This window comes from Pseudochaenichthys georgianus, chromosome 7, assembly GCF_902827115.2.
Source record: "Pseudochaenichthys georgianus chromosome 7, fPseGeo1.2, whole genome shotgun sequence".
Lineage (NCBI taxonomy): Eukaryota > Metazoa > Chordata > Actinopteri > Perciformes > Channichthyidae > Pseudochaenichthys > Pseudochaenichthys georgianus.
The window spans coordinates 30,654,994-30,718,229 of NC_047509.1; the positions used below are offsets into that span (position 1 = coordinate 30,654,994).

A 63,236-nucleotide genomic window follows, 5' to 3' on the forward strand; every position below is an offset into this window, starting at 1 on the left:
AAGTAATAGTAAGTAATAGGGCCCTTCAACAGTATGTCTCTTTCTGAAAAACATTACCCGTTAACTCCTGATAATCCACCAAGGTTCCAACCTAGTTGTTTTACGTTGGAACAACTTTCTACCTAACTGTATCAACACGTAGAAGAAAATGTGTACCTACTGGAGCATGAGACAAGAAGCTAGTGACAGCCAAAGTCATGTAAATATGAATTGCCTCCTCCTCATATGAGCTGTAGTGTAAGCTAGCTGAGTGGTGCTAGGTTAGCTAACATTTCCTTCTGCGCCGTAAAATGGTTAGCTAGTGTAGCTTGGTAGAATGAAATTACTTTGTAGCCTACATGTAACTGCCATCAACAAGGTCAGTAGATTATTTTGAGTAGGTGGGTCAAGATTTCTGGAATGAGACATTGCTGTTAAGTTTTTCCTAATAATTTGTTTGTGTTTTTAACGCCACAAGCCGAGTGCCATCTAGTTCTGTTATATCAACCCAGTCTCACGGCATTTCGTGTTCACCAACACGATTTTTAATCTATTGATTCGTGTTCACCATCACGATTTGCCCCTTTTTTTCGTGTTGTACAGCACGATTTTAAAAGCAATGTATTTCTACTGGTAACGTGTTTCGTGCCTGCAGGCTGCAGCACGTCTTTTTCTCCGGTCGGGTCGTGGAAGACCGGAAGCTGTGTGGTTCATAAAAACATGTTCTTACTCAATATCAAGCCACAGTTATTGCTTTTATTTTAAATCGTATAATTTCGGACTTTTGTTGCCGTCTGTGAGGAAAATAAATGGGGCTCAGAGCCTCAGGATACTGAAATCTGTATTTTTAAATATTTCTTTCCTTCTAATTTGTTATTCTTTTCAAAATAACACACTGTTATTTACTCACCAATAACACACAATTATCCTTGCTTTTATTTATTGGTTTAATTCCATAATCTCGGGCTTTTTTGGTGTCCGTCAGGAACTGAATTTCAAAATAAAAATAACCGGAAACAGACGTAGGCCTATAAGGGACATTTCGAACATCATTGCAATTGTCAACATTTCTGAGTTTAGGATGGCCGAAGACACTACACTACCCATAATCCCCAGCTATCGTTTAGGACTACAGTCCTTACGCAGAGCGTCAAACAGCTGTGTGAAATGGAACGAAACCACGCCAGATTATCCAAAACTGGAATCGAACACCCCCCCAGAACTACACATGCTGGCTATTGTGTTTCGCAAAATGTTCTATGGGACGTCTCTACTGAACGTTTTCGTTTTTCCCACAATTAGAAGTTGCCATTATTAAACACATTGGTGTTATCAAATGTAAAACATATCATTAATAAATGGGTGAAAATCACTTGTGTCCATAATGCGCAGCATTAATATATACCCACATGACAGCTCATTGCTACTTTGTAATTCTACTCCACTACAATTCAGCGGTTAACCTGGTATTTTTACTCCACTGCATTTATTTGACTTACTTTGCAGATTCTGATTAATTATGTGAAATATAAACAACCCTTAAATCAGACTTTAGTTACACCTGAGTAACATTCAGGTAAGGTGATTGTCAAGTGCCAACAATCAGGAGAGATATTTGATAGTTGGTGCTTGAGAAGACTAAACATGTATCTGCAATTGACATGAATGGAAACAAGTAATAAAGTATATTCATTACTCGTTATTCTCTACTAATAGTTAATTAAAGACTGTATATTATGGCTATTTTGCACATCCCTTTCAAGATTTTCAAAGGTTTATTGACATATCATACACAACTACGGTGTAGTTATGCAATGAATGAAAAACTTGGGTCACAGGTTCCTCAACAGTGCATTACAAGACATCTATCAATATGTGTGTACCTCCACCATTAAACTGTCATATTCTGCACATTTCTTATTCTATCTACATACATAAGAGTATAATTAATGTGTATAATATCAGTTAAAATAAGTGCTTCAACATAGTTAACATTGCAGGAAAGCAATATATTAGACATTAATTACGTTGTCAGGCTTAATATTTAATATTTAATGTTTAAATAAAGGTTCATCCGTTTTTCTGTTTTGCACCTCCTCCTATTAATATCTTTGTACGTCCTGCACTAAACTGTTTTATTGTAGAGATCACTTATAGTATCTTCTTGATTTTTTATATTCTATATTTCTATATTTATACTTTCCCCCTATGAAAGTATGTACTCTTAATATTTTTTTAATCAAATATAACACATAAAAACAATAATTCAATAACGTGCTTTAACCACTAGGAGGTGCACACAAGGTACACACAGCCATAATAACTTTGTATTATTAGTGTGTATGTACTGAAGATGTATAGTTTTATGCATGCTTTCACATCATTTTACAGCATATTGCTATACTATTTCAGACTCAGTATTTACATTCTTACATTCAAAGAAAATCAGTAATATCTTTAAAAACTACAGTCCAAACAATATCAGCTGTGCACCGTTATGGTGTAAATATAACCTATCTATGAATTAGATCAAATGTAAAAGTCAGCCGAATTAGTGTTGATACTGCAAGGAGACGTATTGTGTGAAGAGAAATTGAAGATGTTGTTTAATTGTTGATATATTTATGATCCACGTCAAGTATTCAGTTTCGGCGGCATTTCTTCCAGTTTTTCCAAAGGTCTTCTCATCAGGGCTCTCTAAATAAAGAACTACGGCAGATCTGTAATATGTAATGCAGCCGAACCGTGTGTTACAATGCCGTTATGTGATGACTTTCAAAGAGAAAAGCAAGAGCACTCGGAATTAAGTATTATTTTATACTTTTAAAATGTTTTCCGGATTTCATATAATATAAACACCAACTCCCAGCATGCATTGCGGCTAACACATCCAATCAACGAGCTTAAAACCATAGCTGAGGATCTTGGGTAATCGCTCGAAATGCCTACGTCTGTTTCCGGTTATATTTATTTTGAAATTCAGTTCCTGACGGACGCCAAAAAAGCCCGAGATTATGGAATTAAACCAATAAATAAAAGCAAGGATAATTGTGTGTTATTGGTGAGTAAATAACAGTGTGTTATTTTGAAAAGAATAACAAATTAGAAGGAAAAAAATATTTTAAAAATACAGATTTCAGTATCCTGAGGCTCTGAGCCCCATTTATTTTCCTCACAGACGGCAACAAAAGTCCGAAATTATACGATTTAAAATAAAAGCAATAACTGTGGCTTGATATTGAGTAAGAACATGTTTTTATGAACCACACAGCTTCCGGTCTTCCACGACCCGACCGGAGAAAAAGACGTGCTGCAGCCTGCAGGCACGAAACACGTTACCAGTAGAAATACATTGCTTTTAAAATCGTGCTGTACAACACGAAAAAAAGGGGCAAATCGTGATGGTGAACACGAATCAATAGATTAAAAATCGTGTTGGTGAACACGAAATGCCGTGAGACTGGGAACACCTCTACAGTCAATAGCTCCAACACTTGGCAACTCACACCAAAACTATCTGCACTGATAAATATCTACAGCTAAGAGGAAGAACATGAACATCTTTTATTTCTCTAAAAATGTACTGAAATAATTGGCTGATGTATCACTGGAGTGCAGGGACATTAAAGAGAGAAGATAAGGGAAGCTATTTCAGGGACGGTGCGTCAATGACAACTGTTGCCCCCCCCTCCTCAATCCCACTCTCCACTAGCTCTTAACCTCATAGCCTTCAATGCCCAGAACTTTTCCAACAACAGACCCCTCTCTCCATTGCTTGTGCGTCTCATGATAAATATAGATCTCTATGACCCCTTCCCAATGAGCTGTGACACACGTGCACACCGCCCAAGGAACCATACAGTATATAAGGGTGGGTGAGTGCATCAGGGTGGGAATTTGAATCATTCTACCTAACACAAACAAGAAAACAAACAATATAAAGAAAAAGTAAGAAAGAAGACAGAAGAGCTGTGGGAATTATTTCTTACTTTTAAGCCTCTGGAAGAGTCCCAGAGCAGAAGAAGCAACTCTCTCCGCCTCCCTCTTCCCTCCCATTACTCTCCTCTTCTGCCTAACCCAGAACACTCAGCCATCCATGAGTGGGACCAACTCCTCTGCCTATCGATCGGAGCGTAGTTTTCACCAGACTTCATCTTCATCCTCATCTTCTAGTAACCCATACATGGAGAAGAGCCGGGGACTGTTTGCCGAGGACTTTGGCTCCTTCATGAGGCCTGGGAGTGACGCTCTGGGGTTTTCCAGTAAGTTTGGAGCAATTTGTAGGTCACTTATGTACTAAGTGGTGTGAAAGTAGTAGCAACAGTGGATGAAGAGACAACTTTGACTACAAGGTAGATTGCTATCTGTGCTTTGTTTGAAGTGTGGTGTTTTTCTCCATAAATGTGAGAAGAAGAAGTCCAAGTTCAGAGGAAGGAGACAAACAGACAGGACTCTCGTGTGATAGATGTGTGGACACATGTTTTCTCAGCAAGAGAGTAGTTTGATAGGGTCACCAACAGGTAAAAAAGATGAGGAAACAAACTCTAAATTGGAGTTGGATTTTTTCAAGAATATATTGGCAAATTCTTTCAGGATTTTCAGATGGTTCGTGTTTCAAATACCTATTAAAATCAACAGAGATTTCACTTTATGCTTCATCTCCTAGCTCAGTAATGTGTGCAGCTGGTGTGAACTGTTCTGTATTGGTTCCCTGTTGGCATACACAGACCTGTGAATGTGTGACATCTGAACTTTAAATGGACTTAGAGTGTGGCCCACAGTGTCTCAGGGGGAGAGCTTAACTGTTTTGGAACCATTGTTGGTATCCCGTAGGTGCAGTGCTAGATTCTGAGGGTGGGAGCAGCTAACGGGAAAGCAAGACACACACACGCACACAAGCCTGCTGGGGAATGCTGGACTGACTGCCAGCACCGTGACTTCACACACTGAGTATCTGGAATGGCGCCTGCATAAGGAATGACCAGATGGTTGCCCAGTGACCGGTGTACACACTAAATACATGCACATACACAAACAATCGGAATGATGTCACCCAGTCAACCTGACCTGCGTGAGATCAGAGCTAATATCTCACACATGCTAATTTCTAGTCAGTGTGTGAGGTCATGTGTTGCCACATAGTTCTTCACTGAGCTCAGAGTAATGGCACTCTCTTTGAATGTTATCATCGGATTGGATGGGCGTTATCAGTGGTTATCAGTGTCATAGATATTGCTCAGAAGGGGCCTGCTCCACATACTGGAAGATTCAGAAGGTTGTTCTCAGTTATTCGAATGGTAACCGTAAAGAATACAAAACCATGTTGACGTCTATTGGCCTTAGTAGATTGACAGAAGCAAAAAGAAGTGAGTCAGTATAAAGAGCGACAAAATCTGCGTAGTGAAGTGGTCAGGGTGTATGGATCAGTAAATACCCTATATAATATAACCCATAGGTTTAACCTCCCAATGTGCGGGGTTTGTGCAGTTGCCCATTTGAAGCATTCAACTGGTAGTGATAACAACTGATAACAGCCATTTAATGGGCTATTTAAAGTTTTAAATGGATGTTAACAATTGGATCATGTGATAGTGTAATGTGAAAGGTCTCACTTATTGCGACAACACCAGAAAAATGTCACCCCGCTCTACAGTTCCTCTCAGTTTTAAAGCCATTTTAGTCACTGTAGCTCATTGTTTTTGTTTTCCATTAGCTCAAACTCTGCGCTCACTTACTCCATCTTTCAGGAAGCTAGTTTGGGTGAAATGTCTCTAAGGTAACAGCACAGCACCAAACAGCAAGGTTTGCAACTTGCTGAGGAAAAAAACTGAACTAAAAACTGAAACCATGCTGTTTATATATCTGAACAGTGACTCTATGTACTTTATACCATAATAAATATAATACACAGCCAAGTAGGCTCGCTCCTATGTTATATAAAGACCTAGTGAAACAGAACATAATTAGCCTACATACTGTTTGATTTTATAATGTCAATACTTTCATGATAGTCGTGCTTCCCTGTGGTCTTACATTATGTCTTGTCTTGTCTTGGGTTTAGGTAGCTCTGGAAATATCAAGACTCTTGGGGATTCGTATCAGTTCACAGTTGACGTGCGAGACTTCTCCCCTGAAGATGTCATCGTCACCACATCCAACAACCAGATTGAAGTTCATGCGGAAAAGGTGGGCAGCCTTTTGTTGGAAATTAATATGGAATTTACCTTATGTCTTTAAGCTGTAAGACAATATTAGCCTTTCCAAGATGTTAAAACTAAAATCTGTTTCCCTTGTCTCTAAGTCAATTCGTTTTTTCAATAGGTTTTTTTTTTTTTAAAGTCAAAATTAAGAGATTTTGACATTTTGTTCTACAACATAAAATACAAATTGGTAATAACCCCAGTCATGATTTAGAGGTTTTTTTTGTGTCTTAAAAAAAAGTAGTAGTAGTAAAAGTAGATTACAGAGAGTGTCAGGGACAAAGATCACGCTTAACACCAGGAACCTTATTTACCAAATCATGACCTTGAGACATTGCGACTGTGGCAGTTGGTTCATAGCCTGAAATCGAATTGATGCTTTAGAATATTAAAATGAATTTTCATTTTTAAAGATGAACTTGCTGAATCAAACATAAAGTTTGTCAAAGAGCTTTATTCATGCCATCATTCAAAATCCAAAGGAAAAATATCATTTACTTTTTGTCGAATGTCGAACTTCCTGTTAGACCTACAAAGTACGTCATTCCTGCAATGAAGTCATTCTAAATATTTGTTTCTTCTGGCAGTTGGCACAGGATGGTTCGGTGATGAACACGTTCACACACAAGTGCCAACTACCTGAGGATGTGGACCCCACCTCAGTGACATCATCACTGGGCGCAGAAGGGACCCTAACAGTCAAAGCACGGCGACTACCGGCCAAACACGAGCTCGTACAGACCTTCCGCACCGAGATCAAGATCTAAAGAACTGACCCGCTTTCTCATCACAAACTTCTCACTTTTTTTGTTCTTATGCTTCTTCCTTATTTGCTGTCTTTACTTAAACCATTCTACTTTAAAAACTCAGCAGAGAGTTGGCACTATGCTCTATAAAACATGTCAGGTCTTCCATCTCCATGTCTGCAACAATGCTGCTCTTCAGTTAGTTCAACATACACAGCAGCAGTAGGTCAAACTTGCAGGTTCTCACACACACACACACACACACACACACACACACACACACACACACACACACACACACACACACACACACACACACACACACACACACACACACACACACACACACACACACACACACACACACACACACACACACACACACACACACAGTACTTGTGTGTTGTCCTCTAACGCAGTTCTTAAAAAATGAAGACTCACCTAACAAATTGATGGTTACCACGTTAATAATAATTTGTAATATATCACATTTGTGTGAATAAAGTAATCCTGCTTTGACATAAACATGTGAACTATTTCATTGATTTAGATCGGGACTAAAGTATAGTTTAAGCTACCAATCGCGAGTTGACAATCTATTTAAATGTCAGGGCGAATATAGCTGGTAATGGCTTGAGTATTTCTTCCCTTGTGTATAATGAATGCATTTATAGAGAAGGCTTTTAAACAACATTTAGGGTTTCTTCTTGGAGAAATCTTCTTTTTTTTTCTATAATTGGAAAATTCAATATAGTTATACAAATAAAAAAATAAAAAAAATGGGCTTGAAGGTGAGTAGGCAGTAAACAGCACAAGGCAATCTATTCTGTTCTGAAAATCAGTATGAAAGCTCAGAGGTGATTCTATTCAGTATTGTGTGTGTTTTGTCTGTCCTATTTCCATAAGAAAATCATTTCGAAGGTTCTTTTCAATCTAAAATAATTTCGACAGCTTTGTGATGTGGCTGTAATTCACTTTATGTTCGAGCCAGGCTGTGACCTTTCCATTTTGGAAAGCTTTTCCCTGTGAAAGACCACATAACAGAATGATTTATGTTAGACTGTGAAGCAGCGTAGAAATTAATGATATATGTTCTTTTCAGAGTGATGGGGAAATGATTATGCATTATTATTCTCAAAGAACGTTCACAATTCTCATTGCATTTTATACTCATTACATCGGCACTAGCATATAATAGAGAATGCTTTTTTTAATTGAAAGGGTACTTAATACAAAAGCCTATAGGTTTTTGAGGGGTTTGCCATTCATTACATTGATGGCTTCAACTTCACATTTATGAATCAGATTAATAGCGTGTTGCTGCTTCAGATAATACCAATACCAGCCAGGGGATTAAAGCACTGATATACATAATAAATCAGCTCACAAAAATGGTAAATTATTCATTGTGGATTCAATGTTTTATTACCTTTCCTATTTTTTTTTAGAATATAGGATTGATGCCGTTTGGTGGTTTTATGTCGTTTTCAAAACTTAGAAAATGATGGTTCATAATTCGAACATATAGATTTAGAAGTGTGAGTTTAAAAGTTAGAAGAAAAGTTTTAAAGGTAAAACCAAAACAATAGGCCTATATTTTTGTATGAAAGGGAAAATTGAGAAAAAATGATTGGAATTAAATGTAAAGACAGCTTGCCAAAAAATACAAGACTTTGGACAAGAATAACAAATATGACATTAATCTTCTGGAACCAGACACTGACATTGTTTATATTGGACAGGTCTCCCTTGAAAAAGAGATCGATGATCTCAATGGGACCACCTGACCTGGTTAAATACAGGTTTGAATCAGAGCCGTATAATATAATCTATTACTCTAGCCTGCTATAATTCTATCTATACGGCGCTGGTTTGAATGAATTGAGCGTATTGCGCCACCACACGGTCATCATGTGCACAGCCCGTGTTCACACTGCGCATGCTCCAGTTATACATCCGGCCGGTCCCTATCAATCGATCAGAGAGACGAAGATGGCGCTGGATGGACTGAGTGGAGCATGATCGATCACCGAAAAGCTCGATTGGATTTGTTTTGCCTAACCGAGTCAAACATTCCGAATCATCGTCCGAGCTGCATTTTGGACCCGGAGTGAAAAGCGCCAACAAAGAGGTAATTCAGGACTTAGTTTATATGAACATGGCGCTTGCAGGGAGCGAAATGAGCGAGCTAGCAGAGAAAACAACAAGAGGTGAAGACAGGCCGGACTCGCCGCTCCGCCATCTTGTCCCTTCACTACATGCATGTCAAGGCAAGCTAAATTAATCCCTGATAACAAAGCTACAAGGATGGAGGAATTGTAATCGATTAATTGCACTGTCAAACCAAAGCTGTCAAAAACTTTTAGAGACACGTTATTTCCAGTCATTAAACATCTTTACTGCTCTTTAATATTCTCGTGTTTTGTGTAATGCTGCATGTCCATCATGAACCAAAAGTCTGGCGTCATTATTTTCTAATTTCTGACGTTACATTGTACTTAGTTTATTAGCTAACGTAGCTATATTTCGAATGATCTTGGTGTTTAAATTGTATATCTGTTTGGAGTATTTCCTGCAGTATCTTGTAAGAAATGGAACAGGCACTAAAGGCACTAACCTACAGGAACAAAACATTTAAGACATGTTTATTGACCATACAACCTAAATACCTTACAGACAATTCATGCAGCTTTCGACAGACTTGACTAATACACTGGTACCTTGTTTTCCTTTTTTTTTAACGAGTCGAATACATTCCAAATGAGGATAGCTTTTACGCATACACGTGTAACTGTACTGATCTTTGAGCTCATAGTGTTATTATGTCATTGAATTGCAATTATGGAAGACAGGGTAAAGGTAAACATCTATGTCCTGACAACTGTTTTAACTCTATGTTACTTTATTAATGTTGGAGTTACATGGTTGTTGAATGCCAAAAGTCTTTATTTAGTTTCACACTGAACATTATTGGTATGACTGCTCTGGTCAGTCATAATAGTATTCAGATACTGATTATTTTGTTTTGTTATATTAGGTATCAAGTAACTAAATAGTTAATCTTATTTATGTATATCAAATGTATTTCATATTTTGAACCGTATACATTTTATTGTTTTTTATAAAATATTTTGAATCAATTTTTAGATGTTTTTCAATTAAATTATAGTATAAAGTTCAAGGTAAATAAATACAAAAAAATATTGTAATTGTTCCAATTATTTCAATCATCCTCCTTAAAATAAAGACACAGGAATGTCATGTCACTGTAAAACACAACTGGTCAAGCTGACTGTCCACGTTTTTGATCATTTCCTAAGGTGCTCCATTTGACTCTGCTTTTCACTCTCCACAGAGACTCCTCCATCATCCTCAAGCGTCCTTCGGTACGATGGAGTTCCCGTGGCACAGTGGGAAGGTGCTGGAGCAGCTGAACCGCCAGCGCCGGCAGGGCCTGCTGTGTGACTGCACCTTTGTGGTGGACGGGGTGGACTTCAAGGCCCACAAAGCTGTGCTGGCAGCCTGCAGTGTTTACTTCCGCACGCTCTTCCTGGACCAGAAAGATGTGGTGCATCTGGACATCAGCAATGCAGCAGGTGGGTTCCCATCAGTGTGCGCACTACGTATTTATGCATTACATTTTTTTTCAATATTTGTTCTGCCTTGCTATCACGGTGTTTTCACTGCTGTACAACTACACTTGTTGCTCTATGCGGAGAAAATAACTTACAATCTTAAAAGACACAATTAGGAAAATTAGGATATGTAGCAATAACATGGCGACGATGAAGGCTGCTTCAGTGTTGTGGCGAGCTCTGTTTTGTGCGTTAATTCAGTGTTTCTTTTTATCATCTTTATATTTTTGACCTACTATTGCAACTTATTTTCTTAAATTGTCTATGTTCGCACTACCAGAAACCAAAGCAAATACCTTGTATGTGTATAAACGTGCCTGGCAGTAAACTTGATTCTGATTCTGATTGAACAGCAAGGGAAAGTACCCTTTTTAAAGTTTTATATATATATATATACTATTTAAAAAAAAAAAAAAAAAATCATTGGTATTATTACTATTACTTTTATTGTTGTGATCATTCCCATAATGTTTGTAATATGTGTTTGTATTACCTGTATTTACTTTAATTTAATTTAATGTCTTCTATATTTAATGGTTTATAATTGCATTGTCATCATGTTGTTATTTTTTGTGTTCTTGTTATCCTTTTTGTGTGTCTTTCAATGTGGAAAATTGGTAATAATAATAACCAGACCTATTTGATTGTTGTTTCTGGTTGCAGGATTGGGTCAGGTCCTGGAGTTCATGTACACAGCCAAGCTGAGTTTGAGTCCACAGAACGTAGAAGACGTCTTGGCTGTTGCTAACTTTCTAAAGATGCAAGAAATTGTGAATGCGTGCTCTGCGTACCAGTCCATGGCAACTACAGCTCCGTCCCTCATAACTCTGGATTTTGCCGTCGGTGAGTCACCGGTGCCCTCAATTTCCCGATTGCTGAAGCAGGTCAGGCTGCAGCCACACGAGGACGATAACGGTCGTATCTGCTACAGTTCTCTATCAGATATCGCTGCTGGTGTAGGAAGGGGCAGTCGAGGTTAACAAGAAAAGTTTTTTGTTTGGAATAAATTCAACAATCGAATGTATTTAACCTTAACCATCACTTTTAATGGCATGAGGTGTCCTTTGTTTATATTAGTCATAAGGTATTTCCACTATTTCCATAGTTGGAATCTTTACCTGCATTTTAAAGAAATAGGAAGTCCAAGCTTTACATTTTAAACTGCTGTTTGGGTATTCGTATGAGTTAAATGTTGTAATTTTTCACATCTAGTAAAGTATTTTGTTTAGTGCATATAATAAAATGTCATCCCACTTTTGGGCCAAAATGGCTTACTTATATTTACCTATGCCAAGTAGATTTTCACATACAAAAACTATAAAATAGTTAAAATAATTGTTTACAAGAAAGACAAGTATACAAAAAAGTAAGAACAAGACTTTGAACATTCATCTGAAAAATGTGCAGTTTAGTAGGGGGGTGGCAGTGGCTCGGTCTCTAGGGCTGGGGAACCGAAGGGCCGGTGGAAGTCACGATCGACCAAAAATATGGAGTTTGGTCCGGTGCTTGAGAGCCCCGGATCACTTGCAGCGCCTTCGCTCTCATCAGTTCACGACTATACGTCCTGTTTGTTCATGTGTGTGTATTTCGGATCTATGTGTCTAATTATAAAATAACACCAGAGTGAAGAACTGAAACTGAATAAAGGTGACCTTAATCTTTATAAGAATTTAAAGTGACAAAGCTGTGCAGTTTAAAAAGTGGTAGCATTGCAAAAAATACAAAGGAATGTGCAAGGTTCACAGTATTTGTATGAGGAATGGCTCACATGATTTGCGTTAATGTAACAGAAGTGCATTCAACATTTTAATTAAACAATATAATATAGTCAACGTATTAAACTGAGCTTTATAAACTGTTATTGTCCAGTGTATTAAATTCTCTTCTCCGCTAACTTCTCATTCTTTTTTACAAACCAGAAGAAAAGCAAGGTGAAGAGCAGCGAGAGGAACCAGAGAGGGACCTGGCAGAAGCAGCATCTCAAGCAGAGGAGAGCAGTAGCCAGACAGAAGATATAAAGCTCACACAAAATGAGGAAACCTTAAAGGAAGACACTTCCCCTGAAACACCACAGACAACTATTACTGAGCCAGAGCCCGCCAAAACCACCCCCGGCCCAGGAAGACCCCCAAAACCCCCCGCCCTGCCCTCTCCAAAGAAGGTTCCTGTGAAGAAGGAGGAGGAAGGAGCGGCACAACCGGCGTCAGACGCTGACTACACACCCAGTCAGTGCTTTACTACAAAATGACGTCTAATAGATGCATTACAGTGTTAACTCTTTTTATTTGACCAAGGAATTTGTTTTTGCTCTTTTTCTATAAAGAATCTCAGTTGAAATCCACTGGCAGCTCCTACATGAGCTCTCGGGGGAGAAGAATCAGAAAACCTCCTCGACGGAACTTCCCACCAGGTGAGCACGCTGCACTGCTTTACTCTGCGGTATTAACCCAAACAACAACAACACAGCTTTTTCTGAGCTTCCACTGGTTATTGAATTTGTAGACAAACAAAATCCAGACAGAAAAGATTCAAAGGGATTATTGTTACATGCAAATAAGTACACTGTCGTTTTTGAAAATACTTAGGCTAATTTACCTTTACAGTCCACAGTGTGTACAAAAGATACATTTTCAGGTTTTTTCTTCTCAACCATCAGAATACCTTTATTTGTCCCACAGAGGGGACATTTGCATTTGTTACAGCAAGAAAGGAGACAAAGACAGCTTAATTTTAACCAAGAAGTTTGCATAAGAAGTATTAAAGATAAAAAGAACTACACAATTATTCAAATTAAATTAATTAAAATACACCCCCTGTAACAGTTCTGAGAGAATCTTCTAAAATAAAAGGTTTCAACATGCCAAAAGTGGGTTTTACTATTTATTGACGAGTTGAACAAGCAAAATCTGATTATCTCAGATACGTTGGTGTATGTTATGGTAATAATAACGATGTCCTTTTTCAATGAATATATATTGATAAAATGTAAGCGTCTTTGAGCATTAGGAAAAGCGCAATACAAATAAATAAATAAAATGTATTATTATTGTTTTAAGTTAAACAACTGTTTTCGATATTTATAGTGTATTTTTCTTTTATGAAATCCCCCAACAATACTATCCTTAAGACATAAAAGGAAGTAAGGAAATACAATTGTGCAAGAGACATACAGGTGCAAGCAAGATGCAGGGATATATAGGAAAACAAGAAAGATAAGTAAAATATAAACATATAAAATAGAATAAGATGAAAGAGAATGTAACATTTAAATCCTTTCCAGTGGAATACATAATGTAATGTATAATAATATCTAAAATAGGAAGGTTTTAATATAACTAGTGTAATTATTCTAGGGTGCACCTTACATTCAAGGCTTTCTGAAACATAGCTTAATAAATATTACTATTATACAAACTGCATTATCCGTCATATTTCAGACATTATGTCACTGAGTTCTCTGCTGTCTCCTTTGTAGACAATGACTCCGAGGAAGAAGGCCCGTCAAAGACAAAAACTGAGAAGAAAGATTCCGAGCCAGCAGAAGAAGCTGGAGAACAGCAGGAAGAGGAGGATAAGGAAGATGAGGAGGATGAGAGTGGGGAGATGGACGACGGAGAAGATAATGATGATGGGGAGTGTGGGGAGGAAGATGATGATGATGATGATATTGATGATGATGATATTGAAGACGAAATGGAAGAAGACGATTCAGGCAGCGACAGAGAAGGCAGACAAACTCATTCATCGACGATGAGCAGCCGGTCCGAGTCGAAGCCTTACAGCTCCGTGACACACGAATGTGAGGTGAGACAAAAAACATTAGTTGCCATAAACTAACTTTTCAACTTTTAAGCCGATTTTTTTACGATACAGTTTTAAGATATTGGTAATTTCTTACTATTTATTTAAAACGGATGAAAGATTTTAGTCAATTGACTTTTGGATCTGAAATGATTAAAACTACAAGATGAGGTAACATAAGCAGCAGCCAAAAGGTTGCTGAGCAACACAGATTTCTAACTTGAAACAGTTTTATTACGTGTTTTTATTGTTTGAATCATTCCATCAGTGAGTTTTTGAGAGGAGTAGATATTTTTGGATAATTTAGCTCATGGTAATAACATCCTGAAGAATATCCAACAACAAGTAATCCTAACTGGAAAAGCTTAGATCAATGACAAACAAAAAACCACTGAAGGAGAAAGCCCTTTAGTGGGCAGAAAAGTACATATTGCACATTTAATATCACCAACTTTGTGGCCATATCTGGAATAGAGCTGCTCATCACGGTCAGAGTGTGAACATCCCCAGCCATACTGAGCTGTTTGACCTGATAACAGCTCAAATAGCTGCTTTAAACATAAACATTTAATAATGTCGATGGCATGGTGAACATCTTGGTGACATTCAAGCAGATCTGGTTTATTTCGCATAAATATATTTTCATTCAAACGTTTGTCTCAGCTAAGTCTTAATGACATACTTCGTCTTTCTTTTCCAGGACTGTGGGAAGAAGTTCACGCACACGGGTAACTTCAAGAGACACATGCGCATTCACACGGGAGAGAAGCCGTTCAGCTGTCAGGACTGCAACAAGGCTTTCTCTGACCCCGCGGCCTGTAAAGCTCATGAGAAAACACACAGGTGAGTGACTTATTATATTCAGCATTATTATTCGTACAAAACAGCATCACCATGTAACACTTCTATTGGCTAGCGCTCCAACACATTGTACGTGATACACTAAGGGGCTGGACTTTTCTAAGCTGTTGACCAATCACAAAAGAGCCAGCTAACCAATCAGAGCAGACTGGGCTCTGGTTTCAGACAGAGGGGGAAAAGGGAAATAGAGAGCTTTTTGAACATTAAAGCATTTCAATGTGTCACAGTAGAGGCACAAAACCCAAATATGTACCTGAAAATTAGCATAAAAATGCCCCTTTTAAGTTTTACATTTGTTTGTGTTTAATGGCCACGGTTCAGGCAAAACAGGTTAGTTTTCAGTCCTTGATGGAAGATGTGTAGACTTATCTTATTCCTGAAATCCATTACGTGTGCTTGTTTTAAAAAGCACATGGATCTCTTATCTAGGCTATGTTGCTACTTTTGAGTATGAGAAAAATAAAGACCTTTTTGAACATTAAAGCATGTAAACATGTCGGGGCACACAATACAAATATCAACTTGAAAACAAGCATAAAAGGCCCCCTTCAAGCTCTGTCAGTTTGATATCATTAGTTGTGCTCCTGTCTCCCCCTAGCCCTCTGAAGCCGTACTGCTGCACGACGTGTGGGAAGAGCTACCGGCAGATCAGCCTGCTCAACCTGCACCGGAAGCGCCACACGGGCGAGGCGCGCTACAGCTGCGACGTCTGCGGAAAACTCTTCACCACGTCAGGGAACCTGAAGCGGCACCAGCTGGTCCACAGCGGGGAGAAGCCGTACCACTGCGACTTCTGCGACAAGGCTTTCTCCGACCCCACCGCCAAGATGAGGCACCTGGAGACGCACGACACGGAGAAGGGCAACCGCTGCCCCTACTGCGACAAGCGCTTCAACCAGGTAACCGCATGTTGGTGAACAGGTTGAGGTTAATTGTAGACTTTTCAGGGAAATGTCATAAAGTTTTAAACCTTTAAAAAAGCTTAGTTAGATTGCCATCATTACCATATAATTACCAGTGAAGTGTTACTGAGTGAATTATATTGAGTTTGTTTCCTTCTTTAGCCTGGAAATCTGAAGGCTCACTTAAAGATCCATATCGCAGACGGGCCTCTCAAGTGCAAGGAATGCGGCAAACAGTTTACTACATCAGGTAAGAAGACAATATGGATTAGTTTATGTCTGTTATACAGTCATATTTACCTGTAAGAAATGTGTTGAAGTCAGTCACTTTTGCAGCCAGGAGAGGGCTCAAAAGTTGAACCATTTAAACATGATTTGAATTAAAATGATCTACGAGTGGTGGTTACACAGTAGCTACAAGAATAAAAATGATTCTACTATAGAATAAAAAAGACATAGTTATCACCAACTCAAAGAATGCCCAACGTGTACAGTGAACTTTTTTTTATCTGGAGCAACCACAATTCTAGCTGCTTCAGTTTAAATCCATGTTTTATCTTCTCGTAGTTGTCTTTGCTTCCAGGCATTTGACCTAATCTTTCTGTGATGGAATCTTCTTCTTCTTTTTTTAGGCAATCTGAAGAGACACCTGCGAGTCCACAGTGGGGAGAAACCGTACATCTGTATGCACTGCCAGAGAGCGTTCAGTGACCCCGGAGCTCTGCAGCGGCACGAACGCATCCACACAGGTACTGCCATGACACTTATCATCATTTAATCCTTTTTCAGTTTGAACACTATACGATTTGCATTCACCTGACACCATGTTGATGCTGTAATCCTTATTTACAGGAGAGAAGCCCTGCGTCTGTCCCATCTGTGGAAAGGCCTTCACACAGGCCAGCTCGCTCATCGCTCACGTCCGCCAGCACACCGGAGAGAAACCCTACGTGTGCGATCGCTGCGGCAAAAGGTATGATTAAAAAAATGAAGATGCATTTGTGCTGTTACAGAAGGTTAATACAATAACAAAAATACTTGTATCTGTGGAATATAAACTGACATTATACCATATTTTTATTTAATTTCTTTTATAAACTGTTACAAAACCCAATTTCCCATGGGTTAAAAGAAGTGTTATGATTCTTTTAAATCTGAAGATTTAAAAATATGTAAAGGGTGATCCGAGCACATAAACTGTGATTTAAAATTGTATCTTAAAGTTACTTTATTGTTGTAAAATGATCTTGATATTTGCTGCATTAAGACTTGACATTAGCAGAAAACACATTATATAGGAACATATGAGCAAACAGACAATTATTCAAGACATGTAATGTATTAAGAGCCTCAAAGCAGATCTTGCATAAGGAATAGTAGGGAGGCCCACACCATGTTTATGGCCTAGGCATGTGGCATTTGCAATGTACCATATTAAAAAAATACTGCCAAGAACTTCTTCACAAAATCTGCAGCTGGAAGAAATCTAGTTTCAATGCCAGTGAATGAGTAGGAAACAAGATGACCGGTGAATACATTCTCTCTCTCTCTCTCTCTCTCTCTCTCTCTCTCTCTCTCTCTCTCTCTCTCTCTCTCTCTCTCTCTCTCTCCGGACAGGTTCGTGCAGTCCAGTCAGCTGGCCAATCACATTCGGCATCACGACAATGTCCGGCCCCACAAATGTCAGATGTGCTCAAAGGCATTTGTTAACGTGGGAGACCTGTCTAAGCACATTATCATCCACACAGGTAAGGACAAAGTTATCTTTTTAATACATATTTTACTTAATTGAAACTACACAAGTCTTGCCTGTCCTCTTTCACATTCAAACCACGAAGCAGAAATTATTTTTTGTCCCTCTTTGCGGTGATGTACAATCTTACAGCGAAAGAACAGTGTAGATAAAAAGTGAAATACAATTAGTAGACTAACATACTAAATGAAGAGACAAGCACACGTTAATAAAATCAAGAAAAGAACAGATTTATGTTAAAAAACAAAATCAAGCAGTAGAATTATAAAGTAAATAGTTTGTCTTTGCTGTATTTAATTACTCTGTTAAGCATATTGAATTGCGTAATAATGTGTAATATACAAATAAAGTTGCTTTGCCTTTCCCCCTTACATTTTCACTTAATTTGTTTCCTCCCTCAGGAGAGAAACCGTTCCTGTGTGATAAATGCGGCCGAGGCTTCAACCGGGTGGACAACCTGCGCTCACACGTCAAGACCGTGCACCAAGGGAAGGCCGGCATGAAGCGGCTGGTGTTAGCCGGGGGCAGCGCAGACGAGGGGCTCGACGGGTGCGCGTCTACCTCTGACGGCGAGATCAACATAGTTACCGTCACTACGGAGGACATCGTTACCCTGGCAGCCAGCGCTGTGGCTCAGCTGAGAGGTCAGACAGCATCTTTTTTTTTATTCAACTTATTCACTATTAATACAGACAAGGTACAGGAAAACTGAACTAGTTGGAGTGGGAGGGCATGATCAGAGCCTATAATGGTCAAAAACCTCAAACATTATGGCAAAATAACTACAAACCTTATGAAAGCCTTCGAAGGTTTAAAAAAAATCAAGTACAATTCTTAACGCTGGGTTCCGGGATTTTAGGGGAAATATCATGTCCTTGTCTTGTACAAAAGCTGTATTTATCATCATGAACTTCTGCACATAATAAAAGAAGAATTATGATTAAAGGGCTCACACATTAAGGAGTGTTTGTTTCTGTTGTTTCTGTTTACAGTTGTTCCTGTGGCTGCTTCAGTGTCTGCAGATGAGACTGAGGCTTTAAAGGCTGAAATCACAAAGGCAGTGGAGAAAGTGCAAGAAGCAGGTAAGAATGTGTTTGGAAAATACATTACAGTATGCACACAAACATCTGTATTTTAATAATGGAATAATCGCACTGGTTTAGGACATCCTACTAACAATGTGATCAGGAATTGCATTTAACAGGATATTAGACACAAGTTGGAGTAACAGAAAAATACTAAACTAAATGTAGGAATGCGTAATTCAACTTAATTTGAGGGGAAAAGCTGTGGTGGGGGTTTAAGATGCCACAGGGGAATGACTGATCCTCTTGTATATGGCCAGAATTGGTACAGTGGCTGAGTTATTATGGTATTCAACACCAGCTATCCACACATTCATTAATACTGCATCAGGACTAAATGTTTTATATGTCCGAATGAAAACACAAGAATTCCCATCAACAGTATTATTGCATAAAGTATTAATGATACATTTAAAATAGGCATGGATACACAAATATTTGTGAATATCAATGAATGCTTTAAAACCTATTTTCAGAGCAGACAAATGCTTTTTGCTTAATGGACTTTTGTGTGAATGTGCAGTTGAATATCTGCATCACAACACGATAACAAGTTTGGTAAAGAGATAAAAATGGCAGGATGTTGAAAAAAAACTCTACTTCAGATCTATTTGATAGCTGTTCTGGAGCTTTATATGGTCTTACGTGGTTTTCATCATCAGAAAGAGTTGTAATTGAATTGTAGATGTTCAATTGTATGTTTTATATAAAGTCTTAGACTTACTTCTCATCCATACTTGCCTATTAGTTTTGGTTCAAATGTAAGTCTTGAAAAAGTGGCACCAATGTATTTTGTCACATTCCTGGAATGTGAGACAGTCTTGGAGGAGCAGAGCGAAGTCAGTATTGTTTATGAAGCGGTGTATAGAAAGTAAACCATTTTAAATAGAAAACCCTAACCCATGTAAACATGTTGCAGTAGAAGCACAAAATACTAATATAAACCTGAAAATGATCATAAAAGCGCTCCTTTAAAGAACTTAATGGATTTGTATTCTAAGCCAGATCACTGAAAAACACATTGGTATCAGTCTATTAATTCAACTCCTCTCTTGTTCCCAGACCCCAACACCCAGATCCTGTACGCTTGTGATTCATGCGGGGATAAATTCTTGGACGCCAGCTCCCTCGCCCAGCACGTTCGCATCCACACAGCTCAGGCCCTCGTCATGTTCCAGGCAGATTCCGACTTCTACCAATACACCACAGCCACGGAGCAAGTCATCCAGGAAGGAGGAGAGCTGATCTTCCGAACGACAGTTGGAGAGGGAGAGGGAGAGGGAGAGGGAGAGGGAGAGGGAGAGGGAGGGATAGTGGGGGAGAGACAAGAACAGGAAGAAGAGACTGAAGGGGTGACTCATGAAGAGAGGAGGGAGGAGGAAGAGGAGGAAACCCACACTGAGCTCCACATGGAAGGAAAGGATGAAGCTGCAGCAGAAGTAGAGAAGGAAAAAGAAGAGGAGATGGAATGTGAGAGTTAGGCATAGTGGGGAAGATTTGTGAAGAAAAAAATATTGAAATATTAAATATTGCTGGAAATAAATGTAATTATTTAACAGGAGATGGAAATATAAGAAATAACGTTTGAGGATTGCAAATGTTACAAGTGAATCTAAACTGGATTTATAACATAGAATATAACCTTTTTGGGTCAAAAATGTTGTTATTTTGCATCATTATTCCAGGATTCTATGTCTTGTAGTTTGTTTATTTTTTGACTGAAATGTTGGACTTTGCTCTGTCCTTTGTATTAGGATATCACAATCCTGTTTTACCCATTTTCCCTTCAAAATGACCTTGTCGTTATTTTTCCATTTCTCTCGGATGAGATATGTACATTTTCTTTAACATGTCAAACTATTTTATTGTACTTAGTTGTAAGTATTTTCATGAAATTCACCCTATACAGAGATTATTTACATATACAGAGGTGGGACTAAAGAGTTTTTTGGGGGTTCATTGCCACCTCCTTTTCTAGGAAGTAGGAAGAGTGGATTCATGTCATACCTACAATTCTGCTTGTATACTATTTGTATATTTGTTTTGTCCTCTGAAAAAGTCTTAATACCTCTGATAAAATATAAATGGAACATTTGTGGAGATGATAACCTGGTTAACAATTTGCCATTTTTGGTGATACCAAGACATCTTTTTGTGGTATTGCAATAAAATGATCACATTTGTATAAAGACTGACACCAATGTTTTTAAGTTATTATTTGTTTTGTTTGTATTAACACCTGCACGATTCATATTAGATATCCGTAACTTACACTCACTGGTAGTCAACATCCCAACAATAAAAAATCATAACTCGCATTGTTTTGTGCTTTGATTTAAACTTTTTTATAATAACTTTTTGTTATGACTTGTGTCCTTTTAAGTCTACATTGTTCACAGAATACCTAGAATGTCCGAGAAAGGGACTTTCCAGGTATGTGGGGCAAACAATTAATATATTATAGGCTATAAGGAACAGTCACTTTCCAGTAATATGGCATTGTACTTTAAATAGTCATTGGATTTACATAGTTAGTACATAATACATCTCTTAAGACAAACATCCACACAACTTTTAGATTCAGGCAATGCCCCTCCTTATACAATAAAGTCATGGAACTATTTATCTTTAGCTATGATTATAATTTACATTTGTAGAGATACGCTTCCTAGTTCTCATCCATTCCCCAAACTGGACTTCTTCCGTGATGGTCAGCCTTATAATAAAGCTTTCCTCCCATTGGCGGAGAGTCAGCCGGAGAGACGCGTTCCTCTCTGTGATTGGCTGCAGCTCGGGGTCAAAGTGAAGTAGTCTCCTAACGCTGACGTCGACTTCTGCAGCAAAATGGCGTCGTTGACAGCAGTCATGCAGACCAGCCAGCCCGGTTCTTTATTATCTTCCAAAAAACGGAGCGGAATGATGTCGCAAAGGAGGTTCAGACTTGTGGACAACAGTGTCTTTGTGTTGCTTGCGTTATCCTCTTTGTTGCATTGTGCTTTGGCTGACGGCAAAACGTTGGTTCTACTGGACAACCTCAACATCAGAGACACCCATTCAATCTTCTTCCGCAGTCTGGCAGGTCAGTAAGAAATATTGTTTTTTCATCATCCATAAATGCTCTTTACTTTACTGTTATACCACCCCTTGTATTGCTGACAGGTCTCTTGTTAGGTAACATGCCTTTAGAGACTTTAGGACTTGAGCCTGACTGTAGACCTTAGCTTCATGCAGCACGGCTAGGCTAACGTTAGCTTTATTATGCTCGCTGTGTCTTGCCAAACTTAATTCAAGGCGCTAGCAGTTTATAATATGTTTACCTAACTAATGATAGTGTAAGTGCTTGTTAATGTAGACTTGCATTGCATTCAATAGACACAAGGACACTCTTGAATTTGGCGTACTTCTAGTAGCGTCACGACAAAAATAATTAATCATTTGATACAATCAGCACTTTATGATCAATTCAGCTGTCATCAACCAACAATGCAGATATGACTTATGGATTTGATCAAGGCTACATTGATTTGAATACATATAAAGTTTTAAACGGTATGTTGACATTCCTTCCTGAGCTAACTAAGGATTTGCAGGCCATCATACTGTAAATGGTCTTGCCAATTTATTCCCAGCTTTTTTGCTTAGAAGATGTCAAGCAGGTGCATTATGTAAAGCGAAAACCAGATCATCTACTTGAGTAAAGTTAGCAATGCCACAGGGTATAAACACTCTACTACTACTACTACTACTACTACTACTACTACTGATAAAACAGGAAAAGTAATACATTGATTATAAGTATTGATCCATTCATTTTTACAGTATCATTGCAATGCTTTATTATTTAAATAATGTTGAACATCTTTCCATAAAGTTTAGTTTTGGCTTCCTAAATGAAGTATTCTAGAGTTGAAGAATCTCCAAATGTAATAAGTTACTTTCCACCACTGGGGTAACCCACTTTCCTTCTGAATGGTTTCATGTATACTGTAGAAACCAAAATCCTTTATTTTGAAAACAAAACGTATACAATTCTGCTGGTTTCACATGACCCTTGACCATAACCAGTGACGGGAAGTTTTTCACATTTTGTGCTAAATGTAAAGGGGTTAAAGTAGGCAAGTTCTTTGTTCAAGTTACTGAGTAATGCACTAAAGTATTTGTTTTAACTTTTTCATCATGATGTATCTCTGCCATTCAGATCGAGGCTTTGACATCACATTCAAGACGGCTGACGATCCCTCCCTATCTCTCATCAAATATGGCCAGTTCCTGTACGACCATTTAGTCATCTTCTCACCATCAGTTGAGGGTAAGTCTAACACTCTTCAGTTAAAATCATGTTAACACACTTATGTCTGACTTGTTGATTTGATAAAAGAATCACGTTTTGATATTCGGCAGACTTTGGAGGAAACATAAACGTGGAGACTATCACATCCTTCATTGATGGTGGAGGCAATGTCCTGGTTGCTGCAAACTCAGATATTGGTGAGAAAATTCCCAACACCTTTTTTGTAATATTAGAAAAAACACCATATTATTGCATATACTGAATTGATGGTCTTCTCCTGTTTACAGGTGACCCTCTGAGGGAGCTGGGCAGCGAGTGTGGCGTCGAGTTTGATGAAGAAAAGACCGCCGTCATCGACCATCACAACTACGACGTGTCTGACGCTGGAGAGGTAAACAGAGTTCTGATCAGACAGAAGGCTCCTTCACTTTGTTTCTCACATCAAGCCTTTAGATTTCCATGTCTGTGTGTTTATTTACAAGTGATCCTTCTCTTCTCCAGCACACCCTGATTGTCGCTGACCCAGAACACCTGATGAAAGCTCAAACTATTGTTGGTACACCCACCAACAAACCAGTTCTATTCAAGGGTGTCGGGTAAGCACAGAAGCTCATGATTTAAATGTTGATAACTAAGTATTGAAAGTATGATAAAGCAATTCTCCACTCTAACATTTAGTATGTTGACCCCATTGATATTCTGAGACATTCACTCTTTTACTTGTTTACACAATTTAAATAATTACTTTATATAGCTAAGACGCTATAGAAAAAAAAAAAAAACGATAATGCATCATGCATCGGTCTGTTTTGGGAGTTTGGGCTATTTTTTTTCATGCCACGTCTTTATTCAGACTAGTAGAAAGAAAAAAAACAAATAACTAATAATTTAGGTGATTGTTTTTTACCTCAATTCGTTTTTCCTTAAATTCAACAAAAGTTTGCATTAGATAAAGCCCCATTGGTATAGTAAAAGGCAACATCTCTGAAAAACTTGTCATACCAAAAATAATTGTTTAAATGTAAATTATTAACTGGGAAAGTTTTAGACTTTTGAAGAAAGAGATGGTGTGTTGCAGCTTTATATTAATATTAAAAGATGAACAGCAAATGCAAGCCATATAAAGTCAAATATGCACCCCCCCATGCAGCATGGTGGCAGACCCAGAGAACCCTCTTGTCCTGGACATCCTGACCGGCTCCTCCACTGCCTACTCCTTTTTCCCAGACAGACCAATCTCTCAGGTAAGATGACTGAACATAACAGTTATGTTGGATTCTCAATTTATAAAGAACTGTATCATTGTGTTTATATACCCGACTGTTTCCTCATGTATGACGGAGATGCACATTTCTTTCTGTGGAGTCTCAGAAACCATGAATAATTGTTTTTATTTAGAAACAAATTCAAAAGATGTAACATGATTTTATGGTATTTAACTTCTCCAGTACCCCCATGCTGTTGGCAAGAACACCCTCATGATCGCCGGCCTTCAGGCCAGAAACAATGCCCGAGTGGTTTTCAGCGGCTCCCTGGATTTCTTCAGTGACGCCTTCTTCAACTCTGCAGTGCAGAAAGCCACGCCCGGCTCCCCAAGGTAAGACTTACTGATCATAATTGCTAATACAGCTTCTATCACAATGACCTCCATGACGTTCTGACCCTTGACCTGATCAATTCTACTGTAAATGATGCAAAGAAACATGCTGCATCCCATCCAAGGGGGATCAACTCTGACTGGTTACATCAGGGGTGTCAAACTCAAAGCCCGGGGGCCAAATCCGGCCCGCGACTTATTTTCATGTGGCCCGCAAGAGCTTGCAAAGAATATATTACGTTTATTATACTGTTACATGCCGATTTACAGAAGCACGTTGCCCATAAACTACATGTCCCACAATGCATCTCGTTTTGTGCCATGTGCACTGAAGAGACTTGCAATTATTTGCCCCGGACTTCTGCTTTCAGACATAGTTCATTACTAAGTTATTATACTATCTGATAATAATCCAATTCAGAGGCAATAATGTAATATAATACATTATTTTATATAATATATTTATATAGTCTTAAAAGTTACAACCGGCCCTTTGAGTGCAACCATAATGCTAATGTGGCCCGCGATGAAATTGAGTTAGACACTCCTGGGTTACATTGTTATTTAATGAAGAAATAGATATTGTCCAATTATCCATTTTTAAAGTTCTTGTGGTGTTTGTTAGGCATGAGCAGACAGGGAACATGGAGCTGGCCGAGGCTCTGTCTCGCTGGGTGTTCAAGGAGGCCGGAGTCCTCAGGGTGGGAGCTGTCGCCCACCACACCGTTGGAGAGGTCTCTCCTCCTGCAGCGTACACAATCACTGACCTTGTGGTGAGTTTATGTGAACAATCATCTCCGGAAGATGTTTTTTTTTATTTGAGCCTGAAAGAAAGTGTGTGTATTCTCGACGTGTTTATCTCATTGAAGTGCAAAACATTCCCACGCAGGAGTACACCATCGTCATCGAGATGTTGTCCCAGGGCCGCTGGGTTCCCTTCAACGGAGATGATATTCAGCTGGAGTTTGTGAGGATCGATCCCTTCGTCAGGACTTATCTCAAGAGAAAGGGTATGTTGCTGTTCTTATGAATATGTGGGTTAGCAGCTGTACATTTGCAGTCACCAACTGTATTCATTCTTTGTCGTCTTTCCTTTAGGAGATAAATACAGTGTCCAGTTCAAGCTGCCCGATGTGTACGGAGTCTTCCAGTTCAAGGTCGACTACAACAGACTGGGATTCACACACCTCTACTCCACCACTCAGGCAAGTTAATCCGAAGCTTTCTTCCACTTAAGTCTACTTAAATCAAAATGCTGGTATGGTTGAGGGAAGTGGCAAATGGGCTAAAATACCAGAGATGTAATCATTTATAGTTCCTCTTTCTTGTATTGCATTAACAACCATGCTCTAATGTACGGCGGCTTAATGTCTATCTTTTTTCGTATCGCAGGTTTCCGTGCGTCCCCTGCAGCACACTCAGTACGAGCGCTTCATCCCCTCAGCCTACCCATACTACGCCAGCGTGTTCTCCATGATGGGCGGACTCTTTATCTTCAGCATAGTGTTCCTGCACATGAAAGAGAAGGAGAAGTCAGACTAATGCAGAGAGACAACGGTGAAGGGATAACGAGATTATAGAAAACATGTGGTGTGAAGAGCTGAAATTGAATGTCTTGAATCTTCACGCCAGGACTTGGACAGCAGTCCTCCGAAAAAATACAGTTTCTGTTCGGTTATTGGGTTATTCAACAAATCTGGGGCTTAAAGCCAAAAAGGGTTACTGTAATGCAGTGGTTGGGTTTTTTTTCGTTTTTTTTGTACTCTGAAATCACTCAAAGCCTGATAAATGTACTGAAGTCAGTCAGCGTTTGTATTAAGTTGCTTTACATTTGATAACATTATCTCTGAAGTAAAGCACTTGCCCTGGAACATTGAAAGGAATCCATATCTAAATTTGACCCACATGTTCTCAGTCAGGGAAGTTTATTGTGGTAACTACATGCACTGAATATGCCAACTGCTAATTTGTTTTTTGATAAGTGTTTCCAAAAAAGTTGGAGTCATCTTAACAATAAAATATTGACATTCCACTAAATACAAATTCCTGACCTTTCTGTGACGTGACATAAGTGTACTTTCATTTCAACACTGCATGAGTATATGCTTTCTTTACCTACTTGATGGCATTTTACTTCATAATGCTATATGCTATGACTGACATAGTGTTGTTGGTTGGCATGATAATCTTGGTATGGAAAGTATTCATGCCAAACTCAAAATATGGTCATTCAAATCTTCAGATGCTTTGCAAAAGGGAAATGTGCTTTATGTAAGGCCTGTTTGCATCTAATTCAGTAGCGGTAATAGTTACAGTAGATATCAATAATTACTTTTTAAGTAATGAGAATTCCAAGACAAACCCTTCCATAATGTCATTTTGAAAAGTAAACCATTCTAATTAAACATATCTACAATGAATTCCTCACTAGTCAAAGTGTAATTCCTTATCAATGATTAATTTATTTGTAGTTTGTGTCAATGGTCATTGTAGATATCAGGAACTTAATTAAAGTTACTCAACTTTTATCATTGACTTCTATTCAAAATGAATTACAGATGTTTAAAGTTCAACTTGGAAGTGTTACAAGCCATATCAATAATGTAAGACTGGTTGCAATTTTAGATAATGATGTACATTACTTTGTAGTGACACCCTGAAGTGACAATGAAAAGTGACCTTTGTAAACATGCTTTAGCTACTTTCACTTTCTGAATGAATGACAGGGTGAACCAATTATAATTGTATTTATTTATAATAAGTTAAAACCGGCAGTATACACCATAGCCGATTTGAGGAGCGAGTTCTGACGATTAAAAATCCAGTCATATTAATATTTGTGTTTTTGCACAAATCCAACTTTAAAGTACCGGTAGTCAGTTTTGAATGCTGTTCAATCTGTATGTATTGAGGCTAATAGTGACGTAATGTTCTGACAGTGGGAGTTCAGCCTGAGAACAGTTAGGTCAGTAACACAAAAAGTAACCCTAGCATCCGTGACTTTGATGTAATTACCTTGCTTTAATAGAGAAATTCGCGAAAAATGTAACTTAAATTAATTCACAATAGCTTACACAGTGAAACACGGAGAATAAGATAATTACATTTCCTGCTAAAAGTCCATGTTTGGGCTCTAACATTTGCTAGCCACCCCCACCTTGAGTCCAGCGTTGAAAAAAAGTCTCTTAAGCTAACGCGAAGCTAGGCAAACATTACTTGTCTAACCGGACGCGTTGACAGTGTTTTGCTTGTCAAGTACTTCACATTAACATCATTAATGTGAACTACCGACACTGTCAAACTGCATGTGTAAACTTGACACACCGAGCTGTGTCGTTACCTTAGCAGCCAACAGCATTGAAGGTAAAGAAAATGTTAGCTAGCTAGCTAATAAGACGGGCGGCATTAGCTTTAGCATAACATAGCTGCGCTTGGGAGTCAGCTGACAGCCTGCTGTAAGCTGCCAGCAGACCAGTGATGGATCAACTGAAAGTAAAGGATCGCATATTGGAAAACATATCGCTGTCTGTGAAGAAGGTAAGCGTTGTCCGTTTGGTCAGTACATTTAAACATTGTCAGAGAATTACATTATTTACATTAGGTCATCTTTTGTCTGCCCAACTTTAAGTCGTTGGGACATTACCAGCTCCCTGTTAATGGAGGGCCTTTACCTTATTGATATAATACAGTATCGAATGTTTAATTCAACCTTTAAGGGTTGTCATGATGTTCTAGTTGTCCCTCTTGACCAGTGGGAACAATAGTGGCATCTAGCCCTGGTGTTTGCTAACTGCGGCATGTGTAAACACACCTGCAACTAGCAGGAAGATATTTGCTTCTATTTTCCATTGAAGTTTGAAAACATTATACATTTTCTTTCCAGACCCCAGCTATGCCTGAAACTACCTGTCTCATAACCTGATAGGCAACATTGTATTGTCTTCCTGCTCCCCGTAATGTTGTAGATTTAAAACTGTGCTTTTTAGTTTTGCATTGTCTTTCTTTAACTCAGTTCTAGTACACCAGTGTTTAATGCAATACGCCCAGTACTTTGACCTACTTCCTCAACTCCTATTTGTCTAATACATTATTATTTGGTTACACAAGAATTCAAGGATCGTTTATTGTCATTCTGCAACTAAGGGTTGACCAACAATAATGCAGATGTAGGGTATTCACAAAACAGGAACAGTGGCGCAGCACAGTATCTCTGTTGTACTGCATAAGGACCGTGAAAGTAGTGGAAATGGTATGTCTCAAGATCCCAAGAAAGTGTTACCTCGACAAACATTGCTCTGTCACGTGGAGATAGTCACAAGATATAAATTGTCTTTCTTCGGGGGCACAATCCTCAAAGCTATTCTGACCTATACACTTGGGTGCATGCCTCGGGGTTTCCGCAGGAAGAGGGTGACCATGAAAACACACTTAGCATTGCATGACATGTGACCATGTTGTTGCTTTTCCTCCAGCACATTGGATTTAATATCAAACATGTTTTAAAGTGCTGAACCGTAGATACATTGACCCAAAACCTCCTTTAGTCTCAGCCCGGCTTAAGTTGGATTTAGGTCAGAGACATTCCAATACTTGGCACAACATTCTTGGTTGCTTTAAGGGCACTGTAGGATTACAAGGTCCCGAAGCATGTCATTAACCATGGAACATGTAGAAAAATGCTACAGTTCCTACATTGTTCATCCCACATTGAAGTGAACACCGTGTCTTATCGCACTGAAGATATTTATTTTCGAGTCCAATCTGCAGGAGTTCAGAGACAAAAGTAAAAAATTCATAACTTTATTGTTTGGCTTTTTTGCATTAAAGCAATTTCTTGATTTAGTAATTGCCAGTTTTCCATGTTTATGAATGTTTTCATCATCATCATCATCATCATCATCATCATCATCATCATCATCATCATCATCATCATCATCATCATCATCATCCTTATTATCATCATCATCATCCTTATTATCATCATCATCATCATCATCATGCCGAGTTGGCTAACGTTTTTTCATTCCCAGCTGGTTGTGGTTATATGCATAATGAATGATACACATATTCCTATCGAGAGCCATGCCCCAAAGCAATAATAAAACGTTAGTCATGTAATGTTGTGATAATTCGAGCCATGTCTCTGTACAGTTGCAGAGTTACTTTGCGGCCTGTGAAGATGAGACCCCAGCTATCCGGAATCACGACCGGGTCCTTCAGCGTCTCTGTGAACACCTGGACCATGCTCTGCTGTACGGGTAAGAGGCCAGCCGCACATTAGTTACACACTGGAAAGAGATAAGGCGCATTCTGTAAATAAGTCTTCAGTTATGGATCCTGCTCATGTCCCTCTATCTGAACCGTCACAATGTGTTATACCTTTTAGACCCATGCTTTTCAAGTTACAGTTTGGTTCAGTTATTGATCTCGGTGTGGATCATTCAGAGTATATAGGGACAGAACGCGACACCACACTATAGGGGAAACAATAAGCCGCAAGTTATGCAACCAAGACCTGATATGCGTACAACATGCCTGAAGCTAGCTAAAAACATTCCATTTCAGCATGTCAGCAATGGAAATAGATAGATATATACTTTATTAATCCCAAATTGGGAAATGATTTCAAATATGTTGATAAATAAATGATGATAGGACAAGCTAAATGTCTAATATTGTTGGCTACGTCACTCTCAAACATGAAATGACATGTGTTACATACTCTCAAAATGCTTTAGCTTAATTTGCAGGACAATATTTAGCCTAAAGCTGACATGTGGACAAAATGCAAAGTGTCAGTAAGCCACAGTTTTCCCAATTCACCGACTAATGCTTCATTGTTGTCTTCTTAATGGCTCAGTTTTTCCGATCTGCAGCCTAAAAGCTAAAAGATGGGTTCTTCATCCTGTTGGTAGTGCAGCACAGTGAAGCTATTAGGCATGGTGTTGTTGTTTGCTGGCAGACGAATGTGACAAGAAGGCACCATCACGTAATACAAAGGAAATGCAGAGTGATGAGTTGTTTTCCACTTCAGTGTGTGCAGGACTTAATTGCATTGCACTCTGTCTCTGTTACATTTCTGTGAATATATATCTCTTGTGCTATCACTCTACTCAGCTTTCCCCTTTTGACATCATGCATGTGATATTATGGTCTGTTGTTCTACATCACAGCCTGCAGGACATCTCCTCAGGCTACTGGGTCCTGGTCCTTCACTTCAGCAGGAAAGAGGCTGTCCGACAGATCGATGAGCTCCAGCACATAGCAACCAACCTCGGCCGAAGTAAGACATCTCTGAAGCTCAATGGAACACTCACATGTACAGAACATTGGGGGGTAAGATTGGGTTGAATCTTTCAAAACAACTTGTTTTCTTTGTGCAGGCCGTGCATGGTTATACCTTGCATTGAGTGAGAGCTCTTTGGAGAGTTATCTACGCCTCTTCCAGGAGAACCAAGCATTACTGCAGAAGTATTATTTCAAGTAAGTCATTCAGAAATCCTGATGTTGATGATGAGGAATTTTTCAAATTGTTCCATGTAATAAGTGGAAGTTATATTGATAATTTTCTGTGGTTGTTAGATAAGTTCATAATTACAAAACATTTGTGTTGTAGGTGAGGCAATTCAAAACGCTTGAAAACAAAATGTAATCATTAAGACCGTTCCATTTAAATACATAACAAAATGTTCATGAAAAGCCAAGAGAATAGACCTAATATCAAGCTTAAACATAAGACCGGTATACAAAATAAAAGCTACCATGCTGTGTTTTATATATATATATATATATATATATATTGGTATTTGATTTATTAGGCAACAGAAAAGTCTTACCTTGATTTATAAGAGGTGAGCATTGCAGTTTTCATATGTATGAAGCATACAAACTAAGCGCTGCCTCTCCATGTTGAGTTGGACTCTGGGGATAGAAAGCAGACTTATTTGTAAATGTCTTCTCTTCTCTGCTAGGAATGCATTGGTCTGCAGCCATGACCACCTCACACTCTTCCTCACGCTGGTGTCCGGCCTGGAGTTCATCCGCTTTGACCTGGAGCTGGTCAGCATACAGTATAATCAATGAGAATAGAAATGCAGATCCTACCAGCGTGTTTGTAACGTCTCTGTTTGGTCGTGCTGCTTCAGGACGTGCCCTATCTGGACGTGGCCCCCTACATGCCAGAATACTACAAACCCCATAACCTGCTGGACTTTGAGGAGCGGCTGCACAGCTCCGACAGCCTGTCCCTGCACTCCTTCACCTCCCTCACCTCCACCAACCTGGAGTGGGACGACAGCGCCATAGCCCCCTCCAGTGAAGGTAAGCAGTAGGGGGGTCCAGAACCACGTTTTGTTAGCCCTGATGCCAATCAGAGTTTCTTAGCAATACATAGAGTCTGATCTGATCATATTTACCTAAATGTGATTAAATATGTATCCAATCAATCAATCAATCAATCAATCAATCAATCAATCAATCAATCAATCAATCAATCAATCAATCAATCAATGTTTATTTATATAGCCCAATATCACAAATGTTAAATCCAACACTTTGAAATCAGTGTTGTAGCCTTCTAAATTTGTATCAATGTATTTTAACAATCTTTTCATCCAAATAGTGAAGGTCCTGATTCAGATGTTGATCAGTTTGAATTGGGGCTGCTCAATTTATCGTATTTGAATCGCAATTACGATTTTGGCTTGCAACGATTATGAAAACAACATAATCGAAATAAAACGATTATTTTTATTTCTTTTTTTTTTATTGGTTTTTCAGTTGAATTATACTCAAAGTTCAGGGTAATCAACTGTCAAAAACATACTGTTCAACTTTTTCAATAAATGGATGTTTCAAAGTAAATGGATAATCGTTTTTAATAATCGTGATATCAATTATTGACCCAAATAATCGAGATTATGATTTTTGCCATAATCGAGCAGCCCTAGTTTGAATGATCAATATGGTGTGAATAAAACTTTCAAAATGACTCCTGAAATTGACGTGAGAAAAATCAGCCAATGAGAAGAGGCATCACTTGACAGTACACTAAATGTTGCGTAGTGGTGGTACAGTGTGATCTATCCTTTTTCTTTTTATTACAACCACAGGCTTGCAGACAGCGCACACAACCCGGAAAACAGCCACGTTTATTTTTCGATCTCTCATAAAGTTACACTGGAATTCATTTTTAATCAGGGACAGATGATATGCCCTGGCGTCTGTGACATTTGGAGCTAAAATGAGAAGCTGCCAACACAATGTTTTGAACTAGACAAATACAACTAGCATGCTGAGGGGGGCAAAACCCTGTTAATGGCATGTTGAAGCAGAAGTTGGATTCATCTTTGCAGACTAAGTGACTAAAGGAAACCAAAGAGCTTTCTTATCAGATGCATCACCCACGTGCAGAGCGACAGGATGTCCTCATTGGTCGTGATTGCAGCACTCACCCAATGCTTTCCCCATCACTCTCCACAGAGCACAGAGTCAGTTCCCTGCTTTAGATGTAGTTCCCTTCCTACTTTGTTGTTTGTTTTTCATCAGTTCTGTTATTCCATATAACCATATATCATGTTATTGTTGTTTGACTATTTCTGTACCATCTCCTCTCCTGTCTCCACTACATCTCTCTCTAATGATATCAATGTTATCCTTCCTTTTTTTTTAGATTATGATTTCGGTGACATCTTCCCTGTGCTGCAGTCATTGCCAAGTGCAGACTGGGAAGGTGGGACATTGGTCAACCACTCCCCTTACTCCCATTTGACCCCTCCCTCCCTTTTATCTGGCATGGCCATCCTGCAGTTTGTGCTTAAAGCCTGCTTGGTACTCTAAGACTAATATGTAGTGTAGCTAGCTAGTGCAAAAGACTGCTGTACAATCTATATACATGTTAAGCTTTCACAGTTAGATCAACATAAAGTGAAATGAAAGAAAGGTGACATCATGCATAATAATACGTTGACTGGTAAGTTTGGGAAGGGGTGTTGTGGGAACTTGTATGTGTCCTGTTCTGCATGTGTTACTCATCTGAGGAATGATCCTAACGCTGACTCTGCATTATTATTTACCACAGCAACATAAACGCCTGCCTGGTTTCTGCCTGGTGCTCGCCTCGTCCAGTCTGTCTCCATGACACTGTTATCTGTTCGTCTGGTGTATCGTTTGTATGTAAAGTCTTCTCGTCCTATGTGTATCTGGCACTGGCCTACATTAAGCTCCACTGCTGTGAGAGGGGACATTTAAGAAATCTGCATAAGCTCACAATGTGAGTGCACAATCCTTGTTATAACTTCAACATCTGCTTGTAATAAGTGTTATTCAATGAACACACAACTGTCTATTAAAGTATTAAGTGTGAATTATTGGTGGATAAAAATGTTATGCAATTGGAGTATCTCCAAATTTGGTCAATTCCATAGTTGGATCAGTGAACTCACGTTGAATCAAAAGTGCTGATTACTGCAAAAATATTTAATTTGAATATCTGTATGACCCATCTCGAGCTGCAGTAAGTGATGCTTAACCTAGGCCTGTGCCACTGCAAAAGCTGCTACTTAACCCACTCGAGGTCTTCTGCAATGCGTGTGTGCCTCCGACCCTGCCAAAGAACTGCAGTGAAGGACGCTGCAGCCCCTAACATGTGTTTGTCTGTGACGCTGATGAAGAAATATACAAAGGTTTTCCAAATAGTCTCGTTGGTTATCACCATTGGTGGTAAAAGCATATACAGCAATTCATATCATTCATAATGGAAACAATCCTAATCCTATATTACTTATTAACATGATCAAGTTACCAACAAGACAACGCCAACACCTCTGTGTACATCTCCTCCAACTAAATGTGGGTGACTGTTCCTTTAAGTCTTTGTGTTGCTTTTCAGAGGGCGACCTGACGGACCAGGCCAGCTGCCCGCGCTCCAGCGGCTCCGACCCGCAGACGGTCATCAGCGACACCGTGGTCCTCTCTTCCGGCGCTCTGAGGATGAAGGTAACGTCTCATCTAGCTCCTCACAGCCCCACCTTCAGACACAACCCCTTCAACGAGGACTCGGACACCAACACCTCAGCCGACGTCACGCCAGTGCACGTGGCCAGCAGACACAACTCCTTCACCGCTGGAGAGGACACAGAGGGCACCGGCAACGAGCTGGAGGTCATCAGGTACAGAAGCCTCAGCTTTGTTGTGTCCAGACACAACACACCTTAAGTTTTCTTAATGTTTTCTTAGTTGAGGGCGCAGAATCCCTTAAAGGCGTCCTATTTCAGGTTCATCTTTGTATTTTGTGCCTCTACAGTTACATGTTTTAATGTTCAAAAAGATTTTAGTTTTATTTGTGATGTCACTATGTAACGGAAGTAAATAAAGGAGTCCAATGGAGGCGGTTCAGTCGGGGGGATTCTGTGGGAGAGAAACTCCCTCTGGAGGGAACTTTGGGATTTGAACCTTTGCAGACCATTCACATGCACACAGACCTATAGAACACACTACAGGAAAGGGACAACCCCAAAAAGCACAATAGGGCCCCTTTAATGCATTAACCTTTACTGCTTTGTAACATTTTGTGATGGTAAAATCCTACAGTTTCCATGGAGACCGTTTGCTTGAACTAGCGCTCTTGTTGCTTATCTTCCCACAAAGTTGGGCTATAGATAGTAAGAAAATCTTAAATACTTAAGTGAACTTTTTAAGGAAACACAAAGTAACGTCTTAACATAAGGTGTTGTGTGCATCTGGTCCATGGCTTGTAGTCTATATACAGTTAATACGTTTGTATCACAACGAGGAAACCACAGCTAACCACTCTGATCTTCCAGGATGGCCAGGCGGAGGAAACCAGCCAAGAAGCGTCGAGGGAGGGGCTCCACAGATTCTCTCGGCAGCATCCACAACTCTGTATCCTCTGAGCACATGGAACCGGACCACCACCATCTGCCCTCAGAGGATGTGGAGTCACTAAATGGGACCCTGATTCAGCTGGATGCTGAGGCGCAGATTAGGAGAAGTAGGGTGGGATCAGAGGTTCTGGAGGAAGGAACGGAAGGCCTCCTACGGCTCCCGGAGATGACGGACACCTCCATGGACACCGTGGGTCAGTCCCTGCGTGATGTCATGGACCGGATAAACGGCACTCTGGATAGGGAGGATGTGTGGGAGCATCGAGAGGAGACGGAGAAGGAGAAAGGCAGTAAAGGCAGCGAGAGGGGCCCCGAACCTCCTTCCCAGCAGCCCTTTCGAGAGGCATCAGAGGGCGAGCCCCCCGACCCGGCCCGAGGAGAGACGCCTCGCTCCTCTCTGCCCACAAACCACCACTTCCTGCTTGCCTCTCCTGCGCCCGCAGACTTATGCTGCTTTACCGCCGACAGTCCAGGCTCTCCTCCCACGGGTGGTGGCCACCATGACCCTGCAGAGCATCGTCAGCCGCAGAATCTTCCAGGTGGCCCTCAAGATGAAGCAGAGGCAGAAACAGCAGAAGGACAGGAGCCAGAGTTAAAGGCGGAAGACGGTACAGAAGAAGAAGAAGAAGAAGAAGAAAACGGCAAGAATACATTTAATGAGGAGGCAGAGAATTCTCATCCTGCTGAGTTTAAGTAAGAAACTTCTACAAAATCCTACCTCACTTCTGGCTAACAGAGAACTCCTTTCAATAACACTGAACAGTTTGCATCACGAGCTCACAAACCTGCAACTACTTTGCACACTTTTATAATTTTGATTTCTAAATCTATATTTGTTTTAAGTTGTAGTAAATTGGTCTATATATAGAATATTCTAACCTATTATTATGTTATTGTAAGTAATTAAAAATGACTTTTGTGTCTAACATTATTCATATTTCAGGGTGGACAACAATCACCTGCTTCTTCTCATGATTCACGTGTTCAGGGAGAACGAGGAGCAGCTGTTCAAGGTGAAGGCAATCACAGTCGTTCTCTATTTGTTTTATAAAGACGTTGCATGATTTGGAGGGAATTTGAATGTTTCCGGGTCATGGCTCAGCTGTAATATTAACATTGAGGGATAACAGTTAGAGAAGAGACCTGTTTAAGTCTTTAAACAAAGATGTGGGTCTTTGGCACGTCTTCGAGCCATTCTTGGTTTTGTAAAACTCATACATGTTACAAAATGGACACAGTGGTTTGGAGACCGTTGCTCAGTGGAAGTGTTGAAAGGCTCAGTTTGCTAACTGCCTTTTTTAACTGCTTCCACTCCGCTTGTAGTAACGTATCTTATTGCTATTTCGTTAGTAGTTTCAAATCCCCCATTTTTCACACACTCAACTATTTATCTTAATTATCCTAATTAGGAGGAATATTGATGTTGCTGACACTTAGTTTTCCTTTATGTTTTCAGATGTTGAGAATGAGCACAGGCCATATGGAGGGCGACCTGCAGCCCCTGTACCTGCTGCTGACTGACTGTTACATCTACCTGCTGAGGAGGGGTACATGGCTCAAAACAACAGCAAATATTGACTTTTGCACAAACACTTGAGTCCTTTTTTTACATACGTCCGGTTTCTATCTCTGACTTTCCTGACACTAATAGAGTAAAGTTTTGATCGTGACTGTAAATCCCTGCCGATCTGAGAGTTTCAACCATTGCAAGGGTCCTATAACATCGACACAATGTTGAAGGAAGTGGACGACACATCTCAGTAGTGTCATGTTCAATGGGAAAATAATTCCCATTACATATTCTCACTGGATGACTCTTGTTTTCCTCCACAGGAGCAGCAGAGAAGCCTTACACAGTAGAAGACGCCGTTTCTTACAATGAGATGGACTATCTTTCAGTAAGTGTCCTTTTAAAGCTGCCTGTACACACACTGTATAAGCAGTGCTGGTACCAAAAGTGGGTCCATCCAAACCAAATAAGGCATAACAAATCTTTTAAGGTTCCTTGACCTTACCAAAGATGTATGAGTTAAAGAGACCTGAGTTTTCTCTTTTCCTGTAGTGTGTTATAAAGGTTTTTGTGCATGTAAGCATATGTAAGCAAGTCCCAGCAGAGGCACAACATATTCATACACTGCTCCACTAGCCCAAACGGTCACATCATGGTTGAACCTGCAGTCGACATGATCCTCAATGTGATCCGTGTTAAGTTACAAGATTTGAACCATGTAGACTTAATCGTGACATGACAGCTGGGGAAGTGGAGCACAACGTGTTGTGTCTGATCTCTTATTTGTAATGTTGTTTTACTTTAGGTGGGCCTTGACCAACAGACAGTGATGGTGGTTTGCAACAACAGAAGAAGGAAGTTCCTGTTGGACACAGCTGATGCTTCTCTGACTCTGTGAGTGAACCTGTATATCTCTGCACTTTTGTTTTTTGGCTCAATAAAGGGTCTTATTTGCGAGCCGTAATGGTGTCGGTGTGCAAAGAACCAGCATGCATACCTCTCAAAGCTCACATATGAGCCATGCTAGACACTTTGGTGATTGTTAGTCTCTCCTCTGATCTCATCCCGTTCCTCTTCCTTCACTTACAGGTGTTTCTTAACCATTCTGAAGTCAGCCATGGTGAAGGGATGTCGTGAGCCTCCGTACCCCTCGGTGCTGACGGACGCTACCATGGAGAAGCTGGCCCTCACTAAGTTTGTCTCCCAGGAATCTCACTGTGAGGTACAGACATGTTACACTTTACATGCACTGCATTAGCTCTTCATCATAGCTCTGTTTTTCACAGAGAGAAAGCTGACATAAATGCAGCAATTCAACTATTAATCATAAAATAAAATTACAGAGTTTTGACATAAAAGTAATTAGTTTTACTTGCTCAGAATGACAGCCTTTTGACTGAAATAGAAACTTTATCACAAGAAGTGTGTGCCAATGATCACACATGCACAACATCTTACAGTAATGCAATGCAGACTTTTTTCAATGTATCACAATAATAACATTATATTGAAAATGAATCAAACATGTTGTTCACAGTGAGAAATATTGAAGTCTCTATAAGTCAATGTTCATATTTTACAACCCCACTATTCTTTTGCAGACTCATAAAGAACATCTACTTATTTCTTGTGTCTCCAGGCATATGAAGTGTCTATCCAGCTGTATTCCCTGGTCCACTGGGAGGATCCCATGGACATGACTCTGTCCCCCCAGGGTGGCCCACCATCTGCTGGACGGCCTGCCAGCACCAAAGAGGGGTCTCTGCAGTACCGCTCCGGAACCACCTACCTGGGCAAGGAGCTGTGGAAGAGCTGCTACCTCGTCCTCAGGTACAGGCAGCTCCTTTCAGCTGCTATCAATGTATATATCAGCTAGGTTCAATACAACGTTGTGGACATTGGGCATTGACCTTCCCGCATTGTATTAACAAGATGGGATGAGCTCACAAGAAGCATCCATGTCCAGGGTTAAAGACAAACGTGTTGATAGTTTGGAAAATGCTCAATTGTTTTCAAGGTCAGGAATATGCTTTATTTAAATGTTTACATTTTCTCAAAACATTATTAAGTGTGAAAATGTTTGATTTAATCATAATCTTGGTTATAACTACACAAGCATGTAAACCAAAAATTATTCCGGAGATAAAATGTATATAAACAGCTAATAAAATAAAGAAATGAGCATTTATCAATGTGGGTGCAGTATGCGAAAAAGTACACGTCCCACCGTCCGGGACCTGTTATTTACAATATCGGACAAGTAGATCTTTCAATTGACTTATCCGATGGACAAGTGACGTTTTTCGCCCTCATTTATTGACAAATTATTGATAAATTCAGCTTCCAAAAGGCAGAACTAATTTGCAAATTGTCCGTGTCCGCCATTGTTGTGGTTCTGTTTGTCGATTCCTAAGGAAATGCATCTCGCCGCTTTCTGTACGGGGGCGGGGCGGGACGTGTAGCACAGTGGCAGGGTTGGGAAGCAAAACTTGGTTCCGAGTAAGAACAAATAACAATTGTCCGGTACCGGGATTAATAACGGCCCGTCCACACAGCGGCGTGCGTTGAAGCTTCCAACGCTTCTGCCCATTCACTTTGAATGGGGTGACGTCACTTTTAGCCGAACTGCATCGTGGGAAGAGAAGCGGAGCGTTGCTGGCGTGGCTCGCTGCAAAAGTTGAGCAATGTTCAACTTTTGACGCCTCGACAGAAGCGTCAGCCAATCGAATCATATGCCAGTACAAGCTCTAGCCAATCAAACCGCTGCTTGTGTGTCAGGGGCGGGAGATTCATGTGATTGGTTGTTGTTCAAGTGTTAGACACGCCCGCCGGCAAGCGTCAACGCACGCCGCTGTGTGGACAGGCCGTAAGAGTTGTGAGGACAGGAGGCAGTGCCGAGTCCCGCGGACCGCAGCTCTCTCTCCCTATGCTCCGTATCGTGTTGCCGTATCAGCTGATCGGTGCAGCTCAGCCTCTCTCTCCCTCTCTCTCTCTCTCTCTCTCTCTCCACACAGCGGATCCGCTGCCCGTTTAACAGCCTCGCCTTTGTCAATCTTTCTTATGTTCCTTCTCTAACACGTAATGAAGGTTATTAAGCGTTTTAACTCCTATGTTGTTAATATTGACCACCATTTCCTTTATGAAGTGAAGCAGCCTCCCTGTCTGTGTCCTCGCGCTGTCCTCACATCCCCGGACCCCCAGACTCGGAGGAGCACAGGGATGTCCATATTGTTTATGAAGCAGGGTATAGAAAGTACATTTAATGAAATGAAAATATTATTTATTTACTTTTACAAACAGTGAGCAGCTGGGCGCCTGCAGCATGTGTATTGTTGGACACACAGACTGTGTGGTTGGACTCTGTCTCACAGGCAGGTTGCAGTGTAACATCAGAGGAGACTGGGCCAATTGTACATTCTCAAACTGCACCACTTAGAACTAACTAAACAATTATTTTTATATAATTGTGTTCAATAACCGTAACAAAATTAAACAGTATGAAGTGATTTGTAAATAGGAATACAGATTTGACTTAATGTTTTCATAAATATATTTTTCTCCCAGTTTGTCATGGGACTTATTTGTACCCTCTCAAAGAACCGGAATCGATAACCGGAATCGAAAAGCATAACTGGAATCATTAAAATCCAAACGATACCCAACCCTATGTGTGATGCAGTAAAATCTTACCGTAAAAAACGTGAGAAAATGTAAAATACGATGCGGATCGATTTTTCTGGACAAGTGAAAAATGTATTCGGACAAGTAAATTGCCAAACTCACTTGTCCATGGACAAGTACTCTCTAAAAACTTTTTCTTACACTGGGGTGTAAAGACATACTATGACATTTATTTTGTGCAATTGCATTTATAGTAACTATTTAGATATATAATCATAAAAAGGCTTAGAGGGTCTGTAAATGATTGTGTTTTGCATGCCAAAAGTGTAGGTCACATTTACCATAATCCGTAGTATTAAGGTAAATGTATGGTTAACTATTTGACACTTCTGCTGAAGTGAAAAATGCCAACATATTTCCAGACAGACTGACTCTGAATTTTGTGCGTTGAGCAAAACAGTCCTGCAGATTTCCTGCCAATCTGTCCAGAGGTACACAATGTATAGCACAACACGTAGAGGAGGCTGGCAGTAGTCCTGCCTATTGCTATAATAACAATGATATTTGAGTGGATTGTGACTGATCCTGGCATTCATCTATTAAAGCTTAGATCAGGGGTCTAACCTTTTTTAGGATGAGGGCTACTTTCAAAAAATAAAACCAGTCGGGGGCTACTTTTACTCCTCTTTTTTTTGTTTTTTGCAGTGGATATATTTATCACATTTTAACATTATTATATGCTTACCTTTAACCTTTGTGTGCTGTTTGGCTCTGTGGGACCCGTTTTCAGTGTTTACTCAAATAACATGTATGCAATTTAATTATTTTAACCTGCTTTATTTGGGGGTGGGCCTCACATCCTCTAGGGGGGTCCTGGGGCATGCACCCCCGGGAAGATGTTTTTTTAAATGTTGAAGTGAAATGCATCAATGGTGCACTTTGAGCACAAAATGAATTTATGGATACAGCTCTCAACACACAGATGAAAGGGAGCTGTATACTTTTCAATGATCCAAACATCTTTAGAATATTATCACAACCAATAACAAATCATTTAAACTTGTGTATTCTTATCTTATGTTACCTAGTTAGCATTCTATCTTTTTCTTTATGCATATTTTACTGATCACTCCCCTTTTAAACTGTTTTTTGTACTGTCCTATAGTACACATTGGAATGATTTCTTACTTTATATTAAATAGATAAAAGTGTGCTCTCCCTAGCTCCCTCCCTCCCTCCCTCTCTCTCTCTCGCTCACAGAGGCTGTGTGCTCCTCCGTGGCGATGACGGCTTGCGTTAAAAAATAATAATAAACATATTTGTAAAGTGGGGGGACACAAACGGGATTTCGAAAAGTCCGGGGGACATGTCCCCCCCCCCCCCCCCCCCACCCCACCTGTCCCCAGTGGAGATTACGCCATGCGTGTGTGTGCGTCAAGTGCAATAAATATATATGCAGGTTACAACCAGAGTAAAACTCTGCCCCTCATGTGCAGTATAGGCTGGCATGATAGGCTGTTCAATGGGGCTGATGTGTTGTGTAGATTCTGCCAGAAGGAAAATCAGCAGGGAGGTGCCACATTGACTTCTTCCCGACTGCAACGCTAGTCCCGCAAATCAAGCAAGAACGTGATTGGTCGATATTCATTGTGGGGGAGGGGTGTTGGATAGATATAGAGTTGTAGTAAGTAGATAGAGTTCGCTATGATTTAGGTTTCGTTTATGCATAGGGTAGATTCTTTTAATTACATTTCCTTTTTTGTTTTGTGTATTTTATAAATTTTGGATTTGCTTGGCGAGCTATTTTTAGAACATGCTTCGCGGGCGACTCACGTTGCCCCTGCGGGCGACTCACGTTGCCCCTGCGGGCGACTGAGTGCCCGCGGGCACCGTGTTAGCTACCCCTGGCTTAGATTGTATTATATCTATTAATAAAAACGTTATATTTATGTCATTTAAGGTCTAGCTTCTGATCATACAAATAAATGCTCTATTTTCTTGCAGCAAAGGGAATCTGTACCTGTATGCAGAAAGAACTGATGTCAAGCCTGTGCTGTCTGTCACTATGGGGTAAGAAGCACATAGCAGGAGGACAGTTTTTTACTAATAACACTTAAAAGGAAGTAAACTCTCTGAGACATTTACTGATATATTGTCTCGCAGAGGAGAGCACTGTGGAGGCTGCCGGCGCTCCAACAGCACGGAGCGGCCCCACGCCTTCCAAGTCATCCTGACGGAGCGCCCCCCGCTGGAGCTCAGCGCCAACAACGAGCAGGACATGTCCGAGTGGATGCTGCTGCTCTGCCAGTCCGTCTCCAAAGGGGTGAGGAGCATACAACATGTGTTTAGCCAGCACGGCTTTACTTTTCCAGTATTGCATGCATCACAATATGTTTTTATAGATGCAGGGGGAAAATGATGGAATGCTGATGTTCATAATGTACAAGAAGCATCCATGGTTCAGCAAAATGTCAATAAAGATGTATTCAAGCCCTGTTTATATGCACATGATACAATTCAATGAAAGTCTCCTCCCCTGCAGATCATCCCTCAGGGTGTGGCCCCCACTCCCTGTATCCCATGTTGCCTGGTGATGACAGACAGGAAGCTGCTCACCTGCCATCAGGACTGTCAGACCAGCTTCTTCCGCTCGCTGGGCAGCGCCGACATTTGTGATGTCACCGCTGTCAGCGTGGAGGCCGACAAGGAGTACTGCGTCATTGTGAGTGGCCATCGGCTCAAAAGATATGCTTTTATATTAGACTTGTACTCATGTGTGATGCGTATATGACGTACAGTTTTACCTTATCCGTTATTACGTTTTCAGATTCTTGTTTAGGGTTTGCATGCTTATTGACATTTAAATATATAATATGTCATGAATGTTAGTGATGTTTTGCAAATATGAATACATGCTGAACCAATGAAATTAATGATTTTTAAATGTTAAAAAACAGAAGCTCCTCCTCCTTTTTCTATATATCTAAGAGGGCATGACTGATGAAGAGACAGCACAACAATTGCACAGGTTTATTAGGGCTGTCCACAACAACAAATATACGTGGCCCTTGAATCCAATGATCTTATGTTTCATTACCACATTGGTATTTAAATCATGTGAACTGTTGAATATCCAACTGCGTATAGTACTGATATTATTTCCTGTTGTTAGGACTTTTAATGTGAGTCTTCCCCATTTGTCCCTCTGTAGGAGTTTGCCTCAGATCGGACACAGTTCCTTCCTCCCTGGGTGTTGTACTTCAGCGGCTGTGAGGAGAGAGATCGACTGATGGAGGTGTTGAGCACCACATGGAAGGCCATTTTCCAGGTGAGAGGATAGACTAGTCATTCAAATCAGGAACGCTGCATTATTGGCTGTCCAAAGAATATTTGTTTTTCAGATCTACTACTCTTACATTGTCTCTGGCTGTCCTTAGAGTTGAACCCTCACGTATGTCCTCTCCACACACAGGTTGCCCTCCCCCACAGAGAGGTGGTGGACCCCTCTGTGCAGAAGCGCTGCAGCGAGGCCCTCGCCCTGATGCACAGCGCCTGGCAGAGGGCAGACAGTCTGGCCCGAGGCAGAGCGCAGCGTGAACCCTGGTGCTGACAGACACACACTCACACACTCACCTGTGGGTCGCCACTGAGACATACTGATAAACGGTTTGCTATAGTTGCAGAAAAGATAGATTAAACTGGCAAACAGCCGCTGTAACCTGAGCTAAAAAGATCAGACGTGGTTATTGGGCGTTGCACTGCAGCGTGAGCTTGGGATGCACCTCTGAGACACCGATCTCCATCAGAGAAGTGCCTGCAGGAGTAGCAAGCGTCCAGCAGGTCACATCGCAGCGATGCAACAGCCAGACATTCTTAATCTAAATGAAATGAACGAAGACTAATGGATGGATACAACCGATTTTATTTGATGCTCGTGACACATATTCCTTTATTAGAGGATATTAAGAAATGGCAGCAATGCAGAATAGCTAATGAAGGACAATATTGTGTCTCTGTATGGAAAAAGCTCTGTAGGATTTGGCCAGGGGTAATAACAGAAGGAACACAGATACAAGTCAAGTCTTAGACTTTATAAAGATAAAAGAAACATTTGATGAAGCAGTTACCAGCTGGTTCACTCCACAGAGAAAAGTTTTCTCTTAATAAAAATGAAAAATCTGGGATACATGTTGAGAAAGCCATACTGTATGTTAAGGGCTCAGTTGACGTGGAAAAGTTCACACTCCATGCCTTGCAGACACACAGAAAAAACGCTTTCTTTTCACACATAAATGTTTGTTTAGTGAGGGCCCGTGACCATACAGCGTCTTTTTGGATACCAATGAGAACAGTGCATGATGTCGGAAGCGTATTTTTCCCGAGTGCTCTTCTGTCAAATGGAAACTATCATAAGTTTCATAAGTGACCGTAAAGCCCATTGGTTGGAGCAGAAACAAACATTGTGAACAAATATATAGTAGCACAAACAGATGATGAAATCCATGCTTGTCAGTCAACAGCTTTTTTGACATATCGTTGTCATAGAAACAATAAAAAAGCGCAGGGAGCGTTTTATTGTTGAACGCTAGGAACGTCCGCTGCCAGCGATTTTCCGCAAGAAAAAGGCGCTATGGGGACGCGTGCCCTACAAGACGTGCTACCAAAGTACAACATAGAGCAAAACACAGTGCTGTGTAGCATCAACTCATACCAACTGATGGTTTCTAATACTCCGTTCTGGTTTGTCTGCGGGCACATACCTCTACACTGAATTATTGCCACATAAGCTCGAGAGGAGGAGGATCTCAATATGAAGGATATCTTTATATTTAGCTGTTTCACTGTGCATGACATGCTCGTGTCGTCTATCTGAACTCTTGCTAAACCAATTTAAAGATTTCTTTTAAATCAGGAAATGCAACAGACTTGCCTTTTTCTCCGCTCTGTAGAGACGAGCGGAGGCTTCCATGCAGACTTGCACCTTGTGTTCGCTGTTGTGGTTATGTGTTAGTATCATAACATGCTTTCATTTCCATTGTGGAGAAGTGTTACTGAATTATTTAATTCATAGTGGACATTTTATTGTTCCTGATATTGGCGTATATACCTCTCTCGTAGTGTATCGAGTAAGAAGAATGTCAGTCAGTGTGAAGAATATGTTACAGACTGAGAGCTAGGCGTTGTCTTTTGTTTAAAATGAGTGGCATCATACTGTCCTGTGCAGTACGACCTGACCATGCCTTTCTGCACTAGTCATTAAGACACTATTTGAGGTTTATGAAATCCTTAAATACCCTTTTAACCAAGAGCAGAGTATCATCTGTTCTTAGCAGATAAGTACTCTGTCAAATCATCTAATATTAAAGCATTACTTGGAGAAGTAATAAGAATTGAAAAAGCCTAAACCGGCCGTGATAAGAGCTGGGTAATATATCGTTATTAGATCGATATTGTGATATGACACAAGATATCATCTTACATTTCTGAGCGTAATGCTGTCTTTTCTTGGTTTTAAGGGCTGGATTTAGTTTGAGCCATACTACTATTTGCCTTAATATCCACAAAATTAAGCATTATTTAAAAATGTGAAAGCACGGTCAACACTATAATACGTCCAAATATCTATATCAAGGTATTTGATCAGAAATATGGTGATATTTGATTTTCTCCATATTGCCAGCCATTTCTGTGACGCTGTCGCCACAGAATGCTCATGTCGGCATCTATTTATTTTCCAGAAGGTGTAATAATGACAATTGTCCAATAAGAGGGTTTGCCTAAAATGATATTGGGTTAAGCATCTGCCTTCGACACGACCACTGATGTAGCTGCTCTGTGTAACGGTGTGCTCTCATTAGGAGTCTGAAATCAGCGTTAGGTTTCTTTTGCAATGACAATGTTGCCTTTATGGACAACCCATGTCTAAACCGTACAAAATGGCCAATTTGGTTCAAACTAAAGGAAGCACTAATCATCCTTATTATCTGTTGCCTTACCCTGTACAATTTGACAGACTGTGTTGGAACGGTTAAACAATCATCTTTTGATTTGAGTTCTGGTTTCTTTTGAAAGACAAGTCAAAGTATGTGTTGTATGTAGGGCTGAGTATCCAATGTTTTTAAGTACAGACATCAAGGTGTCTGTATCGAATGCTGGTCCTTATGCTCATTGTTATTTAGTTACACAGTTCCTGATTGTTGCCGTTGGAATCGGGCAGGTTTGTGTCGGAAAATGTGATTTCTATTCAGCCAAATATCTCCAAAAATTACCGTTTTGTTTTTTCCCAAAGTTTTGAACACGCCTAGAAAAACCTTCAATTGATATCCAGCCTTATGTCATAAATGTATGTTTGTGCAACATGTCTTTGTCCACTACATGTTCATGTCCACATTATCAGTGCTTTAAGCCTCTCGAAGTGCTACCATTCAACTTCGGCTCTTTTACAAAGAAATCTAATCTCAGGTGAAAAAGGTACGTCGCATCCGAAACCTTAGCACTCACCGTTTGTTTTTAATATTGCTGCCGTTTGTACAAATTCATATTTTTGTTAATTTTTTTTTTTTTCTATTTTGTTTCGACGCAGAGTTGTGAAGTTGTTTTGCGCACCTAAACAGACAAGGCTGCAAAGGAATATTAAATGATGGATAAGGTGGTATGTAAAAGTCCTTTTTAATAATTCAGTGAGATCTAAAAAAGGATATAGCTCACCAAGTGGATTATTGAAGGTGTTTTTGACCAGGGAGAGTTGGACTTACTTGAATTGTTTGTTGGATTATCTATAAAAGAAATAAAGTTGTGGCCTCTGAAGTGTATATAAAGAAAAAGGTTGAAGTTCGTCTTTTTTGAACAGAGGGTTTGAATGTGGGACATTGCTGGCCAATGATGGATGACATCTTCTAAGTGAAAAGCGCCTTTTCGATTTTGTTCATAAATGTATACTGCAAGTAATATTTGTACATGTTTAGCGGTTTTATTGATTTGTAAATAGAGCACTAATCGAATATAACGTACTGTACACTCGCACATAAAAACGTGCATGTCCAGAAGGTTTTATAATGTTAATGAATGTACAAATATACCTTTGTGATTGGAAAGCGTAACTGAATAAATTGAGATGAAAACATTGGCTCCTGTGGTGATACACGTGCTATAATATGTTCCAGTATCTCTGACTTTATCACTTATATTTCTGTTTTAAGTGAATCCAGGGAAGAACTGTCAGTCAGATCAAAAGGACAGTCATGTCAGAGCAGGGATAGAAGATTTGCAGGTAAGAGAGCAGTCGCAGTTATATGTAGGTTATTGCAAATGGCCTTTTCTGCTATATCCATCTTAAAGGATGGTTGTCAGCACAAATAATACAAACAACGGCATACTGATGGTAATACATCTGTAAGAGTTGTTTTGTTGCTGATTATTGTTTACGATTCAGTAATGACCAACTTAATTCCTCACTTTCAAAGCTCAATTTCTAGCCTACATTACTTTTTCTCCACATGATATTGTAAACCAATACTGATGAAAGGCAGTAAGGCTAGAAGAACTTTGAATCCTTGTTTTTCAACCGAAAAAGCAAATGATTTTTCGTCGAATAAGCATTTTCTATGCTTTGGGGCTGCAATTTAGGATCATTTTCATTGTCAAGCATCCGTCTATTCATTTTCAATTAATTGAATGATTGTTTGGTTTATTAAAAGTCAGGAATTGGTGAAAATAGTTTTCTTCTAAAGCCCAAGATGACAAATGTCTTGTTTTTTTTTTCTCACTTGAAAGATATTCAGTTTACTGTCAGAGAGGAGCAACGGTTTTTCTGCCTTTAATTTCTTAAGAAAAAGCTCAAACTGATTTGATTATAAAAAATAATCAACTAATCTGCAGCCCCTGTATGCTGTGCTCTTTCAGAGGTGGTTCTAGTTCCTCCCCGTCACCAGTAGAGGGCAGGTCAGATATGCAGTCCCTCTTTAAACCTGTTCACATAAGAGCGGTCTGTCCTATGATAATGTACATACTAGTATGTGGTATTGATAAACTTAAAAAGGTCTAATTTAGTAGCAATTTATTATTAGCTTTTACACCATAAACTACCATTATTGAATGTTTGGTTTAGGGCTGTTTTTCATGGCTTGGACAAGGCTGCTTGTTTCTGCTGTTAAGGGACAACATGACAATAACCCCAGTGAACATAGTCGGCCAATACATGGTTTTCCTCTGAGGCTCAGTGCTCCTCTAAGCTTTACTTCCACCAAGGAAGTTCGGTTTTCAGTTTGTTTGTGAGCAGGATAACAGAAGAACATCCTTCCCAATGTTCCTTAAACTTGTGGGGTGAAGCAGGGGCCAAGAACGAACCAATACAACATGTTTGGATTCGGCTCACAGGGGTGGATATACAAATGAAATTGGTACCTTTCTTATCATTGTCATTTGGATTTGCCGGGAAGTCTGCGATTTTAAAGTGCCCTTCTAGTTCAATCGCTATTATTATTATTATATTATTATTATTGTGGTGAACCAAAAACAAACTATTATTTCCCCAGCTGTTTATTTTATGTCTTCTTTTATAGTTTTGATTTTGGAGCAAATTGTACTGTTTGGAATTCAAGTATGGAGACTTCAGCTTCTAACAATTTCTAAGGTATTTTTAAACTAAATGTAATTGGGGACATATTATGCTAATTCTCAGGTTCATATTTGTATTTGTGCCTCTACTCTGACATGTCTCCATGCTTTAATGTTCAAAAAGGTCTTTATTTTGCACATACTGCCTGTGCTGCAGCACCTCTTTTCACCCTCTGTCTGAAACCAGAGCCCAGTCTGCTCTGATTGGTTAGCTGGTCGACTCTTTTGTGATTGGTCAACTGCTTAGAGGTGTGTTGGAAATGTCCCTCCCCTTAGCCTATCACGAACAATGTGTTGGAGAGCTAGTCAAAAAGAGCGAGTGTTACATAACATAGGCATAATGGAGGCAGGGGGGGGGGGGGGAGTGTGTTTTAGAGAACTTTGGGACTCTAGCCTTTGCAGACCATCACATGAACTAAAACCTCAAAAACACACTACGGGAAAGGGAAAACCCCCAAAAGTATAATAGGGCCCCTTTAAAGACAGTTGAGTTCACTTTAAGACTGTTCCAACTAAAGATCTTACTGCAGGCGCCAGCTGTGTTGAGTCCTCAGTGAAAAAGGACAATAGGTTGCACAGCATAGAGCATACAGCAGCATGTGCACTGCCTCTGGTGTTATTGATTATCCTTTTGTAGTTGCTAGGGCAACAAGTTATTTCAATTACATTTTTATTATTTAAGCAGCATTAATGTCACCTTGGGTGTACTGTACTAGTGCCGTTTCCATGGTTTCTTAGAACCATTAACTCCTTGTGTGTATTGTTTTCTCTGCGCACAACAATACAGAGCTGCGTCACTTACATTAGAGAGAAGGGAGAGGGAGAGGTAAAGGTACATTAAGTCGCAACAGGGCAACACAGTGGGGGGCAAAAGCTGTGCTGTGTACTGACTAAGAGAGTGATGTTTCACATTGATCACTGACGCAGTACTGCAAATGGTGCATGGCCTACTATTAGTATTAACAACACATACGAGACTCATGGTCAGTGGAAAGTGTCCTCATATAATGACTCAGCGAGGGTAGATACATCCACTGTCAGATAGAGAGGAAGGTTTAAGTTAAGTTGTGTCTCTTTGAGAAGTTCAAAGAAACAAATTGGGAGGATATTAAATGACAAAGAAAAACACACCAGGCACTGCATAGCGAGTCTCCTCATTTATAGAAATAGAAACAGTTCCCCTCTGAAATCCCACAGTTCCCTCCAGAGGGAGTTTCTCTCCCACACACTCCCTCCCCCACCATTGTGGTCCTTTGTTTACTCCCTTAATATAGTGACATCACTATGTCATACTTGTCCTTCTATTGGCTCGTGCTCCAACACATTGTAGGCGATAGGCTAAGGGGCGGGCCATCTTTATGTGGTTGACCAATCACAACAGAGCCAGCCAGCTAATCAGAGCAGACTGGGCACTGGTTTCAGACAGAGGGTGAAAAGAGGTGCTGCAGCAGTATGAGAAAAATAAAGCACTTTTTTGAAACATGTCACCGTAGAGGCACAAAATACTAATACGAACCTGACAATTAGCATAATAGGGCCCCTTTAAGACAATATTAAGATTACTTGCCCATTCAAAAATCAGTCGAGTCAATCAAATTCATTATTATACTTTATTTTCTATATAATCAACCTTAATAAACATCCCTAATCATCGCTACACCCCTATTTTGAGCGTGTGTGCAGTTGTCAGGAGAACACTGTCCCATTATGCTGTATTTGATGCATAATACTTAGAATGATCCAGACAGCAAAACTGTATTTCTACCCAGTAATCCCATGATACATGCCGTGCTTTCCCTCTTTTGCTCTGCACTCCAGTTTTTCAGTTTGTAATGCAATTTTAATACCTCCCTCCTATGACTCATCTCCCTGTCTCCCTGTCAGCTGCTCTTATTTCTCCCCACTTCTATTACATCTCGCTGTGTTTTGACTGCAGCAAAGCTGTCCACTTTAAAAGGAGGGATGTTGTCAAATAAGAGGATTTTAAGGCGTGTACAACCGCTGTCTAGTGATGCAGGAAAATAAGCTAAGAGGGGTGGAGCTTCTCCTCTAACCCTGTTAATAATGAATGTTAATTGTATGTGCTGTTCATCTAGAAACCAATGAAATGAAATGTGCAAAACAGCTCGATTAGATGAGACACAAAACATCAATGAGATATTCCCCCCCCCACGTTTATAATCCTGCATAATGGAGCGTTAAAGAGAAAGCTAGAATTGTATTCTCCCATTCTCCGCCTCTGACTGACTATTACATTATTTATGAAGTGGGGATGTGCTGGCATGTCCTGATTCCCTCCTGCGAAATGTCAGGCTGCTGCCTGCACGCTACGTATATTACGGTATTGTACAGCTATCTGGCAGAGGGAGCTTGACGGACGCAGAGATATAAGAGGGAGAAGGGAAGAACAGATTCACACTTCAGCAGCTGATTTTCACTACAGCAAAGGTACAGTATCTTTTCTCGCTTGAGTATCTTTCTTTAAAGCATGTGTGTATCTGGGATTACTTCAGTAATAAGCTCTTCAACAGTGCGATTGCATGTAAACGCTCAGCATATGTGACCGCCCACAGGACCTTTTGCCATCCTCCTCATCATGCTGAGGAAGGGAGACCGAGAGGTGCTCCTGGATCTGCACTCTGAGAGTGAAGCCCAAGCCACAGATGGATATGGGAGTGTGCACAACGGGAGCTATATCCCACCTAGATGTGTAGCACAATTGTACTTTTCCCCCCCATAACACTGCGGTCTGTTTTCCTTTTATCTAGGCATCACCAGATTGAAAAGAAGCGATGGACCCTGCTATCTCGCTCATCCCTTCACACCTCACTGACTTCTCTGACATGTTGCAGTGTATCTGAAATACACAGGATTACAAACTAGATCACTAGGGAGAAAACAGGTCTTGTGAAACTCAACATTTGCTTTAAACTATCCAAGTATACTGTTAAAAGCTCAGGGTTATCTTGCTGGATTATTGCAAAGTGAAGGCAGCGGAGTAATGGCACGGGGGTCTTATAGGTCAAATCTAATAAAGAGCTAATTAACTGTCCATATACAGAAGAAAGGTTTTGCAAGCAGAACAGTGAGTAGATTTTTTATTTAATTATTTGCCAGCACTTTTTATTTTAATAACTGTTTGCATGCGTTTTAGTTTTCAGCTGCAGCTGCCGACGATGATGATGATGATCCCATTTATATGCACTGTAATACAAAAAGTGACCAGTCGGTTCCACAGCTGGGGAATTACTTCAGAGATGGCAAAACCAAAATTGGTAGGTGAATCAGGGTCTTGCATTGCATTAGTTGTCACAGGCTCAATGATGGATGACCAAGTCAGACCTGCGCTTATCCTTTTCATCTGGGTTTCAGACTTCGTACTCGTGTGGGAGATTCGCTCGCGGAAGAAACGCGAGGGAAGAGCGAGGTGACGGTGAGGAGGGGGACGCAGCGCCCCCCGAGGAGAGCAGCCGTCTGAACGCAGGAAGGCTCAGCTGGCTCAGGGAGGCAGAAGTTTGTCCAGGAATCTGGAGAGTGCTGGATTAGTCTGGAAAAGGTGCGTTAAATCTGATTATTGCTTTGAATCTTTATTCATTTTTACACATATTTTTGTTCTGAATTAGATGATTCTCATTCAAATGTTCTCTGTTCTGTTTAGGGAGGAAACATCGAATGAAAAAGGAAAACGATACATTTCCTTAAACTTAGGCTCCTTGGGATGTGTTTGGTGTATTTCGCTGAGGGGAACTCTGTCTCAGGGCTCCACTGCAGGTTCGTGCTGCTGGTTAATCAATTAGGTCTAATTTGAAGATATGGAAACTTGAGATTGTGATCTTGTTTGTCAGTTCACAACAATGATTAGATAGTGCCCTTTCAAATGTGTTCAGACCATCAAGATGCGTACCGTTCCACTTATACTGATCAATGTCAAATGTGTAAACATGTACAAGATAAATACCATGGGCATTTGCACAGAGATGATTGGTTCTCAGACTACTGACTTGAAATGTATTTCTAAACTTTGCGGCATAATGTGGTTTGGACTGTTGGATGGCTTGTCAAAAGAATATTGTCACAATGCCATCAGCCTCCGCAAAACATGTGCATGTTTAGTACTTAGTACTGGACATTAGAAAGCTAACAAGCCAGGCTGGTAAACAAGTACTCTTCAATGAAGCTCACTATGTACGCTATGTACTTTGATTGATGAGAAGTCAAACCCCTTTTGTTGTAAAATTAACCCTAAAGACATACTGTTGGCTTCTATTCGACAACATTAGGCTGTTATTACTAAGTAAAAACAGTGTATCCTAATCCGCCGCTGTTCCCACCCCTTCCGCTTTGTTGTGAAGAGGGCAACAAATGAGATGGAGAAAATTCACACTTAACCTTTTGCCTATTATGAGTTTATTATTAGACTCACCATCCGGGTGTTTCGTATTCAAAGTGACGTATGGCAAGTGTAGTTAAGGAAAAACTCAAATCGACACACAGCCTACAATCGCAAACACACATATATACAAACATGGTATACATATTTAACTTAAACATCAACATGGCAGCATTGAGTCAAACTTTCATTCAGCGAGCATGTTAGTTTGCTGAATGTAGCTCAAAGCTACATCCAGTAGCTGCTTGCATGGATCATGAACTCTTCGTGTTGCTTTTACATCAAACACCAGTTTCTATGGTAACTGGAGGAGTCTGCCTTTCCTGAGCAGGATGCAAATTGGTATCTACATTTCTACATTTAAAACTCTGCGATCTTTATCAGTAAAATGAACTTACTGTTAACCACCAGTAACCACACGTGTCACCAAATAACTGAAATGAATGCAGCAAAAGAAAAAGTAAGAAGATGAAATGTTTTTCATACAGAACGTGTTTGGCTTTTAGGCCCAGCAAAACCTGGACCTCAACACATCTGCTCGGGTCATGAACAGACTATGCATACCTAACGTGATGATGGAGTCAGTGCCAAACAGGCCGCTGGACTATTACACATGTGCCTTTCGCAAGTCAAAGATGAACAGGTGACTTCTAATCATCCATGGTTGATAACGGGATCGGTATGTCAAAGTTTATGTTGGCTAAATGACTGTCTCTCTTCTTCAGGTTTCTTGGCTGTGACAACCATGACACCTACTTCACGAACACGCAGAGACACCGTGTTGTGAGTATCAGGAGTTCCTCTTCAGTGCACCAAATCAGTGAAATTGTTCTCTCATGAAAGGAGAATATATGTATTATTTTTAGGTGTATGAGATTCTTGCCAGAACGGTGTACGGCAAAAGGAAGAGGGCTGAGGTTGGAGTGGACAGACTTGTGAATGAAGGCGTGTACACGGCGGCTTTCCCCCTGCACGAGGTCAGACATGATTGATCTGCTCTTTAATGGGATGGAACACTTCTGCTGCCTGTCCTCTACAATACGCATGTTTCTTTTCCCACAGGGCTCCTTCAAGCTTCCAAAGTATGAGATTCGTCCTGACGAGCTGAACCAGAGGCAGATTCTTCATCACTACTGGAGCCGCTGGTGCAAATGGTACAAGTACCAGCCACTGGACCACATCAGAGAGTACTTTGGAGAGAAGATTGCACTTTACTTTGCCTGGCTGGGTAAATATAACATGGATTACTTTGCCTTGAGATTTGAAGTTTGTTGTGGAAAACATGTACAGTCTAAGCATTTTCAAGAGCTTTCAGTTGGATCTCATGGTCTTCATCCGGGGATGGGGTTTTCTAACTTGTTCAAAGAGGGTTCAGCAATCCTACAACAGTGTGTAGGATGTAATGGCGTCTAGCAACAAGGTTACCAACTGAATAATACCCCTACCTTTCCTACTAGAGAACTACAGTGGCCTTAATTAGACACTTTGTAGACAGGATGTACTCATTCTAAGCTGACAACATAATGATTATTAGTTTTAGGTGATTCCCTCAAAATCCTAACCTTTTAAATCTGAGGATAATATTTTATTTTGTAGCAAAACCTCACTCTTAAAGACTGGGAGCTTATTTGATACGCCCTTTGAAATCTGTAATAAATAATAATCCAAAACATTGTAATATACTGTTTAAGACAGTAGTCCATGCAACAGCCAGGGAATATGTGTGTGTTTCACGCAACTGCCTGGTAGATACATGCTGGATAAATCACATAAGAAATAAAATATCTGAATAATGAAAAGGGTGTAGCATGGACATCATTAGATACATTTGTGTTTCTACCCCGAGATTCGGATCTGCTCCAAAATGTTAAGGATTCGTCCATGGCTCATAGTTCACGCTTCCACAAAGTTTCCCAAAAAATATGGCCTGTAGTTTTGTTGACAAACATGTTGACAAACAAGCAAACCAAACCGAAAAACTTGACCGAATTAGCGGGAATAGTGCAACTATCATCCTCTTCATTAGACGTTTCTTCTGCGAAGCCATTCCGACCTCTTCATCAAAAGACATTCCAGCATCAAGCAGCACATCCCTGCATCAGCTGGGACCCTAATGGATCTTCATGTATCTGCAGGTTTCTACACAGCCTGGCTGCTGCCGGCCGCAGTGGTCGGGACCCTGGTCTTTGTGTCTGGAGTCATGTCCATGGGTACCAACACACCAGCGTGAGTCCACACCCCCACAGGAAATACATGTTTCATTGCATTACATACATGTGAAGCTGGACTGTTGAGTGTAGCATTATGTTGATTTAGTTGATGTATTAAGTCGGTCAAATCTTAGAGGGGAATTTCACCCGTTTTACAGTCATTGATGTACAATCAATTAGTATGAGATTGTGATAGTTGAATTAGTATCAGAAATGATGTTTCTGCTGGATCAACTGAGCATTCTGACGCTTCATTAAAGTAAGAGTATTGCTATTTGTGTGAAAGATCTTACACAATATTGCCTCTACATGTTAACATTTGACTTCCGAAGCAGTGAAACAAACCATGGCTCACTTCAGTAAAGTCAGGGGTTTTAATTCTGCATAAGATGTATATTGATATGCTACTGACATTTTCTTCGTCTCTGTATCAATTAGTTCACAAATGTAGCTTGTGTTATGTTTTACAATGACACAGATAATCATAATGAAAATGTCAATTGTTGCATCATAAAAGTGTTGACTCAACAGATTGTACATCAGTGGCCGTATGTTTGAGGTCTCATTCCGCTCACTCTCGGTCAGATTGACTGTCTCTTTGAAAGAACTGGCTTAAGAGAGTCTTGGAAATTAGCGAAATTCAATGTGTCATTCTTGTGCAAACATTTAATTGTCAGTTATTTGATATAAAAAAATGTTTGGGTGATTTTCGAGGAATTAACCTGATGTAACCATTTTGTGACATATCGTATAACTACTGGGCGAAGTGAGGTTGCCAAATGTGTTACCATCTTGCCTGGACAGGTTAGCATTGAAAGTTAGCTCGGGCTCCTTCGACTGGATTAGATGTTGGACGTTTCAGAAAATAAGGCAAACACATTTTGTCCAGCAGTATAATTTCCACATATTGACATTCCTTCTATACTAGTTACAGAGTAAATGCAATCGCCAGAAGTAAAAAGCTACGATGGCTTTAAACAAACTAAGCTGAGCATCACTGATCATCTGAAGTCCGACTCTTCACTTTTATGCCACCATTTTAAGTTGAATTGAAGCTTCAGACATTTACAAGTGGAGTATCTTATTATGACATGCTTATGTCGAAAACACAGGATTAACATTCTCAAAATCCACCAGAACTGTAAAAGTGTACCTACGCTATTATATTGTCCTATCTCCACATTATGTAAAGCAAGCACAGTTTGAGATACAAATAAACCTAAGCATCAACGCATAGTCTGTTCTGCATGAAAACAAACGCCATAGTTGTTCAAACCACATGAGGTTTGTTTGGCCCAATTTATCATTTGTATTTAACAGCACAGAAAGCTCTACTCTCCCTACAAAGAATTATAGTCACTCCTTTTCTTCCAGTGTTGTACCCTAATATTGCCTAAACAATTGTGTTTGTTTACCATTCCCTCTCTGTTGGTTTTAGTGACAGAAAATCCATCCTGCTATAAAGAAACAAGTGAGGTTAGAGTAAACGGAAGACAAGTCAATATCTCAGGAAAGGAAACGACGTCTCAGATTCATGATTTTCATTAGTTCACACTTTAGATTAAAGCCATTGATTCGTGGAGAACGGATGGAGAGCTCTCGGCAGCTGCAACAAACTGCCGATATCTCATTTGATAATGGACAATTAGTGCAGAATAATCCTCCCATTACATAAATGTGGAAGATAGACGTCTCTCAGTGGGTCCAAGATGTATTCCTGCAGCATCATAGTTGCAGTGAGTCACTGGTTAACTGCAGTGAAGGTGCGGTAGCTTGTGAATGATTTTAGCACCTTCCATCTGTTCTATTTTCTCACTCAATAAATATTCCCTGGCTTTATGTGAATGCAAAATACACTACAGTTCATTTTCCTTATCTGTGACAATAATAACTATAGTTTCTGCCAAATGTGCTTGGGATGCATCAAAATATGAAAGGCTAGTTTGAAAGCTTTACAATTGCTCATTAGTAACTAATCCATATGTATGTGTCTGTCAACAGTAAGGACATCTGTACCAGCGGAGCGAGTTATCTCATGTGTCCTCTGTGTAACACATGCAAGGCCTGGAACATGTCTGATATCTGCACCATGGCCAAGGTAATACAAAACATTTCCACTAAACCAGTTTTATTTATTTTTTAACCACAATGCAACATTGATGACGTTATTCTGCATTGCAGTTGGGCTACCTGTTTGACCACCCAGGAACCGTCCTCTTCAGTGTCTTCATGTCCTTCTGGGCTGTAACCTTCCTGGAGTACTGGAAGAGAAAGATGGCCACCCTGGCCCATCACTGGGACTGCATGGACTTCCATGAAGAAGAGGTCTCCCAATCCTTCCTTTCTTTAGTGACCAAACTGTTCTCATACACTTATTGTCTCTTGATTAAACATATCGTTTCTGAATTGGCCAGCAAAGAGTGTGTCCATTGACGCTGATGTCATCACTGTGTCCCTCAGGAGCGTCCTCGTCCAGAGTTTGCAGCCATGGCCCCGACGATGGAGCCAAACCCAGTGACCGGAGTGAAGGAGCCGTACTTCCCAGAGAAGACCCAGGCTCGCCCGTTGTGTTCACCGGCTCCATGGTGATCATCATGATGGTGAGACACTGTTCAAACCTGTTCGTTCTGTCTATTTTAGCAGCATTTGCCAGTAACATTATATTATTATATATATTATATATATTTATTGTATTTGTTTGCTGGTATCAGTTTGAAAATGCATACATCCTCGGATTGGCTGCTCAATGTAACCACTGAAGAATACAGTGAAGTTTCTTTGATTAACGGGTCCCTATTATGCTTATTTTATTGTTCTTTCCGATAGTGTGTTAGATAGGTTTTTGTGCATGTAAGTGAATCAAAAGCTAAAATCCCAAAGTTCCCCTCTCTCTAACATAGTGACATCACCATGTAACACTTGCGCTCCAACACATTGTACGTGACAGGCTAAGTGGCGGCACTTCTCCTAAGCGGTTTACCAATCACAACAGAGCCGCCAGCTAACCAATCAGAGCAGACTGGGCTCTGGTTTCAGACAGAGGGTGAAAAAAGGTAGTATGAGGAAAATAAAAGACGCATTTTTGAACATTTAAAGCATGTACACGTCACAGTAGAGGAACAAAATATTGAACATGGACATAATATTTCCTTTTTAATTACACCGCTTGTTTTCTATGGATATAAGTCACATATGATATCAAACATATTTCATTTTCCTAATCTGCAAACATTGTAATTATTCTTAGTTTCAGTAAAGAGGTCAGTAGAGCTCTGCTTATGTGAGCTTTTAATGTTTTGATCCTGAAGAGAAAGAGAGGTGGGGTTCAGTGTATTATTCCTGTGGAAACTGAACCTCTCTCTAATAATGAAACCAGGTCATTGGCCCACAGGGCTGGGTCTGATCTGATCATCTCACCTGTACACTTTATGCTCAGTCTCAGGATTTACTTGTTCCTGGGACAATACGTTATGATCAGTTTCTCCTGACAAAGATGACGGAGCTGGACAATTGAAAATGGCACAAGGCAGACTGAATAGAACAGTATCTACGATCACTTACCGGTACCTGGGAAGCAAACAAAGAGCAGTGACTGAGAACAAAGTTGTTCCAATCAAGTGACTTTTTTATTCAGTTGAAAAATAAATTCAACCAACTATAGAAAGTACTATGGATTTTGCTGGTTATTATTATTATTTAGCAAATAAGGTGGGGTAAACTGCATACATTTAGTCCACCTCCTAAACCTCAAGAAATACTACTACTACTACTACTACTACTACTACTACTACTACTACTACTACTACTACTACTACTACTACTCTGAGATGTTAAGAGTGTTTCCACAAACTGTAATGTTTTACACCCTGTCTTCCTGTGTCTCCCCTCTCAGCTTGTGCGTGGTGATGATTTCCTGGTGACGGTGGTCATGTGCCGCGGGATCATCAGCTTGATGATGTTCCGCACCGGGAGCCCCGTCCTGCGTACAGAGGTACATCAAAGCAGCAGAGAGCATATACAGTGTGTATATGGACATTATAATCTCTGCCATCTGTCTGTTCAAAGCTAATATCGCATACTACGACATGTTGTGTCTCTAGTCATTCACAATCTGAAAAAAAAATCTGTTTTATTGAACGTTTTATAGCATCCTTCAACTAGGCTCCAAACAACCCTCACCGCCTTTGTTGTACAAGTGAACCAGATGATCTGCAAATTAATTCCATAAGACATTTTGATCCACTAAAATTACACATGAGACAAGATAATACAAATCCCTATTTGTTTATTTTTGCAAGAATATCGACCGTAAGGGAGCCTTAGGGACAATTGAGTGGGATTTGTTGAAATAACTGTCTTTAATAATAGACAGTATAAGGACGACTACATGATTACACTACAGGTTGTACATCAGCTCCTTCTACTCTCTGTACCGTCTGAACTTGTATGTGTGTGTTCATACTTAACATACAAGTGTGTGCTCTCCTCCTCAGGCAGGAACCATAGCGAACATCTGCAGCAGTATAGTGAGTCTGGGCCTCATCCTGCTGATGGGCCGGGTCTACACTGCATTAGCAGAGCAGCTCACTAAATGGGGTAAGAATCAATACTGCCTTAATGCTATATATTGATATCAGCCTCTCACTGGATCTCCACTAACTAAACGATGAGACTCCTTAAAGACGAGATGATGTCTTTAATTTGATCCCAGCTTCCAGGGTAAGAATAATCTTTTATTGTGGGCGACAACTTTGCTGAGTGGGAGTGCGCAACTGTAACACAGAGCACTCAGCAACTGTAAAACACAGTGTCTCTTTTCTGACATTATTAGGTGTCTTGTTTAGTTACGGCATCATATGGTTGCATATGATGGAGCGCTGAACCATAGATGGACAAATAAAGTTATAAGAACTGTGCTAGTAGGTTTAAGAAGAAACCAGTAATAACATTTCCATTTTAGGCTCTAGAAACAGCAAACTATTTGTATCCTCTTACTCATAAAGACTTATGAACAGCAGCTAAATTATTCTTTACAACCTGTTAAAGTTATGGCTTTCAGGGCTAGTCTCAACTAGCCCAGAAAGCCTCAATATATAGAGTATCTAACATTACCTCCTATGTATCTTCAATAGATGGTGATGATTTTTCATGTCTTAGTTGCTACTTTTACTTTAGCTAGTTGGCTAACAGCTAAGCACAACCAAGTAAATAGTTTACCACTGTCAGAACCGTTGTTTAGCTTGTTAGCATGCAAACCCTGTATGATATGCAAAATAGCACTATCAAACTCAGGAATTAATGAAAGTGGGTACTTCATTTAAACCAAACCAAAGAACATTACAAATTGAAATGTTGACTTATCATAGGACAAATAAAAAATAATAGGGGGCGGAGCTTATGCCGGCTCATGCGGGACCTGGCAGATACTGTCTAAAATGCTGCGGTGATGAAATGCAAGGATTATTAGATCAAGGATTATTTCTGAAACAGTATGGAGCTCAAAGACTTTCTCTCTTGCGGGTTTACCACAAGGTGAGTTCCTTTTTATTTCCTGCTTCTTCACAAACATGCTCTCTCCAGTACAGCTTAGTGTTAGCGATGCTTGCTAATGTAAACAAAGACTATTACGTCCAAAACACGTCGGGAATTGTTTCTGATACAGCGACGTTTCTGATAGTGCCGTGGGTCCACCATCCGATATAACGTAATTTACGTCATATGGGATCGCAAATCTGGATCAACTCCGTTGTAGCCCCGTTTTTAGAGATGTGTGCACGGAGCAAAAGAGAGAGGGTTTTATTTTCTGACACTTTGTGAGTTCCCCGACACACCGGGGACACATATTTATGTATAAACATCAAAACGTGCATTTTGCATGATAGGTCCCCTTTAAAAGAAAAATAGGTACATGGAATTAACTACAAATATTATTATACCACTTCATTTGCTACAGTAGTTCTATTGTTTCCATCAGATACTGTATCATTACCTTCACCAAGCTGTTGCTAAGATTCCTAAACTTGTAAGCAAATGCATGAAGATGACCATACAGTTAATGCCATAGTTAAGTACAAGTATAACATTACATTTTACTGACATTAACACTTTGTTTCCTCGCTTTCTCTTTTCCAGAGATGCACAGAACACAAACCCAGTACGACAATGCTTTTATCTTCAAGGTGTTCATCTTCCAGTTTGTCAACTTCTACTCGTCCCCTTTCTATGTAGCTTTCTTTAAAGGAAGGTGAGACACGAGTTAGTCTCAACACACAAAGAAAGTAAGACGTAAAGCGCATTTTGTGCCAAATAAGATTGAACCTTTCCTCCTTCTCTGTGTTTGCAGGTTTGTGGGGTACCCTACCAACTACGGGACCTTGTTTGGGATGAGAAATGAAGATGTGAGTCTTTATAATTCTCAGAAGGAGCGAGTGTTTTAGATCCCTGCCATAGAGAACCGCAGTGACGCGTGCTAAAACCTGGAAGTAAACTCCTTCCGGTTCCTTCGTCAAAAACCAATGCAATTTCTCCATAGGATTTTGGAAAATAGTAGTGATCTTTAATGTTGTAGAACAAAACGTGATCTGTCTCTTCAATTTGTGTCAACCACAGACCTTATTTCGAGCTATTTTACAAAATCCTATGGAGAAATTGCATCGTTTTTTGTCGAAGGAACCGGGAGTGGTAGAAATGCTAACTTACTTCCGGGTTTTAGGACGAGTCACTGCGGTTCTCTATTGTATTTCCATCTAAGCATGTAAAAGTATCAAGTTCAATAACTCTGTTTCTGTGTATTTCCTATTGCAGTGTGGACCCGGGGGCTGCCTCATTGAGCTGGCTGAGCAACTCTTCATCATCATGGTGGGAAAGCAGCTCATCAACAACATTCAGGAGTTCATTATCCCGTATGTAAACCAGCATCTAACATCGTTCATTTTCTGATTTCACTCAACAGATCTCAAGGTATCACATGTTTTTTCACAAAATGGCTTCACTTTGCAAAACCCAAACAGAAGAACAATTTGGTGAAATGAAATTGTCGATTAAACAAACAATTATAGGCATTTCAAAGTTTGAAGGCACAATGAGCCGGTTAATGTTTGTAAAAACAAAGTCTGGCATGCATGCTTACAATATC

At 40.0% G+C, this 63,236-nt stretch overlaps 4 protein-coding genes and 1 pseudogene across 7 annotated transcripts; all 5 read left to right on the forward strand.

The window, feature by feature from the left end:
- The first annotated feature begins 3,857 nt into the window (after positions 1 to 3,857).
- On the forward strand, positions 3,858 to 7,450 carry hspb7 (heat shock protein family, member 7 (cardiovascular)). Its single transcript, XM_034088050.2, has 3 exons — positions 3,858 to 4,241; positions 6,041 to 6,165; positions 6,767 to 7,450. The coding sequence occupies exons 1-3, from the start codon at positions 4,076 to 4,078 to the stop codon at positions 6,944 to 6,946; spliced, it is 471 nt and encodes a 156-aa protein (XP_033943941.1). The 5' UTR covers positions 3,858 to 4,075; the 3' UTR covers positions 6,947 to 7,450.
- A 1,425-nt stretch (positions 7,451 to 8,875) lies between these two features.
- zbtb17 (zinc finger and BTB domain containing 17) lies at positions 8,876 to 21,280 on the forward strand. 3 transcript variants are annotated; one of them, XM_071203633.1, is made up of 15 exons: positions 8,876 to 9,056; positions 10,281 to 10,521; positions 11,224 to 11,403; positions 12,480 to 12,785; positions 12,884 to 12,970; positions 14,036 to 14,364; positions 15,062 to 15,204; positions 15,821 to 16,121; positions 16,287 to 16,374; positions 16,757 to 16,873; positions 16,977 to 17,097; positions 17,742 to 17,872; positions 18,279 to 18,521; positions 18,870 to 18,959; positions 20,025 to 21,280. In XM_071203633.1, exons 2-15 carry the CDS (start codon positions 10,317 to 10,319, stop codon positions 20,441 to 20,443), a joined length of 2,760 nt encoding a protein of 919 aa, XP_071059734.1. In that variant the 5' UTR covers positions 8,876 to 9,056; positions 10,281 to 10,316; the 3' UTR covers positions 20,444 to 21,280. The 3 variants fall into 3 exon arrangements, with proteins under 3 accessions (XP_071059734.1, XP_071059733.1, XP_033942098.2); XM_071203632.1 differs by lacking the exon at positions 8,876 to 9,056 and adding an exon at positions 9,080 to 9,195 and having other exon boundaries at positions 12,483 to 12,785; XM_034086207.2 differs by lacking the exon at positions 8,876 to 9,056 and adding an exon at positions 9,081 to 9,195.
- A 498-nt stretch (positions 21,281 to 21,778) lies between these two features.
- ddost (dolichyl-diphosphooligosaccharide--protein glycosyltransferase subunit (non-catalytic)) lies at positions 21,779 to 27,270 on the forward strand. The gene is made up of 11 exons (XM_034087674.2): positions 21,779 to 22,041; positions 23,161 to 23,271; positions 23,364 to 23,450; positions 23,541 to 23,644; positions 23,755 to 23,849; positions 24,404 to 24,497; positions 24,702 to 24,850; positions 25,476 to 25,623; positions 25,740 to 25,860; positions 25,949 to 26,055; positions 26,243 to 27,270. The coding sequence occupies exons 1-11, from the start codon at positions 21,807 to 21,809 to the stop codon at positions 26,390 to 26,392; spliced, it is 1,401 nt and encodes a 466-aa protein (XP_033943565.1). The 5' UTR covers positions 21,779 to 21,806; the 3' UTR covers positions 26,393 to 27,270.
- Positions 27,271 to 27,805: 535 nt separating this feature from the next.
- On the forward strand, positions 27,806 to 48,006 carry plekhm2 (pleckstrin homology domain containing, family M (with RUN domain) member 2). 2 transcript variants are annotated; one of them, XM_034086630.1, is made up of 20 exons: positions 27,806 to 28,387; positions 30,002 to 30,108; positions 31,024 to 31,133; positions 31,234 to 31,333; positions 31,822 to 31,909; positions 31,996 to 32,170; positions 33,522 to 33,581; positions 34,740 to 35,019; positions 35,674 to 36,447; positions 36,698 to 36,767; positions 37,211 to 37,301; positions 37,588 to 37,652; positions 38,070 to 38,158; positions 38,354 to 38,486; positions 38,904 to 39,094; positions 42,890 to 42,955; positions 43,049 to 43,208; positions 43,428 to 43,607; positions 44,097 to 44,213; positions 44,358 to 48,006. In XM_034086630.1, exons 1-20 carry the CDS (start codon positions 28,328 to 28,330, stop codon positions 44,493 to 44,495), a joined length of 3,054 nt encoding a protein of 1,017 aa, XP_033942521.1. In that variant the 5' UTR covers positions 27,806 to 28,327; the 3' UTR covers positions 44,496 to 48,006. The 2 variants fall into 2 exon arrangements, with proteins under 2 accessions (XP_033942521.1, XP_033942522.1); XM_034086631.1 differs by lacking the exon at positions 33,522 to 33,581.
- A 6,324-nt stretch (positions 48,007 to 54,330) lies between these two features.
- On the forward strand, positions 54,331 to 63,040 carry LOC117448910 (anoctamin-7-like; annotated as a pseudogene).
- Positions 63,041 to 63,236: the final 196 nt, after the last annotated feature.

Bases quoted from the DNA above. Each gene is read 5' to 3' on its own strand.
- hspb7 (XM_034088050.2), top strand. From the start codon at position 4,076: ATGAGTGGGACCAACTCCTCTGCCTATCGATCGGAGCGTAGTTTTCAC. The intron at 4,242-6,040 runs GTAAGTTTGGAG...TCTTGGGTTTAG, and splicing joins TGACGCTCTGGGGTTTTCCA to GTAGCTCTGGAAATATCAAG. The intron at 6,166-6,766 runs GTGGGCAGCCTT...TTCTTCTGGCAG, and splicing joins TTGAAGTTCATGCGGAAAAG to TTGGCACAGGATGGTTCGGT.
- zbtb17 (XM_034086207.2), top strand. The intron at 11,404-12,479 runs GTGAGTCACCGG...TTTACAAACCAG, and splicing joins AACTCTGGATTTTGCCGTCG to AAGAAAAGCAAGGTGAAGAG. The intron at 14,365-15,061 runs GTGAGACAAAAA...TTTCTTTTCCAG, and splicing joins CCGTGACACACGAATGTGAG to GACTGTGGGAAGAAGTTCAC.
- ddost (XM_034087674.2), top strand. From the start codon at position 21,807: ATGGCGTCGTTGACAGCAGTCATGCAGACCAGCCAGCCCGGTTCTTTA. The intron at 24,851-25,475 runs GTAAGACTTACT...GGTGTTTGTTAG, and splicing joins GCCACGCCCGGCTCCCCAAG to GCATGAGCAGACAGGGAACA. The intron at 25,861-25,948 runs GTATGTTGCTGT...TCTTTCCTTTAG, and splicing joins GACTTATCTCAAGAGAAAGG to GAGATAAATACAGTGTCCAG.
- plekhm2 (XM_034086630.1), top strand. From the start codon at position 28,328: ATGGATCAACTGAAAGTAAAGGATCGCATATTGGAAAACATATCGCTG. The intron at 30,109-31,023 runs GTAAGAGGCCAG...TCTACATCACAG, and splicing joins GACCATGCTCTGCTGTACGG to CCTGCAGGACATCTCCTCAG. The intron at 43,608-44,096 runs GTGAGTGGCCAT...GTCCCTCTGTAG, and splicing joins ACAAGGAGTACTGCGTCATT to GAGTTTGCCTCAGATCGGAC.